Below are 72,089 nucleotides of genomic sequence, written 5' to 3'. Positions count from 1 at the left end.
TTGCAATTAGCAAACAAATATGTTATTAAACCTGATGGTGTATTAGAAAACATATTTGTATCCTTAGATTCTTGGGAGTATCGTGTTGATTTTATGGTTTTAACACCCAAGAGTAATTTAGGAGGTCATCCATTGATTCTAGGAAGACCATGGTTAGCTACAACTGATGCTTTTATAAGTTGTAGATCTGGTGATATGTTTATTTTTGATGGAAGTTCAACAAAGAAATTCACATTATATCCTCCTGCAAAAACAACAATAGAGGTAGAAAGCGAAGAATGGATAGATGATGATATTGATATATGACCAATCTTTGTTACTTCACATATAGATGAAGAAGATCAAATTTTGAATTTAATGGAAAATAATGAGTCTTCCTCATATTGTGAATCTAATCAAAGTTTTCAAGAAAAAATCTTGAATATCAATAATAATCTGGAAGAATTTCAAAAGAAAGATTTAATAAAAATGTTACAAGAACATTCCTCTGCTTATGCATGAGAATAGACTGACATGAAAGGAATTGATCCCAATACTTGTATACATCATATTTACATTGAAGAAAATTCCAAACCAATTTGACAACCTCAGAGGAGAATGAATCCAAATTTAAGGGAAATTGTTAAAGAGGAACTACAAAAATTATTGAATGTGAATTTCATTTATCCAATATTAGATAGCTAGTGGGTTTCACCATTGGTAATTGTTCCTAAAAAGAATGGAAAATGGAGGGTATGCATTGACTATAGGGAATTTAATAAAGCCAGTTTAAAAGATAATTGTCCACTTCCTTTTATAGATCAAGTTTTAGATACATTGGCAGGAAATAAATATTTATCATTCTTGGATGGTTTTAGTGGATATAACCAGATCCAAGTAGCTCTAGAAGATCAAGATAAAACCACTTTTACCTGTCAAGGGGGAACCTATACCCATCGAGTACTTCCTTTCGGATTATGTAATGCACCTGCAACATTCCAAAGGGCAATTTTAGGCATTTTCTCTAATCTAATTCATGATTGTGTGGAAGTTTATATGGATCATTTGACTGTCTATGGAAATTCTTTTGAATAAGCTCTAAAAAATTTGGAAAAAATATCATTAGATGAAAGGAAGCAAATCTCTCATTAAGCCATGAAAAATGTTTTATGATGTTTATTGAGGGAATTGTTTTAGGACACCATATTTTAGGGAATGGAATTAGAGTGGATACATTTAAAGTAGAAGTTATTTATAAATGATCAATTCCAACTTTTCAAAGAGATGTTAGAAGTTTTCTTGGTTTTACTGGTTACTATAGAAGATTCATAGAAAACTTTACAAAAATTGTTTCTCCACTTTTCAAATTGCTCACAAAAGATTGTGAATTCATTTGGAATTCTGATTGCCAAAAAGCTTTTGAAACATTGAAAGAAAATATTTCTGAAGCACCCATTCTAAGAGGACCAAATTGGAAACTACCTTTTCACATTTCAACTGATGCTTCATATACAAATTTAGGAGATATATTAGGACAAAAATATTTAACTCCTTATGCCATTTACTACACTAGTAAAAATTTAACTCCCGCAGAGTTAAATTACACTGTAACAGAAAATGAGTTTTTAGCTGTTGTCCATGCCATTAATAAATTCAGACATTACATCACTGGTTATGAAACCTTTGTACATACATATCATTATGCAATTAGGTATTTAATGTTTAATTTGGTCACTAATGGAAAAAATACAAGATGGTTATTGTTGTTACAAGAATTCAATATTACTATTTTGGATTTGACCTGGAAAAAAATATAGTTGTTGACTTTCTATCTAGGATTCAAAATGATAATAGTGATGTACCTGTAGAAGATAATTTTCCCGTTGAATATATTTTTGTAGTATCTATTAAATATCCTTGGTTTGCAAATATTGCTAATTCATTGGCTATATGGAAGTTACCACTATATTTGTCTCCTCGAGAGAAAAGAAAGGTAATTCAAATTAGTGCATCTTACTCATGGATAAATGGAGAATTATACAAAGCAGAGCTAGATTTGATCATTCAAAGATGTGTGAGAGAAGATGAAGTACTAGAGATATTAAAGACTTGTCATGATGAATCATGTGGAGGACACTTTGCTGATAAAATAATTGCTTACAAAGTCCTTCTCTTACATATTATTGGCCTTCCCCTTTTAAGGATGCCAAAGAATATGTTAAGAGATGTGATAGTTGTCAAAGAATGGGGAAAACCATTCCTTCAAATGAAATGCATCTACCACCTCAGGTACTCATTGAAACTTTTGAGAAATGGGCTCTAGATTTTGTTGGTCCAATTAATCCATCATCAAGATAAAAAATGTACATTCTTGTTTATACTGATTATGTTACAAAATGGGTAGAAGATAAAACACTTCCTCCTACTACTGAAAATGCTGTAGTTTCATTTCTTTTTGAGAATATCTTTACTCGTTTTGGTGTCCCAAGGGAAATTGTGATAGATCAAGGTACTTAGTTTACATCCAAGTTGGTACAAAATATAATGGAGGAATACAAAATTAAACACATAAAGTCCACTCCATATCATCCACAAGAAAATGGACAGGTGGAATCCACTATTAGAGTAATTTAAGCAATTCTTACCAAGACTGTGCATTTGCATAAAACAGACTGGGCATAAAAGCTTCCAAAATATTTATGGGCATAGCGTATCACATGGAAAAATACCACAAGACATACTCCCTATGAACTTGTTTATTGGAAGCAAGTCTTATTTCTCATTGAGTTCTAGGTAAAGACCTTTACGACATCAATCAAATTGGATCTTGATCTATCTGAAGCACAAAAACAAAGAATAGAGAAACTGAACAAACTAGATGAGATGAGACATGATGCTATTCAAAGAACCAACATAGTTCAACAACAAAGATCTAGGTGGCATGACAAATTCATAAAAGAAAGGAATTTTCAGCCAGGAGATTGGGCATTACTTTTTCACTCAAAATTTAAAGATAAGGAAAATTTCAAACTCATTGGCTTGGGCCTTATGAGATTGAAGCTATCTTTGATAATGGTGTAGTTAGGATTAGAACCATTGATGAAGAAAAAGTTATCTTCCTTGTAAATGGTCATTGATTAATAATTTATCATAAAACATTGACAAGGGAAGAATTTAATAAAAATTTGCAAGACAATATTTATTTGAAGCTGGTTAGGAAGGATTTCCCTTCCTCTCCAACTTGATTTGCAAAGCCTTCTCTCTCGCCTTCCCCCCCCCCCCTCTCTCTCTCTATATATAATAAAAAATAAAATAATAAAATGGTATAAACATGAAAACCAACACTGTTAGCATGTTTATACAAAAAATTTAGGATGAAAACCAAATACCCTTAGCACCCTAGATTTTCTTTTTAGACTCTGTTCTAATCCCATTTTCTTTGTAACCCTCTATTTCTTTTCAAAATAAACAACTACAGAAATGTTAAGAATTTGTAGCTTTAACAAAATTCTGCAGCTGATACTGACAGAGATCAACTGGGACAACTGAAGTTCTTGGCATAAGAAAATGATCAAGCTTGAAATTGAAGGCATCCAAGGACAATCTACAAAGTTCAATCAAAGCATTCAAATCATAAATCCAAAGGTATGTAAGATTAAATAATAAAGGTAAGAAACATTAGATTATGAAATAAAATAAACGTTGCTACCACCTTTTGAAGTAATCATTACTATTCCAACTTCAGATTTAACTATAAATACTATGTCCTATCAATGAAGTTGGCCATAAGCCCATTCATCACTCATCATTGCGCAAATACTCCACTCCATAAACCTTGATAATTCCACCCTCATTCATACTCTATTTTCCCGAAATCCTTTTCACTCATTTCCATTGACGATTTCACTCTCATCCATACTTAGTTTTCCAAAGCCATTTTCACTCCATAACCTTATCAAAAGAAGCAATTGCAGGTTGAGACTTCGCCAACATGGGGGTTATTGTGAGGATAGAGCCAGATGGGAAGAAATTCATGGAGGGTTATCCACAAGTTAGACAGATGTTACAACAAGTACAATGGTTGGAATTTGTAGAAAAATTTAACGGTTATGACAAAGAAGTAACAAAGTCCTTTGCCCGAGCATTTGATGGAGTTGAGGCAAAAATTGGAGATGTGAAAATAGTAATGACAAAATATTTCATGGCAGAAGTAACTAAGCTACCCAGGGTTAGTGAAAGATGGTTAAAAAATAGAGGAATTGAAGGAAATGAATAGAGGACATTTCTCAAAACCCAGGTATGGACACTTCAGTCTTTAAGAAAGACACCCCAAGTACATCTCTTAAAAGCAAATGGAGAAATTTACTGTTGGTAATTCAAAAATTTGTTACTTGTAAAGGATATTCAACAATATGTTTTTCTATCATATACGTTTGATGATGCATTTCCTTGAGGGTAATGAAATTAATTTGCCTTATTTCTTACTTAATAGTCTGAAGAAAATGACCGGTAATACCCACAGAAAAATACAGTCTATTGAAAATACCATGTATCATCACAACCTACTGAAAATGTTGATTGAAGCCCACCTCAAAGGTATAGGAGATTATTGAGAAAGTTTTCTAGTCAGAAACCACTTTAAAGAGGTAGAACATGAAGAAACCAACAACAAAAAAAAGAGAAGTAGAAGAAAGTTATCTCTAAACCCTAAATATGACCTACCTCTTGTTATGAAACCAACTCAAAAAAAGATAGAAAAGGTAGATCAACGCCTTAGAATTCAACCTCTTTGAGGGGGCAACCTCCTTTACATTACATAAATGAATGATTCTTTGATGATTCAAATGAAAAAACCTCCTTTCTATATATAGGAGTCTAAGGAGTCATAATATAACCCAACTGACCTAACAATAATAATATAAAGGCACAAAAATAACAATAGAGGGATTCTATGGGGCACAATAATAACAATATGGGGACAATAGGGGCACAACAATATTAATAAGGGATACAACTACAATAGTAATGGGGTAATCACTAGTATTATAGGGACCTAACATGCCCCTCTCCTTCAAAAAGTGTTGTCTTCAACGCTTGAGTAGTTCTGGATGCTTCTGTATAAAATTCTCATCCTCCCATGTGGAATCTTCAGCGGATAAGTTCTTCCACTTTATGAGATACTCTGAAATTGATCAATTTCGTAGCCGTCGAGTTCTTGTTTCTGTGACTGCTTCCGGTTCCAATATAATTTTTCCTTCCTCGTCAAGTTCAGGCAATATTGTTTGAACTGGGAGCTTGTCACCTATAACCTTCTTTAAACATGAAATATGGAAACCAGGTGCACTCGAGAAGCTGTAGGAAGCTCCAATTTGTATGCCATATTACCAATCTTTTGCAACACCTCGTATGGACCATAATACTTTGGTGATAATTTATTATCCTTCGTAGCTTACTTGAGGGACATTTTTTTATATGGTTGTAGCCGTAGGAATACCCAATCACCTACATCAAAACTTCTTTCGCTACGATGTCGATCTGCTTGTTGTTTCATTCTATTTTGTGCCAACACGAGGTTATCCTTTAAGAGTTGGAGGACTTGTTGTTGATGCTCGATATGATGTTCCACTGCTTGAACCTTAGAATTTTCTCTTAAATATGATGTGATGGATGGTGGCTGATATCCATAAAGTGCCATAAATGGGGTCATTTTTGTTGATGTATGGAAGGAAGTGTTAAACCACCATTCAGCTAAAGACAACCATTTGACCTATTGTGTCTGTTTATCAGATACAAAGCAATGGATATATCCTTCCAAACATTTGTCTACTATCTCAGTTTGCCCATCAGAGTGAGGATGATAAGATGAGCTATGAGCTAACTGAGTACCGAGACAAGAAAATAATTATGTCCAAAAATTTCCAGTGAAAATGGGATCTCTGTCACTTACAATAATCTTTGGGTTTCCATGTAGCTTTTGAATTGTTTCCACAAATGCAGTAGAAACTATGCTGGCTTTAAACGGATGTGATAATGCACAAAAGTGTGCATACTTGGTAAGCCTGTCAACTACCACCATGATGACACTCTCTCCCTCAGACTTGGGTAAACCTGCGATAAAATCCATTGAAACCTCCTCCCAACGTTGGCTTGGAATGGATAAAGGTTGTAATAGACCTAGGGTCTTAATTGTTTCAACTTTGTTTTGTTGGCAAACCAAACATTCCGCCACAAACTTTTCAATATCTGATTTAAGGCCATCCCAAAAAAATTCCTTCTTAACTTCGTGGTAAGTTTTTAAAAATCCTGAGTGCCCTCCTAAGGGAGACGTGTGCAATTCCATAAGAATCTTTTGTTTGAGTTGGGAATTCTTACAGAGGTATAAGCGATCTTTGTACCATAAAGAATCATTTTTCCAACTAAATGTATCATATGTACTGGGATCTTGTTGTAACTTTTGAATAAGTGCCCACACTTCTTCATCATTCTTCCATTCCTCCCTTTCTTTGTTTATCCAATCTAGTTGGATAATAGAAATGGCGCACAACAATGCTTCCACATCCTCATCCTTTCTTGAGAGTGCATCTGCCACCACATTTTGCTTCCCTTTTTTGTAGATGATTTCAAAGTCATAACCCAACATCTTTGTGACCCACTTTTCTTGCTCTTCAAAGGATAATCTTTGTTCTAAAAAGTATTTAAGGCTATCATGATCTATTTTTACCTTGAAGTGTCTTCCCATTAGGTAGGGTTGCCATTTCTTAAGTGCATGTAGTATTTCCAACATTTCCTTCTCATAAATAGCTTTGTGTAAAAACTTTCCCTTGATTAGATGACTTTCAAAAGCAATGGGTCTTTCATCTTTCATTAAAACGACATCAATTCCATTTCTCGAAGCATCACATTCCACAATAAAGGTTTTTGTGAAGTTCGGTGTAGCTAAGACCGGTGCTTGGCACATTGCTTCTTTAAGATGTTTGAAGGCCTTTGTTGCTTCTGGAGTCCATGAAAATGCATCTTTCTTCAATAATGTTGTTAGAGATGCTGTTATTCTCCCATAATTCTTAACAAAATTGTGATAATACCCTATCAACCCGAGAAATCCTCGCAGATGCTTTATGGATGTTGGGATTTTCCATTCCTTAATGGCTTTAATTTTGCTAGGGTCTAACTTAACTCCTTCATGAGATAAAATATGACCCAGATATTCCACCTCTTGTACTCCAAAGAAACATTTGGATCTTTTTGCATATAATTGTTTCTCCTCCAATAGTTGTAGCACCCTGTCAACATGTTCAACATGATCCTTCCAAGACTTGCTGTAGATTAGTATATCATCAAAAAATACTAACACAAATTTTCTAAGGAATGGTTTGAAAATGGAATTCATCAAACCTTGAAATGTAGAAGGTGCATTGGTAAGGCCAAAAGGCATGACCAAAAATTCATAATGACGCTCATGAGTTCTAAATGCTATTTTCGGAATGTCTTCAGTCTTCATTATGATTTGATGATATCCTGAATGAAGATCCAACTCGGTGAAGTAAATTGATCCATGCAATTCATCCAGTAATTCATTAATGACAGGAATGGGAAACTTATCTTTAATAGCGATCTTGTTGATCTCCCTATAATCTGGACACATGCGCCATGATCCATCCTTCTTGTGCACCAATACTACTGGAGCAGAGAAAGAACTTTGACTAGGTTGAATTATACTAGCCTCTAGCATTTCTGCAACCATATGTTCAATTTCACTCTTTTGGGCATAGGGATATCTGTACGACTTGATGTTTGGAGGAACACTTCCTGGAATAAGATGAATAGCATTATCATGATCACGAATAGGTGGGAGACCTTCGAGAGTCTCAAATACCTTGAAATGATTGTCCAAGACTTTTTGGAGATCTGGAGAAATAGATGATTTCGATGTGGAAACATCTAGCGAACATAATTGTGCAATTACACCTCTTTGTTCCCTTTTTAGAAGCTTTGTCATACCGTTGAGCTGATTATCTTTCCTGGTTTCCCTGCAATACCCCTTAATTCAACTTCCTTTCCTTCTACATAAAATTTCATGAAAAGTTCTTGAAAATTAAAAGCTATTGTACCCAAGGATTGTAGCCATTAGACTCCTAGTACAACATCAACACCTCCCATTGGAATGGAAAGCATTGGGATAGTCAATACATATTCTCCCATGGATAGCTTGATATTATGGCACTTTCCAGAGCAATTTATTGTTCCTCCATTTGCAACCATCACTTGACACTCTGGTGTTGGATATAGGAAGCAATTCAATTCTTTTGCTACCTTACAATGAATAAAATTGTGGGTACTTCCTGAATCAATCAACACTATTACCTTTTTCTTCTTGATTTGTCCTTCTATCTTGATTGTTTTGAGGAGTGGTAATTCCAGCCAGTGCATTACAAGATATGGTCGGATTCATTTCTTCTTTATCTAGTTTTTGTTCCTGGAGTATATCCTCTTCTTTTGACCTTTCTTGTTCCTTTTCTTCTTCCTCTTCACAATCTATGTAGAATAATTTCTTCTCAGCACGGTTATGACCTTTAGTGTATTTGCTATCACAACTGTAACAAAGCCCTTTTGCTCTTTTTTCTTCCAATTGTTGTGGTGTCAACCTTATAGGTTGTGGAAGACTAGGGGCAACATCACTTCCATCTTTATAGTTGTGAGTGGTATGCTTCTTGGTTGCCATAATTTTGCTTTCCATTTTTCTTGCTAATCTGAATGCATTCTCTAATGAATCAGGTTCCCAAAGGTGAACATCATGCTGGATATTGTCCTTTATAGTCCCTTGAACACATCAATCCTATGCTCCTCTGGAATATTTTTTACCCTTATGTTCAATTTTTGGAACTCCTCAATGTGCTCCATTATTGAACCCTTTTGTTTGAGACTTATCAATTGGTTAAAAGAAGTGTTGCTTTTTGTATCTTCATAATGTGCTGTCAATTCTTTCGTAAAAATTTCCAAGTGATAATTTGTTTATGAGAACAAAGCCATTGATACCATACAAACTGATTTGGTTCCAAATATAATGTTGCAATACGTACCTTTTGTGTGTTTTTCACATTATTGAGATCGAAAAATTGCTCCATCTGTAATATCCTTGTTGTGAGATCCTTGCCATCAAACTTGCTCATATCGATTTTTGGAATATGGTGGGTATTTTATCCAACATTAGAGTCTATGAAATCATGATTAACATTTATTTTGTTCGCATCATGAGTTTCCTTTACTACCCTTTCACCATTAGTAAGTATTTCTTGTAGAAACTTTGTCAAACCTGTCTTCAAATATGCCATGCCTGTCTTCAAATCTATCTTCAAATCGTCCATCTTAGCTTCCGCGCCATTCATCTTAGCTTCCATGCCATTTATCTTAGATTCCACGCCATTTATCTTAGCTTTTGTGAGAGTGACATTTATTGCACTTCGTCTTGTAATTTTGATATATCATGTAGCATTTCTTCCTCTTCTTCATGAGTCATGCTAGAGATTTCAAGTTGCTTACTAGGTGTTTGCATTTTCTTTCCTCAGGAAATCAGTTACTGATAATAATGCTCTACTATGCCCTTTGAATTCCTTCAAAATAATTTTTCAAACCAAGCTTAAGAAAAAATTTAAAAAAATCTACACACCTTTTTTCACTTTGTAGGAGCTCAATATTGCCTCTGATGTATCTCTATAATTTCGGATCATCCAGTTCTGAAATTGCAACCTGTAGTAGCCCTCTGTGTCCTCTTTCCAATGCCACTAGTCTGATCCAAATTGGATTCTCCAAGGAAGAGTTATGCCAAATCTCCTACAGTGACTTGATTATAGACTAGTTCAGTAGAGCAAACTTGTACGACGTGCCACGTGTCCCTGTTTCGACCTTTGGCTCTGAAAAATATATACAAGAAACTAAAGTCCATCCTCTTTCTGTACCTTCTTATGAAATTTCAATCTGATGCTCAGAGTGAAAGTTATGATGATTTTCCCTAGGTCACCTGTTTGGAATGTAATTCAGGAGTCTGCAAAAAGACCAACTTCCTCAGATTATATCTCCGCAAATATAGTGCGAAAAGCTATGAAATTTGGATCCACGGTTCAGTGTGATTTTGTCTCAAATGGGTTTTTTTTTTTCTTCTAAAACATCGCAAAAAAAAGTTATAGCGAAAATACCACGATGACCTATTTGGAGCAGCGAAACCCTAGAATTTAAAGCTCTGATATCAAATGTTATGAAACCAACTCACAAAAAGATAGAAAAGATAGATCAATGCCTTAGAATTCAGCCTCTTCTAGGGGGAAACCTCCTTTACATTACACAAATGAATGATTCTTTGATGATTCAAATGACAAAACCTCCTTTGTATATATAGGAGTCTAAGGAGTCACAATATAACCCAACTGACCTAACAATAATAATATAAAGGCACAAAAATGACAATAGAGGGATTCTATGGGGCACAGTAATAACAATATGGGGACAATAGGGGCACAACAATATTAATAAGGGATACAACCACAATAGTAATGGGGTAATCACTAGTATTATAGGGACCTAACACATCTACAATAAGAGCATCCCTTAGAAGATGAAACTCCCCTTGCTGATGTATTAGAAAATATTAACAAGAAGAATGTTAGAAGAAGAAAACAAGTGATAAGGAAGAAAGCATATCTAGAAGAAAAACAGAGGAAATAGAGCAAGCAAAGAGAGAACAAAGAAAAGTTGAAAAGAAAATTTAATCTCATTAAAACCTCATCCGCTATTAGGAGGAGTGCAAGATTCAAAAAAACAATGAAGGAATCATTTCGACAATCCATAGAGTTTGTTAATCTGGAGGAAGGAGGGCTAAAGGATCCATCACTAATTATTTTGTCACTAGTTCCATCACCAATTGCTAATACAATAAGAAGAACACTCAAAATTGACCCAGTCCGACATGAGATATGTGATTATATAGAATCTTTAGAGAAAAGAGCTACAAAAAATGCCACTGTATCCTCTTCAAATCAAGAAAAACAAATTCATTTTGATAGTCGACGAGAGCCTCCAATTGTAAATACTTTCAGACAAGAAATTTATGAATTGGAGACACTAAATAGGGACTTAAAATAGGAACATGAAACATTGAAAGTGCAGAATGAAATATATAGGACCAAGAATGATAATATTATCTTACATCTTGATTTATGGTACATGATAAGAATAAGAAACCAAAAGAAAAGAACAAATCTCTTAAGAGAAAAGTCATAAGCATGAATTGTAAGATAATGATGAAGAAACCAAGGATGGCAGTCACTAAGAAGAATACAAAGAAGACAAATCTGGATGTTTTAGCTAAAGTATCTGAATGAGTTCAGTAACAGGAAGGGTTCATCAGTTTTGAAATTTTTGCATGAGGACATGTGATGACCTCCGTGTGGGGGAATGTTGAGCCTCACAATTGCTTATTTTTCTACACCCTTTTTCACTCTATCTATTTCTTTTTGACCTTCATAATCACACATTCAACATCAAATCACATGAATTATGACATGGTAGGTATACAATTGTCTTGTATTCCATAAATTGATAATTCTATTTATTATTTAGTTTAATGTTTACTGCAACTACCGAATTGCAATGATTCTACAACTAATATATGATCTACATCCAATTCCGTGGTTTGACAGGTTCCAAGGCGCCAGCTAGGAAGTGAAATATATGGGTAGGTGGAAATTGATGCACTCAATGATTTCCTCCTACTCTCATGAACCAGATCGATGGAAGTAGGTCCTGGTGATGTGGTCAAAGATGAAGTCAACCTCTATAGTCAGCAACAAGTGAGCGAGAAGGAGATTTATGCCTCATGATTTTCTTTGATAATAGCAAACAATGAGCGAATTATGTTACAATGTCTTTTCAAGTTAATTATAGTTTTCGTTGATAGGGATTAGGTGTATAACTCTAAACAATTTGTTGTTATGAGCTCTATAAATATGCCTCTCAACAGAAATGAAAAGTTGTTAAGTAAGGATACGACAGTGAGATTTAAACTCTATTTTTAATTCTCAGTTTATAAAAGAATCATTTCATTTTCTCATGCGTGGTTAAGTGTTTAATCAATAGCGTGATTGCCTACTTTTTGTGGAGGGCCTCCTTAAGCAGTAAAGATTTATGTTTCATTTTCAATAGATAGAAATTGTGTTTATATTCTCATAGCTTTCTGTTTGTTTGATTAAGTAATTACATTCTAATTTCTTCCAGATTTGAAGTTCATTCTACTAATCCTTTCATTTTTTTCATAGATTCTGGATGCACATGGATAGAGTTTAACATCAATGACATAGTGTTACACTTTAATCAATTAGACATAATTTTATCTTTCTTATAGACAAAGGATTTATTTGTAGAATTGGATGTTAAATTTCAAGCATGTGTGATCTATAATTCAAGCAAGTGGAATGTATTTTAAGCATGAGTTTGTTTCATTTTGTTTTCATACAAGTATGATTGCCGTTTATATAGATGTGTGATGAGATTAAATAGTAGTTTTTGCTTCTGCAATTGAGTGTGTGTATATAATTCTTATTTATGCAAAGTGTGGAATTAATTTTCATTTACATCAAGTGTGATATTTTCTTTATTTCAAAGTAGAGTGTGAGATTTCTATAAGAAAGAGTAGTTTTAAGCAAGAGAGTGTGATCATCATTGTAGAGTTAATCTTATTTTCTAGGAAAAACTAATTTACTCATAGAAGACATGTGCATTTCAATAACTCAATTTAATTTATAATAAAATGCTTCTAGCACATACAATGCACTTACACTTCATCAACTTACTAGCCCTGGTCGATAATTTACGTAAGCAATTTAAGGTCAATTAAATTGTCAAACACGATCCTAGAATAAACCTTCGCATGTCAATAGTTTCTTCCAACACATGAAAAACAAACTTTGGAATGTATGATTTCTTAATACATTTAATTAATGATGGCAGGTTCCCAACAACTCTCTTCTTCAATGTTACTGAAAAACAACTGAAAATCTGATCAATACGGTCATGAGTATGCCCAACAAGAAAGAAACCAATCTTTACCTTTTTAAAAAGTCTCAATTCAACAAGAATGTTTAGATATCCAAAAAGAACTTGATTTTGTTTTCAAGACTTGTGTTGTCTATCTGTAGATACAAAACTTCAGGAAGAACACCAGACCAATGAAAAACCACATCATGGATTATAGTTAGGGTCAAATTTGCATCATTATGAATATTTGGAGTTGTGAAGTAAACCCTTGGCAACATCTTCCCATTAAAGACCATACAACCAAGTGAATCTGAATAAAATTTTCCTCCTGTAATTTTTTTGGTGTACGGACAAAATGTGGCAGAATTGTTTTCTTTTGGTCCATACCATCAATTATCAAACCCAAATATTTATTTGGATTGTTGTAACACTTATTTCGATGTTTATACAACTTTTTCCTTTCACTTGTTTGTTGCTTGCGATGCTCTTGAAGTGCTTTGACAATGGAATTTGTAGATAAAATAAAATAAACCTATTTTCATAGTTTATAACTATCCAATTTTTAAAAATAATGTTATGAATGCATACCTCTTTCTTCCCCTTGACATTTATCCCTTTTTGATTTAAGAGAAGCACATGTATTGCAAACCCTCATGCTTGTCTTCTTAGGAATACAAAAATTGTTGAATTTGTTCTTCCATATCCTTGTAAAATATGAATATGTAATGAAACTACCATCTTCTTCAACACCTTCTGCATATTCTTTGTATAAGTTGTAGATTTCTCATCTTGTGAAATTATCTGGAATAGGTATTGTGTCTTTATTTGGCATACACTCCCCATGCTTTTAAAAGAAGTCTTTCATCCATGACATTGTAGTATTTGTTAATGGCCCAACCTCTCGTCTATAATGTACTTCTGAATAAAATGTGGGATCTTTTTTCCGGTCTTTCTTGGATTCTTGACAAACAAAAATTACCAATTCAATGCAACATTGTAAAAGCATTTTTATAGAGAAATACATTCCCAATATGATAATCATAACCTGTTAGTGTAGATTGCATGCAAACCACTAAATATGAATTTTGTATGCTTTTATTCATTGACAAATATCTTTTACTTTTCTCCAAAGAAAACTTGAAATCTATATGTTTTAAGCAATCCTTTCAATAACATTCACTTGAAATCAGATCACCAATAAAACTTCTGTTTGTGAGATATTTTGTCCTAAGCCTTGTATAACTAGAATATTTTGGATTGATATGAAAATGTCTACTCCTACTCCTAGATACAATATTTGCTTGCAACGTCTCCATCATTTCATTATCCTCTGTAGAAGCATTTTCATCATCATTAGGAGGAATATTATCCTCACTATGATCATTCTGAACATAGTTAGGAAATTCATCACCATCATTGCTTGGAAAATATTCATTACCATCCTCACTTGAAAACAATTCTTCACTGCCATCATCTGCGCTTTTGAAATCTTGACTCAAATGAAAACCTTCACCATCTTCATCCATGCTTTTGAAATCTTCCCTTGGAGGATTGAATTCTTCATCACCACGTGTGCCTTTGAAATACTCACTTAGAGAAAATTCATTATTCACATATGTGCCTCTAAAATTATCATTTGCAAGAAACTCTTCATCCTCCCCTTCATAACTGGTGCTCTCATAATCCTTAGAATTAGGACTAAGTGGAACACATGACTCTCTATTTACAGTCAAATTATTATTTGCAAGAAATTCTTCATCCTCGCCTTCATTAGTGGTGGTCGCATAATCCGTAGGATTAAGACTAAGTGGAAACATTGAATATTTGTTTAATGGAAATTATTCATCCTCCCCTTTGTCAGTGCTGCTCTCATAATCCTTAGGATTAGGACTAATTAAAAGCTTCGAATATTGATTTACAGGAAATTCTTTATCCTCCCCCTCCCCTTCCTTAGTAGTGCTCTCATAATCCTTAGGATTAGGACTAAGTGGAAGCTTTGAATCTCTATTTACTGGAAATTCTTCATCCTCCTCCTCCCCTTCCTTAGTGGTGGTCTCATAATCCTTAGGATTAGAACTAAGTGGAAAATTTGACTTTGGAAATTCTTCATCCCCCCTTCATCAATGGTGCTCTCATAATCCTTAGGATTAAGATGAAGTGGAAAATTTGACTCTGGAAATTATTCATCACCCCTTCATCAGTGGTGCTCTCATAATCCTTAGGATTAGGACTAAGTGGAAATTTTGACTCTGGAAATTCTTCATCATGCCCTTCATCAGTGGTGCTCTCATAATCCTTAGGATTAGGACTAAGTGGAAAAACTGACTCTCGATTTACAAAAAATATTTTTGCTGCCCTTCATCAATGTTGCTCTCATCATCCTTAGAATTAGGACCGAGTGGAAAATTTGACTCTCTATTCATAATGAACGAATTCTTGTTATATTCATTAATATGAATAGATTTGTTGCATGATGAAGATGTTGATGCTACAAAAAGAAAAACTTCACTATCAGAAGAATCCATGACTTTCAAACAAATATGTTGAATGAGACAAATACACTCTCTCCCAATGACAATGCATACCTTAAAGATTGAAAATTTCCCTCTAAAGTTTCCCCTTGAATTTTTTTGTTCGAAAATTTTCCTTCCAAAATTTTCCTTTGAAATATTTCCCTCCAAAATTTTCGCCTAAAATATATTTGAAAACATTTTACTAAATATTTGGTCTTGCAAAATGTCACCATAATTTCTATTCAAAAACCCACAAAAATGTTAGTTTAATGCATTCATTCATTTTATTATTATTATTATTTAAATTATTTAACATTGACTAAGTAGCTAAATTAATTTTTATAATTTAAATTTTATTTTTTAGCCGACAATGAATAAAAGTTAATCAAAACCAATAATATTAACTATATATTAATTTTCTTAATTTTAATTTTAATCCCACATTTGATAAATGCTAAAGCAATCCCACAATATTTGTTATATAATAACATTCATTGTTTCTATTCGTCACATCACATCAAGTCTTCTGGGTTTTGTTAAAATGTTTGGAGCAATTTTGCGGAGGAGCTGCATTGGCATCGATAACACATTGAACGAGAGTTTTTCACATTTCAAAGGTTAGTTTTCCTTCTATTTTGACCATTTAAAGAGGAATTTGGGGAAAATATGTTTGTTTTTATGCTCCAAAACTATATATATATATATATATATATATATATATATATATATATATATATTTGCAATATCATATTTTACGGGAAAAATAGTGAAGAAGATGAAAAAAAATCAAATTTGTAGGATTTTTAGGAGAAAAAATAAGAAAAATATATATTTTTAGGGTTGTTGGGTTCCTACACAAGAAAAAAGAAGAAGAAGAAAAAAAATAAGTTACATATTTTTTTTCAAAAAAGGAAAAAAATTGTTGAACAAAAAAATCATTTTTTAAAACAATATATATATATATATATATATATATATATATTTTTTTTAAAACATTTTTTTTTTGTTTTTTTGTTTTTTTTTAACCTTGGGGTTGGAGGCCTGTGGGCGGGCCTACCGGGAAATTGACCGCTTGGCCCAGTCGAGGGTTGGAGGCCAGCGGGCAGGCCCACATGTGAGCCTCCGACCCCCAAAAAAAAAAATAAAAATTAATATAACTAAAAAAACCTATTTTCTAAAAAATTATATATAATTTTTTTTATTGAATATAATTAATTTATATTAAAACTTTTTAAAATTAAATTCGTTTTTAAATTTTAAAAAAAATCATTTTGTATTATTTTATAAAAATATATAATTTGTTTTTATAAAATTTTATTGTATATAGTTTTTTTTTCAATTTATATTATTTAAAAAAAATTATATTGTTAATTTAAAAAAATCGTTTAATTAAGATGTGTATTTTTTTTTAATTACCATATATATATATATATATATATATATATATATATAAGGAAGATGACATTAAAGAAGATATCTACGAATTGAGAAATGTCATAAAAGTCAAGCAAATGGACCATCAAGTATATTCAAGATTATTTCAAAATGGGAGAATGCACGAGAAATAAATAAAACAAGTTTTACATGGCATGTTAAAGATAATGAAACTGATGATGGCGTACATATCTATCTATATTGTGGTGTGATTAACTTTGGTGAACTATATAAGGTGATGGACATAGTACAAGACATATGTTTGGTGCCAAATGTAGACATTGTTTATGTTCTTACAAGGTTGACGAATACATGTGAAAATGTTAGATATCGTCTCTCAAAGGTCAAGTATGACACATATGAAGAATCTCGACAATTGTGTGAAGAAATCGCAAATAACATTGTAAATATCATCAGTTTCTACATAAAGACAAAAGAAGAAAGGAGAAGGAAGCAAAGAGCAATATCTTGTGACACTACAGTAGTACAAATAGGGGATCAACAAAGAATGAATAAGGTGGGTCAATCCAGAAAAGCTAAACATGTTTCTTTTGAAGATGTGGAAGCTCAAGCTGAAACTGAAATATATGTTATCATTAGTGAGGAGGAGATTCGAACTTTTGTTGAAAAGGAAAATATAAATAAAACACCAAAAAGAAAAATGGCCACATATATCTCTCTTCTAGCTAATGACGAAGAGATTGTTTGTCTAGAAGAAGATATGTTAACCAGTAAGAAGAACAAATCAAAAGTTGGTCAGTCCGTAACATTCGTGGGAAATAGTGAAGATCAAAGTGAAAGCTCTAAAGGCAATAGAGAAATCATAACACCAGGTGCTGAGTTAGAGGATGGCATTATTAAAACAAAACAAAATTCCATTCGAGATCACTTGAGAAAAAACAAATTAATTAATCATGGCCAAACATTTCAGCTTAATGTTAGCCAATTCTATAGGCCAAATGAAGGACAATCTCAATATCAAATTAGAAAGGCACATCACCTACATTTCCATAATTTGAAAAGAGTGTTTAGGTTTAATCCATAAGCGCATGTGGTGGATTATGTGGTTCTTGTTGATTCAAATCAAGTTTCCAACAAACAAGCATTTGAGAGGACATGATGTTTTTAATACAAATATTATGTAATTGGAGGGAACCATTTAGTATAGGCTAAAATACAATTGATCGAGGAATATCCCAATAAATCTCTTTTTGAAATAGTGAGATGCATCATTTATGCTGGTTTAATATAAATATAAACAAAGTTATTGGCATGGGATCATAATGTAGATAATGAGTATAGAATGTTTATGACTTTCATCCAAAGGGTTAGATTTATTCATAATGAATTTGTAGAAAAATGTGGTGGGGATAAGACAAAAGTCAGTCTAAGATTTCAGAAGGAATGTTTAATGGAAATAGGTTATCAAATTGAGGATAAAATCAATTCAAAAGGTGGAAAAGTAAATTCACATTTATTCAGAGGCATGGATAACATTTTTTAGTTGGCATTTAGAACTGGGGAGATATGAGAATTGATTGATGATATTTTCGACATGTGGGAGAATATTTCCATAAAAAATTAGAAAGTTAAAAAATGTAAACCCATAATATGCACCAACAGTAAGACATGTTCTTAAATGAAGCAACTTCCAGATGATATGACTATCACACTATGGAGAACAATGCAAGGAGTGAAAGATGAAAAACTAGTAAAATCAATACTATGTCGTGTGAAGTCAGGTGAATTATCAATGGACGAAATGTGTTCAAAATTTCAAAAGTAAGTTTGTTGAATAATTTTTACTTTTTTCTTGGATTATACTTTTCTTTTAAATATAACATATTGTTGTTGGTAGTATTTGTTATACATATAACTATATTAACAATATTTACTTTATTTATTAAGTCATAAGATTTATATGAAAATACAAGAACATATGGTTAAAATGTTGAATGAAGAGAGGTGGGATGATGTTGTACGCAACTACCCAGAATCAAGTTCTACAACAACACTTAAAATCTTACATTTAATAAGGTGTATGGATTTGTACATTCAATTTATTCATATGTAAACTATTTTTATTTTATTACTTATACATATATATTTTTTATTTCATTGAAGATGTCGAAGAAGGATGTAAATGGAGTATCAAATACTTTCAAAATATTTATTGAAAAAATTAAGTTGGAAATACTGAGGAAGCAATGTCTTAGGAATGTTGAACTTGGTCCTACTCTTACTCATTTCATTTGGAATGGGCTCGACACTATCCAATATCAAATAATACAAGGTGATTGTGAAAACATTGCAAAAATCATACCTAAATGAGAATATGCCCTAGTTACTATAGATATTCCTTATGGTTTCAATTTTTCAGACATTTGATATGATAGTGAACCTTATACTTATCAAGCTTTTAATAAAGTGGTTACGTGCTCTCAAGAACTCACAAATCTCCATTTTGGAAATTTGTGACATTTCATTCAGACACAAAATTTGCAATGTTATTAACACGGGGGCTTCACTCAATGAACTTTTGGCATAGCACATGCGTTCATGGAATACTAAACAATACCCTTAATTTGACTACATATTGGAAAATCCCTCTAAAAATCACTTTATTTAACCCCCTACCAATACAAACCCAATACACCTTCCCAATTTAAAAAACCCCTACTTTCACTAGATATTGTAGGTATCCATTTTTTCATTAACATTTTTATACCCCTTTATATTTATATCCCTAGTACAGTGACATGATGCCTCTCTTATGACCCCACATGCATTCTAGAATACACCTGTCTTCTTTTGATATACATTGTAGATGCATATTAGTTCTCCCACAATGTAATTAATGAACCCACACTCAAGCACATCTCACTATGATTTGTGGCATTTAATGGTCTAAGGCACACAAAGATCAACCATGTTTTTGGAAGATTGATTATGTGCATGTATATAAAATGACATATAAATTGATCTATATGATGATGAAAAATCAATTGATGAATCTTTATGAATACGTTTGCACCAAATAAGGTGTTCAAGCACAAGTTTAGACCCTCTAGATGCAAGACCACTATCTATAACCAAATTTGGGGCCTCAAATCTCAAATCCATATAAAGCAATGGGTTATACCCTCATCACTCAATTAATCATTCACTCATTATCTCTCAAACAAGGGAACTCATTATAACCTATTTGGGTCTTTGGAGAGGAATAAATAGAGCAACCTCCTTATGTGTTATTGCAATGCATATATAAGAATCTTGCTATATTCATGCATTCATGGTGAATTATGATGGACATGAACAACCACCCTTATTTATAAGTAACAACCTTTCTTTTTGTAGTATTTACAAATTACAAGCAATAAACAAGAGAAATTTGCTATTTTTTTGGCAAATGTTGTATATATAGACTATGGTAGAGGAACACTAAACTAGATGAAATATTGTCTAGTATCTATAATGACATGATGTGCTCCTTTGTAAATTCTCAATAAGATAAATCATTTCTTTTATTTAACAGAAAAAGTTTTAATCGGGTCCAAGTTGCTAAGTCAAATAATTGTGTTGTATTAATAAGCATGTGTTCTTGATTAAGTACTGTATTTTATGTTGTGATTTTCCTAACTCAACTATTAACTAATGCAAAAGCTCTAGTGCATATTCAATGAGAAATCACACTCCAACACCATATAAAAATGAAAATTCTAGAAAATTCTAATGACAAATGGCATTCACATAGAGAAATACCCTACTCGAAGTTACACTCAACCTTCAATTATTACCCTCCCTTCTTCAATGTGAATTTTTTCTCTAATGTTGATCTGTAGATGATGTGACTATGGCCTATCCATCTCATAAACATGGACACTTTCGTGGAATTAATTAAAAAATTGTGTTCTCTGTCAAGTTCAAGGATTCTTTTTCGACAAGGATGAATGAGTGGCTTTATTTGGTCAAGACTAGTTGGCTTGGTTCACTGCTTGTATTTCCAAGACCAAGGATTATTCAAGAAATGTAAGAACCCAATATTTAATGGTCAACAACTAAACAACTATATTGTGTTAAGTTAATAAATGCAATCTAATTTTTAATGTACGTTCATAACACTTCACTCCATCATTCCTCTCCCCATTCACAATACAATTAATTGATGAAAAACTACCTAACATTGAATTTATGGCATTACTCAAACAATTGTTTTCCCAAAACGTGTGGTTGTAGCTTGATATGGTGCAACAGACTCATGATATGTTCTAGGAAATAAACCAACATTGATTTAATTGAAGAGACCACTTGGCAAGTTAGGTTATTTCTAATTTGGGCAATGTGTAGCCTTGAGGGAAAATTGCTTAGCTACATCTAATTGGATATTCCATTCTAGTTGCTTCTTGGATATTGTGCACATTCCTCATTTTGTCTTCATTATGAGGATAATCTCTATACAAATGATCTCCTTCAAAACCCTATTATTTTTTTGGTTTTCTTTCCCTTTTTCCCAAAGATTATTCCATCTTAAATCCATTCTAGATTGGTTTACTTTGATAATTTGTTAATATTATTTTTAATGAAAAGAGGTTTAAATCATTTCTTTGTTTGATCTTGTTGGTTCTTTTAGAAGTCTACTTTACCCAAGTTCTAATCATACAAGTATTTTTGCTTCTTGATTGTCTTATCATGAGTTTTAGGCCTGTCACATCAAATCTTATCTCTATAGAATGCAAGCAACCCACTTAAGAACCTATGCAATGCTCAAAAAGGTACTTTTAAACTACTCTTTGATTCTTCAAATGTGAGACATTTTCACTAAATAATACGGTGAGTGGTGATGTTTCAAACTCTTAATAATACTTCTATGCAAAAAAAGGAACAAAAAAGTTAAATAGCATCAACTCACCCAACAAGTTCATGATATTTAGTAGCAAGCCATTGCCAAGTACAAGCAACAACACAATTATCATTGGGTTCCAAACAAGTTTGAAGTTGGTGGTAAAGTATTGTTGTATTTGGAAAAAGAGGTACTTACAAGAGTGTTATATTAGGCACCTTTGAGGAAGAAAAGCACTTAGCTATTAGACATCTCAACCCAAACTAAATTCAACAAGCAAGAATGGACTAGATCATGACATCAAGTTGAAGAGAACCTACAAATAAAATAGAAAACTCTTTTGAGGGGCAACTTCTTACTGAGGGTAGACATTATTAGGAACCAAATCCAATAGCAACTCCCCCATATGGTACAAAGGCTTGATGTGATGGGCCTCATTGCTACTGAAGGGGAAAAGAATGATGCAGGTGGCCCTCTATGGTCACATGGAAGTTTCACCTTGTTCACCAATATCTTATCACATTCCTTCATAAAAGAGGTTTTAAAATTGTGAAAAATAAAGTGAATATAATGTAGATTTTGTAAGGGTGGAAAGGGGAAATGTGAGGTATTTATAGGTATTGAGGGAATATAAAAAGGGGTATCTAGTAAAAATAAGGGATATCTAGTAAGAATAAGGATTTATTTTATTGGAATATGTATTTGGGAGGGGGTGTGGTTTAACAAAAGGATTTTCAGAGGTATTTATCAATATCTACTAAAATTAGAAGTGTTCTTTAATATCCAATGAATGCATGGGATATGTCATAAGGTTTGTTGAGTGGAGACTTTGTGTGTCGTCATTTTAAAAATGGTCCTAATATTAACAACATTTGGACCTTGAACTTCAATGTATTTTTAGGTGTATTTTTTATGATTCTTGAACCTTATGAACATCATCAAGACAATGGTTTCCCCAATAAGTTAAAGAAAACAAAAAATGGAAAAAATGAAAGTATTTTTTCTGGAAAGTCTCTTTTACTTGTATAGATCAACTTCATCGAGCTAGACATACACATTTGACCCTAACTTTAGGTTAGAATAAGAATTTTTCTTATAAGGTTTATAATAAAATGTTGTTTTGAGCATCTTGTTGAAGACCTTTTTGTAATGAGACTACTAACTACATAATTTCTCAAAAATATACACAATTCAAATCTCTGTATATAGACAATGTTTTTCACTCATTTTTAATAATAATATTTGTTTTTTACTCTTTATATATTATATTTTTATATTATTACTCATTTTTTTCTCAATAAAATTAATTCTTGATGCCCAAAAGCAACCCAATGCCATCCAATTATATCATTTAAGGCTAAGTCCCCAAAATGAACTTTTCAAAAAAATTATTAAAGGAATTAAATTGCTAAAGATCCTCGTACTTAAGGTGAATGTAAAGAGATCATTAGAAAAAGGGCAATCTAATAATTAGAAATTAAATATAATTAGGAGCACATAACTCCATTATTAATAAAAGTAGAAAAGATAAACTTTAACATCTTCAACCTAAGAGAGACTGCAAAAACAAAATTAAGTAAATACAATTAGGGGGCACATAACTCCCTCACTTCCATCATTAATAAAAGTAGAAAGGATAAACTTTTAACATCTCCAACGTAAGAGAAGCTGTAAAAGAAAAATTAAGTTGGAAAAAGTGGAAACTGCACAAACAAAAGAAAGAACCCAAAGAGGGAATGGTTCTTTTAATGAAAAAACATAGAGGATGAAATGGGTATAGAAAAATATACCCTATACTGAATACGGGACCCATAGGACATTTTACTTGCAAAGTTTCAACGCGCTTTCCCATTTTTCTTTCAATGTAACTGAACATTGATTTTCATCCAAGTTTTTGGAGTTAAAACTTCTTCTCCCTATTTCTTTACAATTTACAAAAAAATATTGGCTAGAGACATAACACATAATTATGAGAGTGAGTTGCAATACAATTTTTTTCATTTTTTAGGAGCATATGCTTGACTTCTTCCCAATGTGGTTAGCGTCCAGTTAAGATAAATTGCCAGAGCCTTTCAATTATTGTGTTTAGTTATGAACACACTCATCCAACAAATATATGGGATTGGCAGAATACATGGTAACTGATTAGTTGTTCACTTGTTATCCCCCCAATGACAGGTGGGACACACAGAGAGAGGAATCCTAACAAGGTGGCCTTTGTTACCAATCAACACAATCACTCCAAATACAAATGCGCCTGTAGCCACCTTCATTTTAAGGTCACCAATAAAAATTTAGATGAGCCCATGTGTATGGTGAATTTTTGAGGCTTTACTTTGACCTTCACACCCTCTAGCTCTATAATGTAGGCCTCGTACACCTCTTTTGAATAATCTGCAGCTACATTATTCACCAGCCGATGCACTTTCCTAGAGCCCATAAGATTCCCGACTGTGATTGAAGAAGTATTCAGATCTGAGGCCCAAGTCATTCTTGATGGGCATCCCATTTAATTTGCCTCACAAACAGAGGACTCGTCCACCCACGGGAGAGAGCATAGAAACTCGTATAATCATCAAAATCTTCATCAGTAACTCCAAGAATGAAAGAATGCTCATGTAAATAGGCTTTCATAATAAATCTGGAGTAATATTTGGAATAGCACCGGCATAAAAAATGAGTCACGGATCCATAACCCAACTCAATTAAGATTTTGGCCAATTTACAGATTACCCAATTTCTGAGCAGTGTCTGCAATTGTCATTATGCTGGCCACTTCCAGGTCGAAGTCTACATTATGCTAGCCACTTCTAGGTCGAAGTCTATAGTATAACTGCAGATTAAAATGTTTCCTTCAACCACTTTATTGATGAAGACTTAAGGATACCGGCAAGTATTCACTCTGCTGTAAGAATTGTTTTTGTCGAAAGCGTCCAGGGCAGTGACCATTCTGTAGTACACTGGTTCCTCTTTAGTGGGAGCTGATCAACAATGGTCCACATTAGATTTGTTTTTTCGAAAGATTGGCCATCACTTTTACACCAAATATAATTATTTCATAAATATCATAAACTGGCAAGTTACACTTACAACATGTCTCTAAAAATTTTAATCCACACAGTTGAAAAACAAATTATTCACATAACACCAAAACACTCAAACTAAAAACTTTTATTGCAAAATAAATGCAATTACAACACATTAAGCAAGAGAAATGAAGAGACTCTAGTAAATCTGTGCTATGGAATAATTGAACTGATTTAGTTAACTTACAAGAAAGACCAAGCCCGACATATTTTTTCCCATTGCCTAGTTGAACGAAGTTGCTATTTCAAAATGTGTTCTTTCACTCAATCTGTAATTGAGTTAAGTATTCACTCTCAAAAAAAAACTTTCATTTTAATTTTCCTATTCCTCATGCTAGAAATTTTATTACAAATTAGAAGAGTAATCCCAATATTTTATCCTTCTCAAAATTCTTTTGACGAATTGGGAGTACTTCTAGTCCATCAAATTCCAATATTTCCAAAATCTATAATCAAACTAAGTTCAACATTCACTCTCAAACAACAAACTTCCATATTATCACTACATTTTTTCTCAAACAGAGAAATAACTGTGAAAGAACACATTTTGAAATAACCAATGTGGACAACTTGACATTCCAATGTTCTATAACACAATATGTGAGCATATGAAGTGAACTTGATCAATTGCAGCTACCACATCTACCAAGTATCCTCCTATGGAATAAATTGCTTTATAGACCGCAATCCTGTAAATAAACCAACCGTCATGTTATTATGGTCATCCACAAGGTCAAAAGATTCTGCATCCAAGGAAAATAAAAATATATATTTTTCTTACCGAGCCCCAGGTGCCATGCCACTTGCATATCCGTAGTTGAAACCATTTACAGTCATAAGAACTCCATGATTTCCAGTGGCAATGGAGGTTGTATGGCTATTCACTGAAAATGATGAAGGCATAGGTTATATATATGATAAAAATTCCAATTGATTAAAACAATTGGTATTTTCATAAGTTCAAAAAACTGGTTCAGGTTGAAATACTTGAGGGTGTTCCATTGTAAATTTTGGAATATTTCAAAAATTCTAAGACATGAGTGAACTTAAATCGTTGACTTTGTCTATGTTATCAAATTGTCCAAATATTTCAGAATTTGCAATCTATATGGATTTTAAAAATAAAAAGTATGTACTAGAATCCAAAAACATCTATATCCAACATAAATGTCTTCTACTGGCATATAATTTATTACTGTCATCCTTATCTTGATTTCAGATTTCTGAATATTACAAAAATCAAGCAATCAACTGTTTAATTACCATCTTATCTGTGAGAATCAAATATTCTTGAATCTGCAATGGAATTAGGCTGGAATTAGATTGAGACAACATATTACATAGAGATGGACAAAAAATGTTACCTTCCATGGCCACCAGTATCAAAATGAGAAGCAGAATCTGGTATAACATTGAATTGGCCTGCTGCTTTTATTGATAAATCAAAATGTTGTGCACCTACGATCTTCCCATTGCAAGAAATTTTTGGGAATTCTTTGGCCACCTTGCATTTACCAATGTAATTCTCGTGTCTGTTCTTCAGATTATTGCATCTCCTGGAAAGGGCTCCTTCACTCAACTGAGAGTTGGAGATGCTCGGATGAATGGGGTTGATACCACTTTCAATCATCCCAATCACCACTCCTTCCCTCGAGTTGTGAGTGCCACCGAGTTGATGCCACACATGAGATGAAAGAGCTAGGAAATCAGGGGTGTGGGTGGTCATTTTTTCAATCTTCCCGTCTTTTTTAATGCACCTTACCCCTTCTGCCATTTCCAAGCATTCTGCTGCCTACAACCAATTTCTTTTTTCAGTAATGTGGTACAAAGCAGAATATATAACCAGCAAAAGGAAAAAACCAAAAACTGAGAAGTCACCTACCTTAGCCGAATTAGTCTCCACAACAAAACCATTGACAAGGTGATGATAACTATACAATTTACTATATGTGCCCTTTTAGAGAGTATTCTGGAGTACCATATTGTGGCTTTTGATCAAATAGTTCTGGTATAACTCTACATATTGGCTGCCAACCACCATTATTTATAAAAAAATTATTTTGAAACACATTTTATAATAATATTGAACATATAAATTACAGACTTAGTGGCATCCACCTTGATGCCTGAGAACGAACCAGTAGCAGGATATCCTGGAATCAAACCCTTGTAAGAAACCACAGGTTCATCTCTCATCAATATCACATAAACCTCCCCTCTCAAGGGTTCAAGAAACAACCCCGAAACCTGTATTAACACAAAAATAAATCTTGAAGGCATAGTTGTCACTAATGAGTCAATACAGGTGGTGGGTTCAGTTCAGTAATGGGAGTTGAGTTGAGGACTTCAAAGATAAGTTGTTGGCTACTGAATTTGATTTCAAGTAGGGGAAGAAATGACAGTGCCATGGCATGCATGTTGATTCTGCTGAGAATCAGGAAGCATAAAATGCATTCAATTCTTTGCAACTACCAGCCAAGGTCGTTAATGACTGCAATTGAAACCTGAATAATGTATCATTTGTTAACTACCCAGCATGCTCATGACACCTAATAATATAAGTATAGCATGTGCATCTTTATTAGAGTATAATATTCAGGTACATAGATGGCTCAATGCTTTTGATTAAATAACATTCCCATACTCTCATGCATGTTAGAATCCAGTCCTCAAATGTGGCAATCTTGCCAACTCGGAAATGTTGAAATCTTGAAAATTGTTAAGACTACTAAATTCTGCATGGGTATTAAACTTTACTTTCTTCGTATAAATTCCATTGAAGTTGGACCACTCTCAAATAAACTGGAATTATAAATGGTAATGTTAAAAATTTATGTAAAAGAATAGAAAAGGAGAATGTCAAATTTTACTAGATATGGCTTTGATATTTTCTTTTTTCCTTTTATTTTATATTTTTTTCTTGATATGGTGTGTTGTTTGGTATATTGTGGGGGACCACTTCAGGATGGAACTGGGCTGAACTGGCCTACCAGTCTGGTTTATAGGCTAGTTTGAGGTTGTACGACTGTGGGCTAGTATGAACCAACAACTTCCAGTTCGTTACACTGGTTTTGATAAGTTTAATTGTAATCTGCTAGCTAGAATTCAAAACAATATCACCCTGCAAAAATATTTTCTTTTGAGGAATTATTTGATGCTAGACATTTGATGGGTTTCTCTATATGGTCTTTCAATTTTTTTGCTTCTAAGTTTTTTTTTGTTCCTTTTTATTTTTAGTTAGCGAAGCTTGGAGCTCACACATGTAACTCCATGCTTATTAGGCACCCACATTTTCCCCATAACTTGGGAAATGCACCTCTTTATGTGAACCTATAACCTCCTTTCATAGTGATCTCTCTTCCTTCAAAATTGCTTTTGGCTTGTGATGAGGCCCCCTCCTAAGGGTCTAGGTTGTACCCTTGGAATAACTTATTGTCTAGAAATTTTCTTAAGAAACATATAGGATGGTTAATGGTGACCTGGGTACCAAAGAATGTTGGGTACTTAATATTATATGAACTTTAGGGTCCTTTTACAGAACTGTGGAGTAAACTCGGTTCTGCAAGATATTACAAGATTCTGACTATAGAAGAGAGAAACAACTCTAGATCCTAATTTGAATAATAAAATAGAATAAATAGAAGGATTAGTACCATATCTCTTTTACTAAAGCTTTAGGGATGTTTCATCACTCTTCTTGTAATCTCATGTATAATTTAATATCTTCCAAGTGATGAAGGTATCATAGGGTAAACTTAACATGAACCATGAGGTTTGAAATTCAGTGAACCTAAAAAAAAATAAAGTGTGGTTGGTGTTAGTGTCAGTCTTTGCAGCCTTCCTCCAGTGATCAAACATGCTCTTACAAAGTGATTTTAAAGTGTCGAGGTCAAATTTTGTCATTTCAGTGAGTCTTCAAGCAAAATTTGGTCACTAGGTACTAGGTCTAGGGTTTGCTTTTACTCCTGTCAAAGTTATCCAAATGTCGGTCTATGTCACTATTCAGCTGAGTGTACCATCATTCAGAGGGTTGTCATTATCATGTCAAGTTCCACTGGGTCATTTTACACCTTGTTCATGCTTCAGTTGCGCCTAGGCAAGGTTCATTTCCCTCTCTTAGGGTTTTGAAGGCAATTTCTCTTGGATGGTAAAATCATCGGCTAAGCTTGTATCCTGATGTTCATACACCTTCCCCTATCCTTAAAGTACCTTATCAAACACTTCCCATCACTAAAATCCCCCAAATTCCTCATTTTCGCACAAACCCTAGTTTCTTGCTACAACTTGGCAATTTTCTAGGCTAGGCCTGTGTTTTGCCTTTTTGGACCCCTTCCCCTCACTCAATTTCTAAGATTCCACTTTCCCCTACTTTCTAACATCCCTCCCCACTTCCCAAAATTTTCTCAAGAATTTAGAAGCCCCCTATCCCCTTCATTTCGCTTCATTTCGGCAAATCCCTTGTCCCACACATCGGGATAGGTTTCACTCAAATGATGTTTCTGAGCAAGAAAAGATGAATTTGGGAAAACTAGGAGAATTTTTTGTCCAAAACATTCCAAGGAAGAAAAACCTCCTTCACTTTTTGCACAGGTATCATGGTTTTGGAGAAATGTCAAAAATATAGTTGCCTTGAGAGAATAGATGCACCTCTGAAGTGACCTTTAAAAAATCAAATTTTCTCCTAGCTCAGTTGGCCAAATGACTTGCTTGATGAGTCAAATGATAGATAGACACAAAGATATTTCCAATGAGCTATCATGAGCTCAATTTGGAGTTGAGGAAGGCATTAAAAAGTTGACTGTAACAGCACTCTGCCTTTAGGCAGCCTCATTTGGCACATTTTGACCAGTTTTGAGAGATTTGATTTTTGACAGGGCAAATGAACTCCAAATTACACAATTCTGGTTGGGTTAAAATGTAGACTCAAAGACCTTTCCAACGCACTATCCTGGGCCCAATTTGGACACCGGTAAGGCCTCCAAAAATCACCTGGAAAACGGCGCGACGCACATAGAGAGCACGACGCACTGGGAGAAAATTTCCAGTGTAAATTTACACTGGCGCAGCGCACATGAAAGGCGCGCCACACAGGGCTAAAAGGCCTGAAAATTCAGCAAAATCACTCCAAATTGAAAATTCTCACCAAATTTCCTCCAATTTCACCTTTTACAAGTAATTTCCCTCTCTTCACTCAATGTTTGGCTTGCATGTTTGATATTTTGGACCTCTCCTCCACTCCTAGTATTAAACCCTAATTTCCCTCTATAAACCCTAATCAGTTTGTCTATTCCATTGCCCAGCATGATAACTCAAAATATTTACCCATTATTCCCTTCACCTTCATCTACATCTCATTCCCAAAATCCTCCCCTCACTCTCATAGCTTATGCTTTGCCCATAACCATATAAAATTCACTCATCCCTACAAACCCTAGAATATACCACTCATCCCCATTACATTGTCCCATTTACATTGTCAAAACTGTGCAAACTAAGAGAGTTGATTAAATCATGGATAGAGGTGATTCTGACTATGATGAGGAGACAACAAGTGACAGTTCAGCGGAAAGGAGAAGGCAACAAAGAAAGCCTCATAAGGGAGGCAAAATCACAAGAGAGGGAAACTATCAAAGATGTCATTATTTAGGAGAAAGAAGCCCAAATACAAGCTTTGATGGACAACTTAGAGAGAGCTAAGTTTGTCATCACTTACCTGGAGCAAGAAAACAAACAACTAAGTCATAAACAGGTCCTCATGGAACATGAGATGCTTAAGACAAAGAGGCAAAGTGACAAAGAGGCTCATAAAATAACAAAATGCGATGGATCCGGAAGATATAACCACACAAAGAGGCTCATGTCACTTTGACTCCTATCGAGCAAGAAATCGAGCAAGAGATCAATGAGGATCGCGAGGCCAATCTCGAGAGAGTCAACATGAATTTGGAGAGGCTGCTAGACAAGGCCGACAAAGACCATGCTTTGCTAAGACACATGGCTTATCATTACAGGACACGAAATATGAGTGCAAAGGCCTGGATAAAGAGCTTGAAGGCAAAATTGAGCAAAGCAACAAAAGAGGCAAAAGAGGCAAAAGAGCAAGATCGGCTTCGAATCTTGGCTAAAGCTTCCTTGGCACAACATAAAACTTCATAGAGGACCTCTAGCCTGAATTTCAAGAAATTTGGGGCAATTTTGGTCAGATGGTAATTTTTTGGTCAAAACACAGGTTTTTTCTCCCTGTGGCGCGGCGCTAAAAATTGAGAGCTCCGAATGAAGAATGGTTTGCATTTTTGGATTCAGCATGAAAAATGACGACTACTGGTGCTTGGACAAAAAAATTGGGCAAGATCTGAGTCTCCAGGAGGTAAAAAACACCCAAAACATGGCCTCTCTGCCCCTTTTTTGACACACATGAAGTAGTCTTGGGAGAATGAAGATTTGGAGGGGCAAATGAGCATCAAATTCAAAAATTCTAGTTGGGTTAGAAAGTAAACAAGACAGGATTTCCAACAAGCCCCCGTGGGCACATTTTGGACACCTGCAAGTGCCCCAAAATAGGCCCCAAAGTAGCGCGGTGCACAGAGAAAATGGCGCGGCGCACAGAGGAAAAATTGCCAAATTTGCTTCCGTTTTGCGAAATTTCGATTCGCGACTTCTCCAGGTGGGCCCTCTCATCTACACTTCGGTTTTTTGGCACCTAAGGCAGCATTTAAAGTATTTTTTCCCCAGATTGGCTTTTATCCAAGTGGCGAAGGAAGGTAAACGGTCACCCAAGCCATTTGTCATGTTTGTAACGCTGCACCTGTAGCTGATGGTTGGCTCTTCATCTCCATTTTGTAATGATTCGAGTAACTCCCCAACCCTTGGGAGTTCTATCTCTTCATGGCACATTCTATATATTGTATGTAAACCATTTTCAAAGGGTTGCTTAGTTTGTAACTTCTGGGAGACTGTGGGAAAGAAACTCTGTTTCTTCACTGTGTATTTTTGACAGAGAATTAATGAAAGGCAACGGCTCTGTTTCATGAGATTCTTGTGGTTGTGAGTGTAGCAAATGTGTCTCTTATGTTTTCATATGTATTTCGTTATGTTTCATAATTCAATTCATGTTCATTTCCAGTGAAATTTTCTGAGTGAGATTAGGTAGAATTCAATTTTATTGCTCTGCATGTGGGAAAATTTCATGTTCAGTGTTCTTCTTCTGTTGAAAAGGATTCATGTTCCTATGCCCTTTTCACACTCCTCAGCAATCTCTCCGTTCCACGTTATTCCAAACTAAATTGCTACACTTTCCGCCTGCCTTGCCTCACGAAGTAATCTGTGCCTTTGTATTAAATTCTCTATTCTTTGCTGACCGTTGGTCCCATACCATCCCAGAAGCTCGGTCATTCATAAAAATTGTTTCTTGTATCCATATTCACTTACTAGCCTAAGATCAATATTTCATTGTAAGTCATCTCAGACCATTTTTTGCTTATCTATTCACTGAGCGTGACTCGGAGAGAGCCCTCTCTTGTTCTGGTAGGGATAGCTACCAGACTAAGCATGGTTTGTGGTTACCCTGAATTTTGCCTTCCTTCAGCCTAGGGCAGATTTAGGTGCTAACATAGTGGCGACCATACTGGGGAAGAAAATGGTTTGCTTGAAGATTGTTTTGCCCCAGTACATCTATCAAGCTCAGATCTGATGGTTGATGGTGAACAACGATCAGACATAAGAAGACGGCTGAAATCATTCACCTGGCGACTCCATTCACTGAAGAATCCAACAATCGGTGCTTCATGGTGACTCCACTGCAGAGAGGTCAGTAGCTTTGAGATTTTCAAGATGGATTGGGTTGCAAGAAGATACGCTCCCATGAGCCGAGATCACATTCCAGGCTTTCCAAATAAGATTCCGAAAGTATATTTGTCAAGGAATTTGCCTACATTTAAAGATGATGGTAAGAAGGACGCTGCTTTACATCTAGTTCGATTTCACATGCATATTCGCAAGTTGAAAGTTGATTCTCCTGAAGATTGATTAATGAAGATATTCATGGCCACTCTAGAAGGTGAAGCTCAATCTTGGTATGAAAGTTTGCCGCCTGCTTGTATTTACTGTTTAAACGATTTTCATGCCATGTTCATTGAAAGATATAAAGACTCTTATCCAACATTAAATCTAGTTTATGACTGTTGCAAACATGCTTCTACTTTTATTGAAAGCCTTGAAAAATACTATGAGGATGATAATTTTATGGATGATGAGATCATGGAAGCCCTGGATGAAAATCCCTTTCAGCAGCATAAAGACGATCATGAAAATTTGCAGCATGATCAAGATTGTAGTACGGTGGAAGAGGAAAGAATTTTGCATCTTAACAGTCAATAGGAATTACATGAAATGGATCAGCAGTATGAGGGATATTTATATACACCTTCACTTGAAATTAATGAAGACAATCACTATTTGAGCGAAAGGAAACAAAAGGTCTTATCTCCTTTGTCTGAAGACGAGATAGGTCAACTCTTGCACGGTTATGTTCCAGCTCAAGCTAAAGCAGATTTGCAGTGCACACATGGTCAAGAAAGTGTTGGTGAAACTTCTTCCTCTTTTGAAAAGGATGACAGTCCGGTGAACAGCTTTATAGATCAACAGGTTGAAGAATTCCATATGGCTAAAAGTGATGAAAGAAAAAGTGTCGTTTCGGATCTGTCCATAGAAGAAGACAACATGCAGGGAAGTCCAGTTCTACTTTCAGAATGTGATAACGTTAAGTCAACCCTTTCAGATCTAGATTCGGATTATGGTGACCAAGAAAACCTTGTACTAAGTCCCATGAAAGAGAACTCTGCTGCTGAAATCATCTGGGATGAAGAAGACAGAGTTTTGGATCCAAATGTTCTCATGTCATCAGAACACAGTCTTCATGAAGAGGTAATCCAGTCAGCTCATGAACAACAAGATGAGAATTTTGTTCAAGTAAGTGAAAAAGGTTCCTTGGATGAATCGTTGGTAGATGATAGAAATGTCATGCTTGGGTTTCAAGAATCATTCAAAGTTTCTTTTCTCATGATTGATGAATGCAAAGACAATCTGGCTGTCATATCATATGAAAGTGACCTACAATACATTCAGGCTTCAGAAGATCAGATCATTCGGGATTCTCTTTCAGATTCTTCCTCATATGTCTCATGTTTTGAAGTGTTATTTGAAAAGGAAATCTGCTCATCCAATTGTTCAGAATTTTTTGAAGACTAGGAGCATACTCTTATTTATGAAGAAAGACCAGAATCAAGAGAAAAAGATACCTTGTTTTTCAGCAGGAGGAAAGACTTCATGTTTTTTAGGATCCAATGGCAGATTTGTTGCAGTCAATAGTGAAGGTGATTATTGCAGTATTCAGTGATGAAGGGGATCATGGTCAATTACGTTTTTGGAGGCCCAGTTACCAGTATTTGTTGTTGACCAAAAGATCTGATTCGGAGAATCAATCAAGGAGGCATCTACTTGATTGGTTACATTGGAAGACACATTACACATGATTGTACATATTGCATTAGTACACAGGTGGCTGTCATCATGATTTGAAACCCTCGAATCTTGATGCACTGCTGCCATCGAATAAGTTTTGTCAGTTCTTGTTTTAGTTAAGTCAGTCATGAGTCATTTCCTTTTGCATTGAGTCGGTTTTTTCAGTCATGTTGGTTTCATAATTAAGTCGGTTTAAGTCAAGTTTCAGTCAATAAATGAGTCGAAGTCTTGTGTTGTTTGTCGAAATAATGACTCCATAGCCCAATGGACGAAGGCACTGTCTAGCTCTTCCAGAGATCTGCAGTTCTTGGCACCTCCAAGGAGCTACCATCCCCCATTGGAGCCAATGTTAGTGTCAGTCTTTGCAGCCTTCCTCCAGTGATCAAACATGCTCTTACAAAGTGATTTTAAAGTGTCGAGGTCAAATTTTGTCATTTCAGTGAGTCTTCAAGCAAAATTTGGTCACTAGTTACTAGGTCTAGGGTTTGCTTTTACTCCTGTCAAAGTTGTCCAAATGTCGGTCTATGTCACTATTCAGCTAAGTGTACCATAATTCATAGGGTTTTCGTTATCATGTCAAGTTCCACTGGCTCATTTTACACCTTGTTCATGCTTCAGTTGCGCCTAGGCAAGGTTCATTTCCCTCTCCTAGGGTTTTGAAGGCAATTTCTCTTGGATGGTCAAATCACCGACAAAGCTTGTATCCTGATGTTCATACACCTTCCCCTATCCTTAAAGTACCTTATCAAACACTTCCCATCACTAAAATCCCCAAAATTCCTCATTTTTGCACAAACCCTAGTTTCTTGCTACAACTTGGCAATTTTCTAGGCTAGGCCTATGTTTTGCCTTTTTGGACCCCTTCCCCTCACTCAATTTCTAAGATTCCACTTTCCCCTACTTTCTAGCATCCCTCCCCACTTCCCAAAATTTTCTCAAGAATTTAGAAGCCCCCTATCCCCTTCATTTCGCTTCATTTCGGCAAATCCCTTGTCCCACACATCGGGATAGGTTTCACTCAAATGATGTTTCTGAGCAAGAAAAGATGAATTTGGGAAAAATGAGAGAGGTTTTTGTCCACAACATGCCAAGGAAGAAAAACCTCCTTCAGTTTTTGCACCGGTGTCATTCTTTTGGAGAAATGTCAAAAATATAGTTGCCTCGAGAGAATTGATGCACCTCTGACGTTACCATGGGTAAATCAAATTTTATCCTAGCTCAGTTGGCCAAAAGACTTGCTTGATGCATCAAATGATAACTAGATGCAAAGAGCTTTCCAATGAGCTATCATGAGCTCAATTTTGAGTTGAGGAAGGCATTCAAAAGTTGATTGTAACAACACTCTGCCTTTAGGCAGCCTCATTTGGCACATTTTGACCAGTCTTGGGAGATTTGATTTTTGATAGGGAAAATGAACTCCAAATTGAAAAATTATATTTTTTTTGGAAATTAGACTCAAAGACCTTTCCAATGAGCTATCCTGCGCCCAATTTGGACACCAGGAAGGCCTCCAAAAGTCACCTGGAAAAGGGCGCGACGCACATAGAGAGCGTGGCGCACTGGGAGAAAATTTCCAGTGTAAATTTACACTGGCGCGACGCACATGGAAGGCGCAGCGCACAGGAATAAAAGGCCTGAAAATTCAGAAAAATTACTCCAAATTGCAAATTCTCACAAAATTTCCTCCAATTTCACCTTTTACAAGTAATTTCCCTCTCTTCACTCAATGTTTGGCTTGCATGTTTGATATTTTGGACCTCTCCTCCACTCCTAGTATTAAACCCTAATTTCCCTCTATAAACCCTAATCAGTTTGTCTATTCCGTTGCCCAGCATGATAACTCAAAATATTTACCCATTATTCCCTTCACCTTCATCTACATCTCATTCCCAAAATCCTCCCCTCACTCTCATAGCTTATGCTTTGCCCATAACCATATAAAATTCACTCATCCCTACAAACCCTAGAATATACCACTCATCTCCATTACATTGTCCCATTTACATTGTCAAAACTGTGCAAACTAAGAGAGTTGATTAAATCATGGATAGAGGTGATTCTGACTATGATGAGGAGACAACAAGTGACAGTTCAGCGGAAAGGAGAAGGCAACAAAGAAAGCCTCATACAGGAGGCAAAATCACAAGAGAGGGAAACTGTCAAAGATGTCATTATTCAGGAGAAAGAAGCCCAAATACAAGCTTTGATGGACAACTTAGAGAGAGCTAAGTTTTTCATCACTTACCTGGAGCAAGAAAAAAAAACAACTAAGTCATAAACAGGTCCTCATGGAACATGAGATACTGAAGACAAAGAGGCTCATAAAATAACAAAATGCGATGGATCCAGAAGATATAACCACACAAAGAGGCTCATGTCACTTTGGATCCTATCGAGCAAGAAATCGAGCAAGAGATCAATGAGGATTGGGAGGCCAATCTTGAGAGAGTCAACATGGATTTGGAGAGGCTGCTAAACAAGGCTGACAAAGACCATGCTTTGCTGAGACACATGGCTTATCATTACAGGACACGAAATATGAGTGCAAAGGCCCCGATAAAGAGCTTGAAGGCAAAATTGAGCAAAGCAACAAAAGAGGCAAAAGAGCAAGATCAGCTTTGAATCTTGGCTGAAGCTTCCTTGGCACAGCATAGCACTTCATAGAGGACCTCCAACCCGAATTTCAAGAAATTTGGGGCAATTTTGGTCAGATGGTAATTTTTTGGTCAAAACACAGGTTTTTTCTCCCTGTGGCGTGGCGCTAAAATTTGAGAGCTCCAAATGAAGAATGGTTTGCATTTTTGGATTCAGCATGAAAAATGACGACTACTGGTGCTTGGACAAAAAAATTGGGCAAGATCTGAGTCTCCAGGAGGTCAAAAACACCCAAAAAATGGCCTCTCTGCCCCTTTTTTGACACACAAGAAGCAGTCTTGGGAGAATGAAGATTTGGAGGGGCAAATGAGCACCAAATTCAGAAATTCTAGTTGGGTTAGAAAGTAGACAGGACAGGTTTTCCAACAAGCCCACTTGGTCACATTTTGGACACCTGCAAGTGCCCCAAAACAGGCCCCAAAGTAGTGTGGCGCACAGAGGAAAAATTGCCAAATTTGCTTCCGTTTCGCGAAATTTCGATTTGCGACTTCTCCAGGTGGGCTCGCTCATATACACTTCGGTTTTTTGGCACCTAAGGAAGAATTTAAAGTATTTTTTCCCTAGATTGGCTTCTATCCAAGTGGCGAAGGAAGGAAAACGGTCACCCAAGCCATTTGTCATGTTTGTAACGTTGCACTTGTAGCTGATGGTTGGCTCTTCATCTCCATTTTGTAATGATTCGAGTAACTCCCCAACCCTTGGGAGTTCTATCTCTTCATGGCACATTCTATATATTGTATGTAAACCATTTGCAAAGGGTTGGTTAGTTTGTAACTTCTGGGCGACTGTGGGAAAGAAACTCTGTTTCTTCACTGTGTATTTTTGACAGAGAATTAATGAAAGGCAGCGGATCTGTTTCATGAGATTTTTGTGGTTGTGAGTGTAGAAAATGTGTCTCTTATGTTTTCATATGTATTTCGTTATGTTTCATAATTCAATTCATGTTCATTTCCAGTGAAATTTTCTGAGTGAGATTAGGTAGAATTCAATTTTATTGCTCTGCCTATGGGAAAATTTCATGTTCAGTGTTCTTCTTCTGTTGAAAAGGATTCATGTTCCTGTGCCCTTTTCACACTCCTCAGCAATCTCTCCGTTCCACGTTATTCCAAAATAAATTGCTACACTTTCCGCCTACCTTGCCTCACGAAGTAATCTGTGCCTTTGTATTAAATTATCTGTTCTTTGTTGACTGTTGGTCCCATACCATCCCAGAAGCTCGGTCATTCATAAAAATTGTTTCTTGTATCCATATTCACTTACTAGCCTAAGATCAATATTTCATTGTAAGTCATCTCAGACCGTTTTTTTCTTATCTATTCATTGAGCATGACTCGGAGAGAGCCCTCTCCTATTCTGGTAGGGCTAGCTACCAGACTGAGTGTGGTTTGTGGTTACCTTGAATTTTGCCTTCCTTCAGCCTAGGGCAGATTTAGGTGCTAACAATTGGTTTAGTTTAGGTTCTCTATGTTTAGTTCAACTTATGAAATGTGTCCTCAAAACTTCAGATCTCCATACAACTGTTAAATGTGCCCTTCATGACTGTATGGAGAATTCACTGAATTTAACTCTTGAGATTTCAATTTAGGCCCGAACTTTATACAAATTTAGACAAGTTCAAAAATTGTGGGGAAAACATGTTGTGCTCTAGAATACATGAATTGGTAGCGTGTTGGGCTCCCTTAGAAGGGCACAACATCCAAACCTTATGGAAAAATTCTAATTTGAATCAAACCTAATCATTGTTGAACCCAAACCATGTGAAATAGGTGAATAGTGCATAATGTCTTAGAGATTGAATGTATAGGGGGTATAATTTAGTATCTTTCTAGTGATGAAGGTATACTTGGATAAAGTTGGATCCTAATGACTGAAGATCATAAATGTACCTTAAGATTAGACACTGGATATATGATTCTAAACTATTTTTTGTGAAATTAATTTTGTAGGCTAGAGAGCGTTTAAGAATAAATTATGACAAGATGTGTGCACTACTAAGACATCAGGATGCCAAAGGAGAAGACCATCAACTTGTTGACAAAACAAGGGATGTGATAAAACGTTTACATACAGGGATTAAGGTTTTAATCCATGCAATTGATTCTGTATCGATGAGAATCCAGAAGTTGAGGGATGAGGAATTGCAATCACGACTTGTGGAATTAATACAAGGGTATGCCTTTACATTTTAATTTACTATATAGTATCAAACAACATACATTTCCTTGTTTCCTATTTCCCAAGTTTCCAATGATAATGTAATTTCAAGGAAGGAATGGTAAACTTGGAATTTTTAATACAAGAATACTATATAAAATAAGCACTCAAATGAAGTCTCATTGAAATGTTTCCAATGAATTTTAGGATACGGGTTCACGAAAAACGAAAGTGTTTTCAACAACATTATATTAGAGAGAAAAAATTTCATGAAATATTTTAATTAGAAAGTTGAATGTCCTTCACTGGACGATAGAAACTCAACATATTTTATGCAAAGGTTGTATTTAATTAATGTCAAACCACTAAAAAAGACTTGAAACTGATTAATATTTATAAAATAAACTTTAACATCTGAGATTGAATGCCGAAATTTTTGTAGTGAAGATAGGAATTTTACCTATATAACACTAAGAGATCTTTATTCAAGTGAGGAGTTGCTAATAAATGGATCATTCTGAAAATTTGAAGTTGGAGGTGCTTGTTGAGATGGTCCAAAAGAACTGTGATTCACAAAAGGATTAAAAAAATAGAGAAAACCATTGCATGGCATGAGTTACAGAAAAATGAACTGGTCACCTTTTTTAAAGCATCTCCAACAACACAATCTTCAACAAAACTGGGCCAGTAACTAAAATACATGCTTTGTGATTTCTTTGATCTTTTAAGGTTAACTACATTCATGGGTTTTTGGTGGTTTCCCAAACCTGCCGTTGGGAAGGAGTTTGTTTTGATTGACATAACAGACAATCTCTTCTAAGTTTTTTTTACTAAAGGAATCGACAATTGGACTGGTCTCGTACTTGCGTGACATGGGGTTGATATTATTTCCAACTCTCAAGGATGCAAACTTGAACCCATATAAGGATATATACCCCAATATCAGGGCATGCAAAAAAAGTAGAAACTCCTTTGGATAATCATTACCTCGAAATATTTGGCAACATAGCTTCTATTTCTTCTATTTCAATGTGGTGATTCTATTTATCTTTCTATTTTGTACACTTTAGAGCAAAATAGTATGCCAATCTCCCTAGGATTTTGGAGGTAACATGGATAAATATATAGGAAAATAAAACCACTTACTCATAGAAGTTAGCACCTTTTATACCTCTGATAGGCATAGCAAGAACATTAGAAAGCAGTAGAAAATCAAGACAGCTGATAGAATAAGCAAGAGATCTGTGAGAGGATGTTGAGAAATGCATCTGAAAAATTCAAGTAACAAAAATATCCAGAAAATTATGAATATCCCACATATTAGCAAAGAGACTTTATATAAGGGGGAATGTATCTCAAACTTCAAAAAAATATTACATTTAGCAATTGTATAATCCGTTGAAAGGATAAGAACAAACTGCAGATATATTGGTAATAATACAAGGGATTATGCTCATTTCCAATAATCTGCATATATGCAATAGATGAAAGTTCTTCATCATTTTGAGCTATTAAGTAAGAAACTATACAATAATATTCCACAAACATGCAATATTTAACATGATCCAGTAGTAGAGCATCTCATTCTCCAGATGAGACAATTTTTAAAACCCTACAATCTAGAATCTTGTAGTCACATCAAAAAGATAAATTAAACATGTTCATATAAGAGGGGAAATTTTCAGCATACCCATTCCTAAAGAAGATACCTCCACTTATTCATGTTGCTGCATATACCTCTGCAAAGATAGCAGATACACTAAGTGATGAGTACAATAAAAACACACGTGTTTCATGAAAAAAATTGTAACTATAACTCATCTACAACTTTCCTTTATCATGAACCATAGAAAAATCCTAAGAAATATGCAAAGTCCTCCGAAGCCATTTTTGTCCATGGAAACAGTCTGTTTTTTATGGTCATAATCAAAGGGTAGTTATTTTGAATTGTTAGTCAAAATGACAACTAAAGACAATTCCATCATAGCCTTTGTACAAGAAGAGAATGATCAAGCTAATAGATTCTTAAGGATAAAATAAGCCTGACTAACTCTGGCTCCTATTCTCAACAATAACGGGGTTAGCAATGGTATAAATTAAGAGGTCTTGAATGCAATTTCAAAACTTGCTATTCTACAACATCTGATTGTGAAATATATATCTCTGACATTCCATATCCTTTATGTTGGAAATGAAAATCCACGCCTCGATATCAAACCAATTCATGCATAAATAAAATGGTATGTAGCTTAAAGGTAGAGATGTCTGTTGGTTAGGGCCAGGTCCTATGTTCAATTCTTAGATTGTCCACGGGACAGGTTGGCTGGTAGCAACTTGAAGGTTTGAGCCAAGAGGCTCCACAAAAGCCTGTATCAGAAAACCATTTACAATTTTCATTATGTAATGGGTATTTAGCTCAGTAATAGAGCAACCCATCTACAGGGACATGTCCTAGGATCAACTCCTATCCTATCCTCATTTTAACTTGATTTAATACTTTACCCATCCAAATTCAATATAACAATTTATAAATATAAGTATAAATTCAACAAAACGGAACATGTTATAGATTAAACTGAAGCCTTTCTAAGCGACTAAAACTAGTATATCTATTAATGCCGACCAATGGAAACTTCTCTTTAAATATAATTGCATGTGGTGAGAACAGAAAATCGAAAATGCTAATGGAAAGAATTCATTGTACAACCCAACTACAGACATATCTACCTCGATGCTTTTTCCATATGAGACACCATAGATGAAAACCCCAAAACCCTAAAAAAACCCTGCAGCTCTAAAATTGAGACAACTTCATGGATACATAAAATTTTTCTCTTATTTATGTTTATTATCAAGTATACTTCTACTCATGTGATCCACTAAGGCATTCTCCACCCCCCTAATGCAATGCATGATATGATCTTACTGTGCAATTTAATATAAGATGCACTTTGGATGTGCTCTAAAACAAAAAGAACTTAATTTTGAATGTGCTCCAACTGTCCAAATTCTTTTACATATTTTAGTGCAATGCAAATTTTTCTACCCTTTCACAAGTGCATCTATCCAAATTTCACACCTATCAACAATTAAACATGTATAAGATTCCATTGAAGGCCATAAGCCAGACTTAAAAACAATTATCTAACAAGTACAAATGCTTACTCAATCCATTGCAATTTGGAACTACTTGAAAACTATTATTGCCACAACACAATAAATCCAAAGAGTCTAGACTTCAAAAAGAAAAATTACCATATGGCATAATTCAATCCATGTTCCACTCGACTAATCCTCTAGAAAGAGCATCTGGTAATTACCATCATAACCTCTACTGCCCGTATGAAACAAACCTCATCGAATGTTGCATTTATTTAAAAATATTAAAGTATGAGCAATGTTCACTCCTTTTATATATAATTGTGTTACTTATTAAATAAGCTTCACAAAGTTAATCTTTAAGCTTTCAAAATTGAAAAAGTAAACAAAACTAGATCTTGATGTAATAGTTATTGGCATAAATCAATGCAATCGGGGTGGAAATCTCCAACAATGTCATGTGGAAAGTGTAGCTCATTTGAACTCATAATGTTTTGCATTAGTTGAAAAGGAAAAGGAATGACATATATATAAGATCATGTAGATATTGGCAGTGAATGTAAGTTTAATTGAACCAACAGATAATAAAATTCAGATAGAACATGGTTTTTTACATGCTAGTCCAAACCTGAATATGAAAATTGCCAGAAAATAGTGGATTTCCTGTGACAAGCTGAAATAGAATAATACCCATGTTTCATAAGTCTGCCTGCATGCAAATACACAAATATGAGTGCAAGCATGTATTATGATTTTAAGTTCATGACCAATAGTTTATAAATCTGGTATTCCCGTGAGATTAAACCATGAAGAACCACCTTGGCATCATACTTCCGAAATTGCATAATCTCAGGTGCCATGTACAAAGGTGAACCACAAAGCGTTTCTACTAACCCTTGGGGTTGCAGGGACTTGCAACAACAAACAGAAACATGAGTAAAATTAGATAGCTTTACATGGAAGAAAATTCATTGAGATGGACATCAAGAATAGGAAACAAACAAAAGAAATTGCTTAAATATATGACCTGAAATTTTCAATAAAAAAATTAAAAGGTATGAACAAATAATTTCCTGAAAATCCTATCTAATTCCTTAAAGAAGTGTTGTATGCATTTGGATGATCCTATATAACATCCAGAGATCCATTCAACACTTATAAAGCTAAGTTCCAAAGGATAACAGTTAGCTCAGACCCATATCTAACAAAGCAAGAATAAATATGTGGTCCTAAAATGACTCATCAGTAGATGAAAGAGGTTTATAACTAAATATACCTCCGCATATGAGAGTATATGGTGAGAAATACTACCAATCATGGATGCATTTATATATGCACAAGAATTGTTAAATCAGGTATAGGTTATCCATATCAAGGTCTTTCTCCATAAAAAAATCTCAGAAGTTGGGTAGATTAAAGCTAAAGAAAATGTAGGGCATAGGCCTTTCTATGTGTCTGTTTCTCTATGCAAACATAGATGGTCCATGTAAACATATTAAAGATCCACTAGATAGTAGACAAGGAAAAACACACAAAGGCCATAATATCAATGGGCATGAAGAAACTAAAGTCCATGGAAGCCATTAATAGAGGGCGGTGGGTTTAATACCTTAGCAAGGTTGACATAGAAGAAGAGCAGTTTCTTGGTATTGGAGACTTGAATCCTCTTCTTTGTGAACATCATTCAGATCCATGCTTCCATGCTTCCAACTTTCTCAGTGATTTCTTCCACGACCATCATTCCTCTGCTTTTCTCTTCATGAAATCTTCCCCGCTCTTAAAAACAATAATAATCTAAAAACCATACATCTGATCCTTGAAACCCTTGGAAAGAATTTCATTGGCTTCATCTAGCACAAACATCTTGATATAATTAGGGCAAAGAGAGTGCCTACATAACATGTCAAACACACGGCTTGGGGTTCCAACAACAACATGAACTCCACTTATGAGTATACGCTGATCATCAAAAACATTTGTTCTACCTGTGCATGCATGAACTTTAAATTGCAAGTAATCCCTGAGAGCGTGCATGACCTTTTCAATTTGTTTTGCAAGCTCTTGAGTGGGGGTGAGAACCAAATCTTGGTATTCCCGCAAGCCAAAGTCCAGTTGCTAGAGAATTCCAGAACAAAATAGTAGAATCCTGGAACCTTTTCCTCCTATTCCTCCTTTTCCCAACAATGAGTCGCAATTATCATCCAGCTTGAGGTCATCGAGGTCCTCTTCCAGCTATTTATCATGGCTCATCTTCTAAACTCAGGAAATCGAAAGGCCTTCTGGTAAAAGATCCCACTAACTTTCTAGGATTTGAACTCGCGATCAGTCTGGGTAAATTATTTGCAGACTCCCTCCGCTCTCGATACTCCCGATATCCCTTAACCTTATTTCTCCATCCGCCCTTATGTTTTGCCTCCGCCTGGCAGATTTATTGAATAAAAAATACCTTATAATATCTCATATTGTCATATAATATATAAAAACCCTTTAGAGGCCTATTATATCTCCAATATATTATTTTATTTTTTCTTCATTCTTAATACCTAAATATGAACACACGTGTTATGATATTGCTTTTGTAGTGAAGCCCCTGTGGTTATTAACAAGCTTCAAGGGAAAAGCAAACTCAAGGATGCAACTTACATGGCAAGACATTGAAATTGTATGTTTGATTAATGTTATTTTATTATTATTATTATTTATGTGCAAGTTAATTGAAATTTTAATATATCATGTTACAAGCAAAAGTCAAATCTTGTTTCTTCTGAAGATCAACCAATTATAAATGATTGTGAGTTCATCCATGTTGAATGTTGGACAAAATATGATAGCTATAAACCTATTCTTCTGAATTGAGTAGATGGAAAGAGTCATAGCCAAATACTGGTTCATGACGTTGTCGTAAGAAAACTAACATATGAGGATAAAGATGCAAAATGAGAGATAGTTAACATTTATCAAAAACTGCAAGCATTGATTAACTATCTTATAGATTTATGTTCAAATGAAGGAGATTGAGTTTTGGATTTATTCTCAAGTTCAAGTAAGTTTTATTATATAAAATTGAATTTTAATATTTTCCTTTTTAATTTTTATATGTTTATAATAATTTACTTAATTATTTCTTTTGTGCTTGATGATTAGGTACAACACTAGCATGTTTCTTACAAAAATGAAGAAATTGCAATTTTTTTCAACAAAGAATTAACGCTCTTCAAATTCTTCGAGATGCAATGCAAGAATTTGGTTTGAGGAAAGAGAATTTTAATGAATCACGTGTGGAAAAAAGGGGAAAGGAACCTCAACCATCGTTATATGGAATGATTGGAAAATGACACTTTGGAAGATTTGCAAACATCAAAGATCCATTAGAAGAGGAAAATGACCAAACTAAAGTAGAAAATATTATGGAAGAAGACATTAATGAAGCTCTAGAAGATGTTGAACATGGATTATATGATATTATTGATTAACTTTAAGTTATGTGTGCAAATAAAGCTCAATTTTGAGAGCTATTCATTAGTTTTTCTTATAATGTTTTGACATTGAGATTTTATGAGAATAATGGGTATTTGATTATTGTTGTTATATGTTTAATATTTGCATTATCTGATTTTCACTTTAATTTTTATGTGAATCATTATTTTTTGTAAAACAACTGTGATTACTATTAATTTTTGATATAAAATTCATAAAAAATGCTATTTTTTAAAGTGTTTTTGTTAAGATTTCCCCATAAAAATCGTTTACTTGACATGTCATTTTTAACAAAAAATCACAAAATGTGTATTTTTTGTCAAATGTTTAAAATTATTTCTTTTTTAGTGAAAATTATTTGATGTGCATTGAGATATTAATTAACAATACATAAACATAAAGAAACCTAACTTTAAAATATTGACCCTTTTTATTTTCATTTTTTAACTATGCGAAAAAAATGAAGATTTCATTACAAAAAAAATTGAAAAGAAAAATTAAAAAAACACAAATACATAAATGCACTTAAAAGTAAATATCTCAGGGAAGAAGAAGACATTAAAAAATGTAAAGTGTAAAAAATAAACCCTCTAAAAAAAGGGTTTGATGCTACATCAACACTTTTCAAAATCAACATGAAAGTCATTCACATCTAAAAAGAATGTTCATAAGAAAATTTAAAGTGCTAAAATATGCTAAAAAAAGGTGTTTTCAGAATAATCACTTTTCAAAATCGGGTGATTTTTTTGCTACCTCAAAAAAAATGGGTAATCGATAATTTTCTTGTTTGATCGGTAACTATGTACTTCAATGACAATTATGTCAGATAAAATAGCTGGGATTGATACAATCTATTGAGTTGCTTGAATCTTTAAAATGTCTTAGAGCTCTACTAGGGATCATGCATAGTTTAAACTTAACAGTGGTAAGTGTAATTATTCAACCAAGTTTTAGATATGGCCACACTAATTACAGAGGTATATAGTGACTATAGTCTACAATATGCTTCAGATTTATGAGTTTTGCAAAAGAGCTCAAGATATGACTAAAACCTTAGTGAATAGGGTGAAACTCCACCTCATATTTTTCAAGAAAAATAATGAGAATTCTCCTTAATGATTGCTCTTAGTTTAGTTATTTAAATCACATGTTAGGGCCTTTAGAAAAACCAAAAAAACATACCTCGGAAGTTTCCACAAGCAGGTATTGGTATTGTTGTCTTGGAGAGCAACAAATGACCAACTTATAATCTTCAGAAAACCATGCACTTTGTTATGTCCAAGGCTAATTTTTTTCTGTTGATTTCACTTTAATACCATACTCTAGGCATACTAATATCTTGTATCTTCAAGGACTGCCCAGAAATGATCTGACCTAAGCTCTGATCTTCAGAAAATGTATGCAAATATACATAGTGTGATTAGGGCATATAATTAGCGTGCAATTTCTTTAGAGAAGTCCACAAAAGAATCTCTATATCAACCTCAAAGTTAGAAAAATACTCCTTCACAAGCTCATGGACAAAGTGTCATATCATACTCATAAATCAAATATGATGCAACCTTAAACTTGTTTGGACATGTCTGTGAACTAATCCTCCTAGCAAGCTGAAAGAATCTCAAAAGCATGCCTTAGGATCCCAGGAGAGGAAGGGGGCCGAATAGAACTTTTACAAGTGTCAAGAATCTTTCTATAAAAATGCCTTCGATTTGGATTCATAATTGCATGTTAACTAGCTAGGAATTCCCCATCACAGGGCTGGATTCCACCTTAGCAACCAACACTGAACTTCAAACAAGGTCTTAGGGTTTCTTAAAGGTATTGTTTAGAGGACATGCCAAAAAATTTTCATTGAGGGAGAGATTAATGGCCTCAGAATAGGCCTAAGAGCTCAATGAATTCCATACCAATAAATAAAAGATAAACCCAAGAACTTTTGACCTTCTTCAGATGTGCTTGAATACCCTGACCGTAGAAGATATCTAAGATAATTTCATTGTTCAGATTGCATGTACTTGAGGAGAGAATAAGCCTCTTTTTATAGTGACCAAGGAGGGTTCTAGGAGGAGGCTAACCGAACTTCAAATAGAGGGAAACAATCCAAATTTTAAATTAATTGGAGCCAAAAACACCACAATTAAGTAGGCCAACTTATACTTTAGAAGGGAACCATTTCAAATTGAATTTTGAATATCACAAGCAATAAGACCAAATTAATCTTGATAATATTTTGACAAAAAAATATTTATTTTAGTCCTTTAATGAAATTCTCTTTTGGCTTCAACTTTTTTTAGCCAATGATAAGCTGCCACTTCAACCCATTTTTGGGACTTTGACCACAAGAAGGGGGTTTTAATATTTAATCGAGCATATCTCTCAAATCATGAGGACCCTCGTGATGCCCCACATATCGTTGGAATTAGAATGACGAGAATCATCTAATGCAGTTGATCTTGTCCCCTAAAGACTTAATTTTCCTCATCATCTTTGTCATCAAATACATGGTTTCTTCTGGCGTTGGTTGGGGTGACATCAATGATAACCATATTTCAACACCGCGATGGATGGTCACTACCCTCATCTGAGGAGAAGGAGATGTTGGTTGATATCTTGGCTAGATTGATATTCTTGCAGTCTATATTGTCAAATTTTCCCTCCAATTATTCCAATCTGATAGAATGCTCCAGATGAGTCCTCCTATACCCCCCTATGCCACTTGCAATATTCAAATGGCGTTTAACCTTTTGTCGGCCTTGTTCCATGATCGATGAAGTGACGAGAGTGCATGAAATGTATCGAATATAGTGGGAGACATAACCCCCTTTCATATGAGTTGGCTCCATATCAAAGCAGGGGGAGGGGGTGGAGGGACAATGCTCTTGGAAACCCTTCTTATTTGATGTGCATTGAGATATTAATTAACAATACATAAACATAAAGAAACCTAACTTTAAAATATTGACCCTTTTTATTTTTATTTTTTAACTATGCGAAAAAATGAAGATTTCATTATAAAAAAAATTGAAAAGAAAAATTAAAAAAACACGAATACATAAATACAATTAAAAATAAATATCCGAGGGAAGAAGAAGACATTAGAAAATGTGAAGTGTCAAAAATAAACCCTCTAAAAAAAGGTGTTGATGCTGCATCAACACTTTTCAAAATCAACATGAAAACCACTCACATCTAAAAGAATGTTCATAAGAAAATTTAAAGTGCCAAATATGCTAAAAAAAGGGTGTTTTCACAATAAACACTTTTCAAAATTGGGTGAATCTTTTGCTACATAAAAAAAATTGGGTAATAGATAATTTTCTCGTTTGATCGGTAACTATGTACTTCAATGACAATTTATGTTAGATAAAATAGCTAGGATTGATACAATCTATTGAGTAGATTGAATCTTTAAAATGTCTTAGGGTTGTACTAGGGATCATGCATAGTTTAAACTTGACAGTGGTAAGTGTAATTATTCAATCAAGTTTCAGATATGGCCACACTAATTACAGAGGCATATAGTGACTATAGTCTACAATATGCTTCATATTTATGTCTGTTGCAAAAGAGCTCAAGATATGAGTAAAACCTTAGTGAATAGGGTAAACTCCACCTCATATTTTTCAAGAAAAATAATGAGAATTATCCTTAATGATTTCTCTTAGTTTAGTTCTTTAAATCACATGTTAGGGTCTTTTAGAAAAACCAAAAAAATATACCTCAGAATTTTCCACAAACATGTATTGGTATTATTGTCTTGGAGAACAACAAATGGCCAACTTATAATCTTCAGAAAACCATGCACTATGTTATGTCCAAGGCTAAATTTTTTTGTTGATTTCAATTTAAGACCATACTCTAGGCATACTGATATCTTGTATCTTCAAGGACTGCCCATAAATCCTTTGATCTAAGCTTTAATCTTTAGAAAATGCATGCAAATATACATAGTGTGATTAGGGCATATAATCAACATACAATTTCTTTAGAGCAGTCCACAAAAGAATCTCTAGATCAACCTCAAAGTTAGCACATGACTCCTTCACAAGCTCATGGACAAAGCCTCAGATCATACTCATAAATCAAAGATGATGCAACCTTAAACTTGTTTGGACATGTTTGTGAACTAATCCTCCTAGCAATCTGAAAGAATCTCAGAAGCATGCCTCAGGAACCCAGGACAAGAAGGAGGCTGAAATTTTACAAGTGTCGAGAATATTTCTATAAAAATTCCTTCGTTTTGGATTCATAATTGCGTGTTAACTAGCTAGGAATTCTCCATCATAGGGCTGAATTCCACCTTAGTAACCAACCCTGAACTTCAAACAAGATCTTAGGGTTTCTCAAAGGTATTATTTAGAGAACATGCCACAGATTTTTCATTGAGGGAGAGATGAATGGCCTCAGAATAGGCCTAAGAGCTCAATGAATTCCATACCCATAAATAAAAGATAAACCCAAGAACTTTTGACCTTCTTCAGATGTGCTTGAATACCCTGACCGTAGAAGATATCTAAGATAATTTCATCGTTCAAATTGCTTGTACTTGAGGAGAGAATAAGCCTCTTTTTGTAGTGACCAAGGAGGGTTCTAAGAGGAGGCTAACTGAACTTCAAATGGCGGGAAACAATCCAAATTTTAAATTAATTGGAGCCAAGAAGATCATAATTAATTAGGCCAACTTATATGTTAGGAGGGAACCATTTCAAATTGAATTTTGAATCTCACAAGCAATAGGACCAAATTAATTTTGATAATATTTTGACCAAAAAATATTTATTTTAGTCCTTTAATGAAATTCCCTTTTGGCATCAATTTTTTTTAGCTAATTAGAAGTTGCCACTTCAACCCATTTTGGGGACTTTGACCACAATAAGGGGGTTTTAATATTTAATTGAGCATATCTCTCAAATCATGAGGACCCTCGTGATGCCCCACATATCATTGGAATCAGAATAATGAGAATCATCTAATGCAGATGATATTGTCCCCTAAAGACTTGGTTTTCCTTTTCATCTTTGTCATCAAATACATGGTTTCTTTTGGCGTTGCTTGGGGTGATATAAATGACAACCATATTTCAACACCGTGATGGTTGGTCACTGCCCTCATCTGAGGAGAAGGAGATGTTGGTTGATCTCTTGGCTAGATTGATATTCTTGTAGTCTATATTTTCAATTTTTTCCTCCAATTATGCCAATATGATAGAATGCTCCATCTGAGTCCTCCTATATCCCCCTATGCCACTTGCAATATTCAAATGATGTTTAACCTTTTGTTAGCTTTGTTTCATGATCGATGAAGTGACGAGAGTGCATGAAATGTATCGAATATAGTGGGAGACATAACCCCCTTCATATGAGTTGGCACCATATCAAGGCAGGGGGAGGGGGTGGAGGGAAAATGCTCTTGGGAACCCTTCTTAGGGGAAATGGTAATAATGATACTATTTAATACATAGAGAAAGGGTTTGAGGATTTTATTTAATTAATTGTGGATTAATTAATAAATAATTCTTTAAGAGACATTTAGAGAAAGTGTTTATGAATAAACAAGTAACAATAATATTTGAAGTGATAAAAAATGGCTCTACCATTCGAGACATGGTGAGCATTCAAGCTTTGGAAATTGGATAAAAGTGAAGAGAGCACTCAAAAAGCAACCAAATGGGATGTTTCACTCACGTGACATGTGAAAAGCGTGTAGGGATAAAGCGTTGAGGAAAATGTAAGAGTACTCAAGTTGAAGCCTTCTATGTTATAATATGATACCCATACCATTATATAACGATTTTATAATATAAATATAAACATAATATTAATTATATTTATGTTATAATTAAAATATTTTGAGGATTTGGTTCAATGGGTTGCTTCACCATAAATGTTGATATAATTAAATAAATTTGGAGAATGAGTGTTAATTGGGTTTATTTCAAGTGGTTAGGAGGAATAATCAGTTATCCTCCCCACCCAGGGTCAAATCTTGCACGTGACATGTTCAACTTGTATCGAGTATATTATTTTAATGGCTTCAATCCTGGTTGAACAATCTTTAGCCCTAAGGAATATCTTATCCCTTCCTATGGTCCAGAGGGTGCCCATAGAGGGTGGGGTGTTTGGTTACATGGAAAACATAAAAATGAAGAATGAGTCTGATAGGGTTTTCCACAATAAAATGATTTGGTAAATAAAGATTATCGTAACAATAATTAGTGATCATAATTATTAAAATAATAAGTATTAATGTAATTTTAACTTCTACCTCATTATTTTGATAGTTAATTTAATACATGCGTGTGTGTGTTAATATAATGGAATCCATGCAATGATTAGGGAAGGAGGTGGAAGGGCCCACTGACCTTGGTATTGATGGGGGAGAAACCTTGGGGTGACATCTGGACTTGGGGTGCTATGTCATCTACCATGTGTTCATTTTATGTGCATGTTGATGTGGCACAAATGGTGGAATCTTCAAGGGGCTATTATTTGACACCCTTGATCTTGAATTCATTGAAATTTATATCATCAAAAAGATATTGATTAGTCAAGGATGTTGGTAACCTTAGAAATGATCAAATTGGAAGAAACAAACATAATTTTAGGATCCCCATCTCCTCAAGGTTACTTAGGAGGGTTGGTGTGCTACAAGGAGGATGGATGATATCACACCACTTTGAGAAGGTGCCCTAATGTTAATGTCTCTATCATGGTCTTATTATATTTGATAGAATATATAATTGTTTTTGTATAACACACCACTTTATCTTGGATTTTCAACATTTGGCACAATATTTAGATTATTTTTAGCTATTGGAATAGGCTTAATGATATATCATTTTGGGTGAGAATGCAATAGGGTTTCTAGAGGATATCTAGACCTAATGGTGCTTATTGATGGATAAACAATTAATTTGGAGGAGCACACCACTAGTTCATGGTTTTTCAGGCTTTCATCCTTGGAGGGACCAACCAACTCCTTGTATAAGTGTACTACATTTACTAGAGTGATTTACTTCTAGGTCATGTTTTAATGATGAGGTGGCACTTTATGATGAGTATACATGGACCACTCCCTTACACTCATCTAATGGAACTTCATGTGATTAGGTGCTACTTTCTCATTTGAGAAGGGCCATTCCATGTATGTGGAGAATAGTGGGTTTTTGATGAGTTGGCACTTGATCTATGGTGTCTATTTTTTGTTATACAACTTCTTGCCTAAATATCCATCTCACTTACCTTGATGTATGGATGGTTGGAGCCACAATTGCCACATGGAAGCTTTCAATGCACCTTGGAACTTGAGCTTGATGTTTTTTCACACTTCACTTGAGAATATTACTTCTTGAGGCATCTATTTCCATGATCATGACGATTGTGCCCACTTGATTAGGCCCCTTGCACACATTTCCATACCATTGTTGAGGGAGACCGCATGTTTGGAGGATTTTTTCTTGGTTTTCCACCTTGGATAATATCATGTTCCACATGGTGATCTATTTGCATGGAACAACTTAGACATGAAGTCCACATGTGTGGATGAGGTTAGCTATTTACACATCTATTTGGTTTATCTACATATGGAGGCCATTCATTGCTACATTATGGAGGATGTTGCACTCTCCTCCATGTGTGACACATATATATGAGGGAACACACATTGATAAACATTCTCTTCCTATTTTTGGTCCCTAGACATCGTCAATCTTCAATTAAAGTAGATGCCCAACTACTTTGTTATATTTTTGGGTGATTATTGTAACTAACACGAATATTTTATCATTGTTGAGTTAGCTATTGGAGTGAGTTAGAGAAGAGGTTTATTAAGAACTGTTTTCCTATAATATTTTATTATAACATCTTTGAGGAAATTGTGGATTTTAACAAACATCTTGATACTTTTAGTTAGCAAGTGTTGAGAGTATTATTTTATTGTTATTCCTTGGAGACAATAGTGGATAAAAAAAAACAAATAATATTTTATTGTGTGAGGAGATGTAGCTTAAACTTATACTTGGGTTTACTCTCTCCATTTGTAAGTGGGATTTGGTGAGTGAAGGATCTCCAAGCTATGGAATAAAGGATGTCTTTTTTTTTGTAACTTTGTTGGTTGTATGCACAAATTTATTTATATGTGGCACATATATTCTTAGTGCATCTTGGTGAATTTGTCATTGTAGGTTTTGATTGTTTGGGTTATTTTAGGATCCATAGAGGAGTCGCCTTGCTACATTGGAGGAGGTAATTAAAGACTTTTTGTCATTTTATTAAAGAGAATAAATCATGCATTAGACATCATTTTGTGAGTAAATTCAAAATTTCCATCTTTAGGCAAGGCCACTTCTAGATTAATTTAATTGTTGAGATACCCATCGAGAGTCCCTTCCTTTATAAAACCTTTGATTTCTTGTTGACCAAATTAGGGCTGCTATAGAACACATCACCTTTATTGATTATAGCCCCTAATATTTGTTGAAAAATATATTACTCGTAGTCATCCATTTCATCCATCACCCACAAAAAAAAAAATCAAAACATCTCTTTTCCCTTTGTTTTTAGCTGCTAAGCTCTTTCTTGCTCCCACTATATACTACATACATTCAACTTAGTTAACTATGGGGAAGCTCGCTTAGGCTACCATTTATATAGTCTAAAGTGAGAAAGGAAAGGCTACTGATATGGAAATGGACAGCTTTCTTAAGTTTCCCTTGGGGTCCTGCACTTGTGATTTGGACTTTTGCACCAAGTGAGAACTTGGGAAGTCACACTTTGACACCATTGTCAGGGACAAAGTCCATTCCCCAAAATTTTGAAGATATTCCTTTATTTTATTGTGATGATGGTTTTTCTTAAAGATCTTTTCGTCGTACGATGACACGATGAAGGTATGAATCCATTTTCCCTTGCATATATTGAAGACCTATTGCTTTGACGGTGAATCAAGTAATATTGTGAACGAAATGAAAGTTCATCCCGATAACTCTAGTTCCATAAATTATTGTATAAGGTATGAATATTTATTGTAAAATAATTTTGATCTATGGTTGCTGGAATATAATGTTTAGTTTGATTTCTCACACATCTTATGCTTTCCACACGGGGAACTTGTTATCCCTCTTGTCAATAGGAGTACACATATTTTTACAACACATTTCACACCATTGTAGGTCCAAGTGTTGGGTATGTGTTATATTATTTGGAGGAATATCACCACATGTCGTACATTGTGTTGGGCGCATCAAGGGGATTACAGGGTGTGCAACAATTCTCCCAATTTTTTTTGGGTAGTTTTTTAGCGTTCATTTATTGGCAGTTTTTGGCAAATGGTTTTTTGTAAAAGAAATTTTATGGAATATGGTGGTTATTCCCATGGTTTTGTTGTTGTGGTTAAGGAACTAAGATTGTATTCTAGTCCAGGGTAAATTGATTGGTGGTTCATGGGAGCCACAAGATATACATTGTATTGTAATAATGTACATAAGATTATATATTGAAAAATCTTGTTGGTTTTTCCAATTTTGGGTTTCCAAGATAAAGTCTTCATATTAATGTGTGTATTTTCCATTGCATATTTTCTATTTTAATTAATAATATGTTTACATCAACTAATTTTACAAGGTTAAAACCTACATGAAGGTCACAAGTTAAAGCCTTGTAACAAACATGTAAGGCTATGTATTAGGTGTCCTAAACCTTGTGTTTGGTTGGACCATGGCCATTCCCTTTGGGTTCATATCTTGATCCTTTTGTTTTGGATAGGATTGGAGGGAAATGAATTGGCTTACTTGAGGGATCATGGCTTTAGGGGATCCTTCTTATGTAGGATTGATCCCTAGTGTATGAGCCAATCCCTTATGCGTTAGGGTGCTATTGGTGCTAAATTATGTCTTCTTTGAAAAATAGGCTACCTCTATAGATTCTATCTCACGTTAGCCTTTATCCTATTCCTACCAGTTTTACTTGACCCCCTAGATTCATATTTAACACATTATCCCTAGTCACACAAAAATTGTATCAGTAAAATAAATTAAAAACTTCAATCATGAAAAATAACATTAATGATATTTTGCGACATTATTTAGATAACATCACATATCCATAAGAGTGTGTGCATTATTATTATTATTTTAATGTTATTTATCACATATAAATAAATATACATAAATGATTAATAACACTAACTAATATGTCATAATAATACACACCACTAAAACATTATTAATAATCATAATTGTAACTAAACACAATTAACAAGTAGTTGTCCATGAAAAGGGGGGGGGAGTGGTTTCCAAAAAAGGGGGTGTCACTTTCGAGGTTATGGGACTTATATTTTAGGGTTTGATTATAATGTTGTATAAATCGATCTGCAAATATTTTGGAAGTTTTGTAATATGCATTCTTGAATAAATATATATTTTTGTGTCTTTGTTTTCTTTCATATTTGTTATGTGTTCTGATTTAAATATGTGGATTATTTGTCGACTTGATCAATTCATCAATTTATTTGATTCATGTATTTTCATAGATATACATATTATCTGGGATGTACAAATTGAAGTATTTAGTCGACATTGGTTAATTGGATGTGCTAGTGCATGACACATCTTTCTAATTGAAATAGTTCTTTTAAATATTATATACTATCAGTACACACATTTTATTCTATATTTTTTTCATCAGTCATCAACACCCACCTTTTTCGAGAAAATTTAAAAAATAGCAACTAACGTGAGAATTATTGGTTTGTTATAACAATTAATGAATTCATTTTCCTGTCAATATATACTATTGTTATATTGTGTGATTTCATCTATTTATTTATGCACCGCTGAGAAGCAATGCAATACATGATATTGGGTATTGTCTCAATGGTATTACAAGTAATAGTACAATACTCAAAATGCTGGAGTACTTTATGTTGATTTTTTATTTCCTTTCATTTTAATATTTATTTATGCATTATTGTTAATTATTTATGTTGCATATTTGAATGTTTCATTTGACTCACATGTCCTTTGTTATTGTAAATATTCTTCCCATCTAAAGCTTAACCACTCATTCTTTGAAAAACACTCTCATATCATTAATTAAGCCCTATATATATTTTCTTATCTGAATATGTTTTGGCAATAGAAATAAGGATACCCCTTGAGGTGAAGGGAGGCAAACCCTTTTAACTTGAAGTAGGAGGATTCACATCCTCAGTGAATGTCCTCTTGGTTTGTTTTTTGTCGTTAGAAAAAATTGGGAACCAACAGGCCCCATCTATGTCTTACCACATGGTTATGTGCCTACTAAGTCTATATGTGGCCTTGGCCTTAGTGTAGTATCCCTCATATAGTTCTCATACATGCCAACCTAACAAATTCAACTTTCATGTTTTTTGAGGTAGTTCATGTTTTCCAATGCAGGTGGTTATGGAGGTCAAAATGTTAACTTGTTGCAGAATTATTCATTTTGATGAGAGGACGCCATGCCACATTGAATTTTTCTAAACAATGAAGGCATTATCAAATTACAATTGGTCAAAGTTTGTGAACACGTACTATATGCTTCCATATGGCAGAATAGGGGCAATGTTGTGAAATTTTTGACATGCATTACATTAAAAGTGGTCCAAAAGATATAAAGGAACAAAACCCATGTCTAATTTGTTGAGGAACCTGAAGGGAATTAGAGGTATTCCTCTTGGTCATGATGGTATGGCAACAAACATGATGTGTGGCAACACAATGGAATTTAGGATCCAATGGGGATCATCACAGGTTAGATTGGGGAAAATAATAACTAAAACATGTGGAACACTGGCATATTTACTTGGCATGTTGGAGATAAGGCAAAAAGGTGGCAAGTTGAATTTACTACACATGAAAAGTCAAGTCAAATAGTCATTTGAGATGATAAGGTAACTCCTGGAAAGTCAAGTGGAACATTTGAGCATATTGGACCGAGAAGGTAGGATGTGAACCAATAAGTTAGTTGTTGCAAGTTAAAGGGAGGTCTTCCTGAACCAAATTGAGCATCTAGTCAAGCAATTCAAACTATTAACTAGCTATTTGGTGAACATTGGGACTTTAAAGCTAGTCATTGGAGCTTTCTTGGACCAAACATTAACTTTCAGACCACAAGTGAAGGGGGTGTGGACCTCTAAGGGAAAGCTTGAGTTAATTCGACACTTTGTGGACAAATTATGAATCCAATTTGATATTTTATTCAAATTTATAGTCTCCAACATGTGGATAATTATTAAATATTATTTTCTAGAGGATTTCAACTAATTGTTATTTATCCGTTAAGAAAAGTTTTATAAAAGGCTAGCTTCCCTCTAGTGAAGGTTGTTGTTTTGTGAGAACATATGCCATAATAAAAAGAACTAATTTTGCGAACCTATGTATTTTTTTACATTGTGTGGGTTGGATTTTACCATCTTGTATTTTCTTATTTTATTGTGGCAATGTGGCTAAAATCTAAAACATTTTCCACTATGTATGATCACACAACATTTGAAAGAATGATTCATCAAGGGGTTACATAACCATGCACAATAGATAAACTAGGGCACTAATCATTTGTCTCTTTGTTGTAGGTGGACCACTTAGACAAATATTGGACCATTCCCAAAGGCAACTTCAACTAGAAGAAGGTTTCATATTTCACCACATGGTTGATCCAAAGATTGGAGAACACAATGTTAGGGATTACTCCTAGTTGGATTTGAAAAGCAGAAGGGTTTTTAAGTTAAAGGTGAGGGTCACTTCTCTTAAATAACAATCTCATATCCTTGATCAAGTGTTATGAAGCCAACTCGAGAAAAGATAGAAAAGATAGATCAACACCTTAGAATTCAGCCTCTTCGAGGGGACAACCTCCTTTACATTACATAAATGAACAATTCTTGGATGATTCAAATGAAAAAACCTCCTTTCTATATATAGGAGTCTAAGGAGTCACAATATAATCCAGCTGACCTAACAATAATAATATAAAGCCACAAAAATAACAATAGAGGGATTCTATGGGGCATAGTAATAACAATATGGGGGTAATAGGGGCACAACAATATTAATAAGGGGTATAACTACAATAGTAATGGGGTAATCACTAGTATTATAGGGACCCAACATGCCCCTCTCCTTCAAAAAAGTGTTGTCCTCAACGCTTGAGTAGTTCTGGATACTTCTGCATAAAATTCTTATCCTCCCATGTGGAATCTTCAGTGGATAAGTTCTTCCACTTGATAAGATACTCTGAAATTGATCGATTTCGTCGCTGTCGAGTTCTTGTTTTTGTGACCGCTTCTGGTTCCAATATAATTTTTCATTCCTCGTCAAGTTCTGGCAATATTGTTTGAACTGGGAGCTTGCCGCCTATAACCTTCTTTAAACATGAAACATGGAAAAATGGGTGCAATCGAGAAGCTGCAGGAAGCTCCAATTTGTATGCCATAGTACCAATATTTTGCAACACTTTGTACGGACCATAATACTTTGGTGATAATTTATTATCCTTCTTAGCTTGCTTAAGGGACATTTGCTTATATGGTTGTAGCCGTAGGAATACCCAATCACCTACATCAAAACTTCTTTCGCTGCGATGTTGATCTGCCTGTTGTTTCATTCTATTCTGTGCCAACACGAGGTTATCCTTTAAGAGTTGGAGGACTTTTTGTTGATGTTCGATATGATGTTCCATTGCCTGAACCTTAGAATTTTCTCTTAAATATGATGTGATGGATGGTGGTTGATACCCATAAAGTGCCATAAATGGGGTCATTTTTGTTGCTGTATGGAAGGAAGTGTTATACCACCATTCAGCCAGAGGCAACCATTTGACCCATTGTGTCTGTTTGTCAGATACAAAGCAACGAAGATATCCTTCCAAACATTTGTTTACTATCTCAGTTTGCCCATCATATTGAGGATGATAAGATGAGTTATGAGCTAACTGAGTACCAAGACAAGAAAATAATTCTGTCCAAAAATTTCCAGTGAAAATGGGATCTCTGTCACTTACAATAATCTTTGGGTTTCCATGTAGCTTTTGAATTGTTTCCATAAATGTAGTAGAAACTGTACTTGCTTTAAATGGATGTGATAATGCACAAAAGTGTGCATACTTGGTAAGTCTATCAACTACCACCATGATGACACTCTTTCCCTCAGACTTGGGTAAACCTATGATAAAATCCATTGAAACCTCCTCCCAACGTTGGCTTGGAATGGATACTGGTTGTAATAGACCTAGTGTTTTAATTGTTTCAACTTTATTTTGTTGGCAAACCAAACATTTCGCCACAAACTTTTGAATATCTGATTTAAGGCCATCCCAAAAAAATTCCTTCTTAACCCTGTGGTAAGTTTTTAAAAATCCCGAGTGCCCTCCTAAGGGAGAAGTGTGCAATTCCATAAGAATCTTTTGTTTTAGCTGGGAATTCTTACAGAGGTATAAGTGATCTTTGTACCATAACGAATCATTTTTCCAGCTAAATGTATCAAACGTACTGGAATCTTGTTGTAACTTTCGAATAAGTTCCCACACTTCTTCGTCATTCTTCCATTCCTCCCTTGCTTCGTTTATCCAATCTAGTTGGATAATAGAAATGGCGCACAACAATGCTTCTACATCCTCATCCTTTCTTGAGAGTGCATCTGCCATCACATTTTGCTTCCCCTTTTTGTAGATGATTTCAAAGTCATAACCCAACACCTTTGTGACCCACTTTTGTTGCTCTTCAGAGGATAATATTTGTTCTAAGAAGTATTTAAGGCTATCATGATCCGTTTTTACCTTGAAGTGTCTTCCCATTAGGTAGGGTCGCCATCTCTTAAGTGCATGGAGTATTGCCAACGTTTCCTTCTCATAAATAGCTTTTCTTAAAAACTTTCCCTTGATTGGACGACTTTCAAAAGCAATGGGTCTTTCATCTTGCATTAGAACAACACCAATTCCATTTCCTGAAGCATCACATTCCACAATAAAGGTTTTTGTGAAGTCCGGTGTAGCTAAGACCGGTGCTTGGCACATTGCCTCTTTAAGATGTTCAAAGGCCTTTGTTGCTTCCGGAGTCCATGAAAATGCATCTTTCTTCAATAATGTTGTTAGAGGTGCTGCTATTCTCCCATAATTCTTAACAAACTTGCGATAATACCCTGTCAAGCCGAGAAATCCTCGCAGATGCTTTATGGATGTGGGAATTTTCCATTCCTTAATGGCTTTCATTTTGCTAGGGTCTACCTTAACTCCTTCATGAGATACAATATGACCCAGGTATTCCACCTCCTGGACTCCAAAGAAACATTTGGATCATTTTGCATATAATTGTTTCTCCTCCAATAGTTGTAGCACCCTGTCAACATGTTCAACATGATCCTTCCAAGACTTGCTGTAGATTAGTATATCATCAAAAAATACTAACACAAATTTTCTAAGGAATGGTTTGAAAATTGAATTCATCAAACCTTGAAATGTTGAAGGTGCATTGGTAAGGCCAAAAGGCATGACCAAAAATTCATAATGACCCTCATGAGTTCTGAATGCTGTTTTCGGAATGTCTTCAATCTTCATTCTGATTTGATGATATCCTGAACGAAGATCCAACTTGGTGAAGTAAATTGATCCATGCAATTGATCCAGTAATTCATCAATGACAGGAATGGGGAACTTATCTTTAATAGTGAGCTTGTTGAGCTCCCTATAATCCAGACACATGTGCCATGATCCATCCTTCTCGTGCACCAATACTACTGGAGCAGAGAAAGAACTTTGACTCGGTTGAATTATACCAGTCTCTAGCATTTCTGCAACCATACGTTCAATTTCACTCTTTTGGACATAGGGATATCTGTACGGCTTGATGTTTGGAGGAACACTTCCTGGAATCATATGAATAGCATGATCATGATTACGCATAGGTGGGAGACCTTTGGGAGTCTCAAATACCTTGGAATGATTGTCCAGGACTTTTTGGAGATCTGGAGAAATAGATGATTCCGATGTGGAAACATCTAGCGAACATAATTGTGCAATTACACCTCTTTGCTCCTTTTTTAGAAGCTTTGTCATACCATTAGAGCTGATTATCTTTCCTGGTTTCCCTGCAATACCCCTTAATTCAACTTCCTTTCCTTCCGTAGAAAATTTGATGAAAATTTCTTGAAAATTAAAAGCTATTGTACCCAAGGATTGTAGCCACTGGACTCCTAGTACAACATCAGCACCTCCCATTGGAATGGAAAGCATATGGCTAGTCAATACATATTCTCCCATGGATAGCTTGATATTATGGCACTTTCCAGAGCAATTTATTGTTCCTCCATTTGCAATCATCACTTGACACTCTGGTGCTGGATATAGGATGCAATTCAATTCTTTTGCTACCTTACAATGAATAAAATTGTGGGTGCTTCTTGAATCAATCAACATTATTACCTTTTTCTTCTTGATTTGTCCTTCTATCTTGATGGTTTGAGGATTGGTAATTCCCGCCAATGCATTACAAGATATGGTCATATTTATTTGTTCTTCATCTAGGCTTTGTTCCTAGAGTATATCCTCTTCTTTTGACCTTTCTTGCTCCTTTTCTTCTTCCTCTTCACAATCTATGTAGAATAATTTCTTCTCAGCACACTTATGACCTTTAGTGTATTTGCTATCACAACTATAACAAAGCCCTTTTGCTCTTTTTTCTTCCAATTGTTGTGGTATCAACCTTATAGGTTGTGGAAGACTAGGGGCAACAACACTTCCGTCTTTATAGTTGTGAGTGGTATGCTTCCTGATTGCCATAATTTTGCTTTCCATTTTTCTTGCTAACGTGAATGCCTTTTCTAATGAATCAGGTTCCCAAAGGCAAACATCATGTTGGATATTATCCTTTAAAGACCCTATGAACACATCAATCCTATGCTCCTCTGGAATATCTTTTACCCTTATGTTCAATTTTTGGAACTCCTCAATGTGCTCCATTATTGAACCCTTTTGTTTGAGACTTGTCGATTAGCTAAAAAAAGTGTTGCTTTTTGTATCCTCATAATGTGCTATCAATTCTTCCGTAAAAATTGCCCAAGTGATAAATTGTTTACGAGAGAAAAGCCATTGATACCATACAAACTGATTTGGTTCCAAATATAGGGTTGCCATACGTACCTTTTGTGTGTTTTGCACATTATTGAGATCGAAGAATTGCTCCATCTGTAATATCCATGTGGCGGGATCCTTGCCATCAAAATTCCTCATATCGATTTTTGGAATATGGTGAGTTTTCGATCCAACATTAGAGTCTATGGAATCATGATTAACATTTCTTTTGTTCTCATCATGAGTTTCCTTTAGTACCCTTTCACCCTTAGTGACCATTTCTTGTAGCAACTTATTCATATTTATCTTCAATTCGTCCATGTCTGTCTTCAGATCTACCTTCAAATTGTCCATCTTAGCTTCTACGCCATTCTTTAAACCATCCATTTTAGCTTCTACATCTTTCTTTAAACCATCCATCTTAGATTCTGTTCCTTTTTGTGCAAGTGACAATTGTTGCACTTGGTCTCGTAATTTTGATATATCATGTTGCATTTCTTCCTCTTCTTCATGGGTCCTGCTAGAGCTTTCAGGTTGCCTACTAGGTGTTTGCATTTTCTTTCCTCGAGGCATCAATTACCAATAATAATGCTTTACTATACCCTTTGAATTTCTTCAAACTAATTTTCCAAACCAATCTTATACAAAAGTTTTAAAAAACTACACACCTTTTTTTCACTTTGTAGGAGCTCGATATTGCCTCTGATGTATCTCTGTACTTTCAGATCATCTAGTTCTGAATTTGTGACCTGCAGTAGCCCTTTGTGTCCTCTTTCCAAAGCCACAAGTCTGACCCAAATTGGATTCTCCAAGGAAGAGTTATGCGAAATCTCCCACACTGACTTGATTATAGACTAGTTCAGTAGAGCGAACTTGTACGACGTGCCACGAGTCACTGTTTCGACCTTTGGATCTGAAAAATGCATACAAGAAACTACAGTCCGTCCTCTTTCTGCACCTTCTTACGAAATTTCAATCCGATCTCCAGAGAGAAAGTTATGATGATTTTCCCCAGGTCACCTGTTTGGAATGTAATTCAGGAGTCTGCAAAAAGACGAACTTCCTCAGATCATATCTCTGCAAATATAGCGCGAAAAGCTCTGAAATTTGGACCCGAGGTTCAGCGCGATTTATTCTAAAATGGGTTTTTTTTGCAACTTCTGAAACGCCACAGAAAAAAGTTATAGCGAAAATGCCACGAAGACCTGTTTGGAGCAGCTAAACCCTAGAATCCAAAGCTCTGATACCAAATGTTATGAAGCCAGCTCAAGAAAAGATAGAAAAGATAGATCAACGCCTTAGAATTCAACGTCTTCGAGGGGGCAACCTCCTTTACATTACATAAATGAACAATTCTTGGATGATTCAAATGACAAAACCTTCTTTCTATATATAGGATTCTAAGGAGTCACAATATAATCCAGCCGACCTAACAATAATAATATAAAACCACAAAAATAACAATAGAGGGATTCTATGGGGCACAATAATAACAATATGGGGGTAATAGGGGCACAACAATATCAATAAGGGGTATAACTACAATAGTAATGGGGTAATCACTAGTATTATAGGGACCCAACATCAAGTGTAAACATGACTGATATATAACTGCATTTCAAAACCTAGATCATGATGTAAATTTGTTGTGGCAAGGGTAAGAAAAACGCAACAACCATTTTATTTATAAAAATAAAAACATTTTCATTTTATGTTTTAGTTTATGATAATTAGCTTGTTTTTTTTCTAGTTTTATCATAATAAAGAAAGTTTATTCACCTTTGAGTTATAAATATAAACTTATATCTTAACTAAGGATTGATACACTGTTTTTTGAGGTTCTATTACATATAAATTTTCATGGTGTATCTAGTTTTATATTGTAGATTTGAATTTATTATTATTTTATGAAGTAAATGATTTTTATTACCTTCAAACCAAGGAGTGCATTATAAGTCCTTGAGTTCTAACATGGTAGGTCACTAGGAAAACCAAACCATATCCATAATTTCAATCTTTTAAAAAGAGAAAAATACAAGAGTTTGCATAGAGAATCATACATATGCTAAACTTAGGACCTCCTAGGACCTTAAAAATTTGAGAAATACATGAATGAAAATACAAAATAAGAAAAGGAGACCAATAGTTACATTAAGAGGAATAATCTGAATCCATGGCTTCAATGAGTGTGGGATCCTTGTTGATGCTTGAAAAACAACTAGAATCAAGAGAAAAGCCTATATGTCTCTCAATGCACCCCAATCGATGATCTAATGTGATAATTTGTTTGTTATAGACATTTTTGTGCCTAACAGCATGGAGCATGAAATGTCAATAATATGAGGGATCCAAAGTCCCTAAACATGTTGTTCTTACCCTTAGAGGAACAAGGCCAGCAAACCACAGCACTGAAAATCAGTTCTCCACCTGAAAACACTCAAAAACAGGCTATTTCTGGATCATGTCAGCTGCTCCATTGAGCATCTGCGCTGAATGTCAACTGCTCCACTCTGTACCTGCGCTGAATGTCAAAACTAATGAAGGCTACCTGCGCTGGGCGAGATTGGCCAAGTGGCACAGTCATTCTGCAAGGTGTCAATTGCCCAGGAAGCTTCCAAACTGACACTTGGGTCAAGGAATTCGCCTTGTGATGAGTAAGAGGGTCTTGATCTCCAAGTGGAAGCAAGAATCTCCAAGTGGACTCAAGAACTGAAGATTAACTAAAGTGGGAGAGGACACTAGTCAGCTTCATGTCAGTCTCAAGCTGACTCATCCTTTCTCCAAATCTCCTATATATAGAGCTCTCTCATGAGGTCTAAGGAGGCTGGAATTTTGTGCAAGTAAGGAAGTGCTGTTGGTTTGTGTATAGAACTATTGGGTGATTGCTTTGAAGGAGGTGAAGAGGAGATTTCTTTCTGCTGGGAGGTGTTGCTGGATTGGGCCTATTATGGTTGTAACACTCTCAGAACTTTACTTCTTCCATTAATAAAGTATTTGAGGTTCTTCTATATGCATGTGTCTCTATGGTGAATTGATGCTTGTATATTTGATTTATTCTAATCCTTGAATCAGTTATGGATGTATGCTTCTTGTAGTATCCTTTTCTTGTGCTTTTACAGGATCTTTGTGTAGCTGGGCCGGTGAAAGAGCAAGGAGCTAGGAGCAAGGAGCAAGGAGTGAAGATTGGATCGACTATTAGCGTAAGATAACGGTTAGTAGATCATCCTTCTCTCCACTGGGGATCGTATCTTGTTGGTTGTTTGTGTTTTTGCTATTCATTTCATAAACAAAGGGAGTACCGAATCGAACTGTGTTTGAATCTTTCAAATACAAAGTAGAGGGCAGCTACTCTAGCTCAGTTTCTGGGCAAGTTTATGATTTGAGGAGCTGATCCACAAGGACTCTAATAAGCTCTTAGTGATATCTTTTCATCCTCCTTGTCATCCCTTTGTGTGTCCTTGACTGATAGCTTCTGATTTGAGCAAAAACTGTGAATTTTTGAGCAATCTGTGACCCGGAGACCACCAGAAACGAAAGTTTCGTTCTTCAGTGCAGGCTGTACAAAGGCTGTTTGCATTTCAGCGCAGTTCCCGAAGGGGCTACCTACGCTGAAGGTCAAACAGGCAGTGTTCCACCTGTGCTGGACCAGTCCTGCCTTGTGCTGTTGGGGTTTCCTGCTGTTTCTTGCCCTGTTTTCACTCTTGTTTTTGCTGTTTGTTACCAGTCAGTAGGCCTATCTGAAACCAACTTTCCTTGTCACTATTCCGCCTCAGTTGTATAAAGAAACTGTGTTTGTTCTTTGTGTATTTCTTATACATTTACAGTTTCCCATAACGAAAGTGAACTAGTCTTGCTGTGGCCTCTTAGATCTAGACCTGTGATAAAGTGTCATTTTGATCTTAAGAGTTAGTTTGTTTGCTGTTCATAGCTGATTGAGCTTTTACTTTCGTCATTTGGTTTGAGTTTAAATATTTCTAGTGTCGAAACAAGTAAATCTTAAGGTGTCTTTTGATTTTGGACAAGCTTGTTTGCTTTCACTTGAAATTGAATTCAAAATTATACAACAGCTTTCTTTTGTATTGTCGCACAAACATTAAGAAAGAGAAAAGAAATACCTGCATCTTTGCATTTTGCATATAAGTTTGTATGTTGATTTAGGAAAAAGTGCATTAGCGAGTGCTCTTTGATCTGTGTGAAAAGATTTTTGTCTCTCTTTTCCCTCAGTAGTTAAGATTTTCATAAGTCGAAAAGATTGAAAAAGCTTGCTTCTCATCTTAGACTGCATTTAGGAATTTGTATCAATACATCTCGTGGTGAACCTTGAAAGGCAAAATTTAAAAAGATCAACTTAAAATATATTGAATGAACCTAACAAATCTTTGAAACATAACGCAAACATCTAGAGGTCGAAGCTAGAGACGTGTTCCGGCGTCGTTAAACGTAGTGACTGTCGATCTCGACGAAGGTGGGTGATTCCTCCTGAGAGTCGGTGGCACTAATACGGACTTGTGCTCCCACGTACCGTCGCGTATATATTGGGAGACCCCTATAGGAATAAAGCCTTTATCCAATAGGAAACCGTGTCGGCCGCCCTACTGATCGCAATGCAGTGAACACAGCATTCACGAAGATCGACCACTCGTACCGTAAAACGTATTCTGTGGTTTTGCGAAAAGTTTGGCACACCCTCTGCCTAGAACTCCAGAGCAGTTTCTTTTGGCCTTTTTCAAACTCTATAACTGAAAAAGTCCAACCGAGCATTTGTCACTTCGGGCTCGTTAATACATCGAAGGAGACTAGAGTCATCTTTAGCTTTTTCTTGACTCTTAAAAAGTGAAAAAGCAAGTTGTGTCTAAAAGCGTCTAATAAAATTCATTCAATTCGGAAACACAAATTTCCCCTTTTAATATTTTAGTTGATCGAGTAATCCGCAATCGTGGAAGAAAGTCAATTGAAACCCCGTCGTTCGCGGAGGCTTACGAGTCAACCGTCTTTGTCCCCGGAATCGAAAACAGTACGGGCAAAGCGAACTCGTTTAACCGGTTCAAAATCTCCTTTGAAAGTTAGAACAAGTGTTCCTACTACATCCGAGGTTCCAGTTACTCCTAACATTTCTGGAAACCCTGCCTCTATAGAAGAAGTCCAACAGCCACAGAAGGACAGTAATACTGATCCTAGTCTGGGGGCAAATACTTGTTTAACTGAACCAGTTCCATCTGTAACCGGTCCAGAAAGTTTTGTTCCCCAAACAACTGTCGCTGTCGAAGCAACCCCTTCTTCGGCACCAGAAATATTTTACGGACCTGACGGTCTTCCTCTTCCACTGGGTTTGATTGCGATAGAGGAAATTGCAGAGCATCCGCAAGCAAGTACTCCAACTCATTTTGGAGTCGGGGTCACTCTATTTCCTTCATCAGAAGTTAATCCACCACAAGTGGAAGTCCCTGTAGAATCGCTAGGCAATCTATTGGATAGACTTAAAATGTCTGAACAACCGTCATCATCTAGGACTGTGTCAAATGACACAGCGACAGCAGAAGCCCCTGTCGTCACTCCAACGATGTTTGCCAGCATACCAGCTGTCCCAACTAGCTCTCAACAGCTAGAAGGAGTCCACCAAGGGACTATTTCGACGGTATGGTCTGTTCCAGTTTGTTCATCCGGAGTAATACCCGGTAATTCTTATGTTGAAACTAGACAGATTGATCCTCATGGAGGTCAATTTGGGCCATCTAGTCCTCAAGGACTAACAATCCCTCTGAGTTCCGGATTGCTACCATATGGGGGGCAGTATGCCTTTTCATTACCTCCTCCGGGAGGATATCCATATGGCAGTTCTCAACAGTATTCAGGTTATACTGGAATTGCATCAAGTAGTTGGGTACCTATGCTACCTCAACAACCAAGGATTGTATATTCTATGCAACAGTGTGTACCTATGACGAACATCCCAACCACCCCGGCTATTGTAACCGTGTCCCAAGTTCAAGCGATACCTGTTACATGTCAACCTCAGATTTCTCAGGTTGTAATGCAACAGTCGCTTGACCATGGGTCACAACCACAATCGCCAACTGGTGGGACGACACAAGTACAAACGGGTACAATTACCCCACACCTTGGTCCAATGGTTAGCATGGCGCAACAGAACATGGCGTCACAACCATGGCTTGTACAATACCAACAACCGCAGTTCCAGCAAGTGTACCAAGGTTCTGAGCAGCAGATCTTTGCGAACAGTGGACAACCGTATATCCAAAACGGTCAAAACCAACCACTTTACAGTGGTCAAGTCCACCAGCCATATCAGTCATACCAACATCAATTACATTATGCGGGTATGCAAAGACCCACTGCTCAAGCGATTCCATCGTACCCTGGTTACGCCTCGCCTAACCTGAATCAACAGTTACCATTCGTGGCAACTTTAGAATTACCCGATTTACACCGTTTAACCAACGATCCGATTGCTTATGCCCCTTGGTGGCCAGCGATTCCTCATAAACTTCCATCTGACATTCCTAAATTCAATGGAAATCCAGGCGAAGACCCGTCGAATCACGTGATGACTTTTCATCTGTGGTGTTCGTCGAACACCCTTAACGACGATTCGATAAGACTTCGCCTTTTTTAGAGGACATTGACAGGTCCAGCGGCTAAATGGTATATTGAATTGCCAAGAGCCTCTTTCGACAATTTTAGTTCCCTAGCCACGACTTTCTTAACCCACTTTCAATTACCGATAAGGTATGAAATGGGAACAAAAATATTAACCAACTTCAAACAGACAACTGCTACCCATATATCTGATCATATACATGAGTGGCGTCATCGTCGTAGGATGGTGAAAACATATGTTCCCGATCAGCTATTAGCTGAATGGTTTATAAAGTCATTACTTCCGGCTATTACGGAAGATGTGGCCAAGGGGGGAGTCGTAACAGAGGAGCAAGTGATTGCTCGTGCACAATATTTGGACTTAGTTTACACTCAGTCCGGCACACTCTATGACAAAATACCTGACGCCCCTAGACCAGAGTTTTCAATTCCTCCCCCTCCTAAATCAAATAGTGACTCTCATGCTGGTGATGGCGTGATTGGCACAGCAAACGTGAAATCGATAAAGGCTTCATCAAAGAAAGCCCGTAAGAATTCGGATCAAAATGCAAAAGAAGAAATTCTTGCTTCGGAAGTAAATGCCGTATCGGAAGATAAGGGCAAAGAAACCAATCAACCAGGGAGCAAGAAGAAACAAAACAAAGGGAAGAAGAAGAAACAGGGTGAGTCATCCCCTGGAAAAGGTTCTTCAAACCCTCCTGGCAAAGGGAAACAAAATTATCCATGTCTAATATGTGATGATAAGGATCATACCACAAAGAATTGCCCATTCAAAGATGAGTTAAAGAGGTTCTTCAAAAGTTCCCAAACCTCAGCTGTGTTAACTGATCCATTTCCCAACCCAGGTCAAAATCTGGTTGATAGTGGAAATGCTTCCCCGTCGCAAGTCCTAATGTTGTCGGTTTCGAAACAGCAGAATGATGCTTTGATTTCGACAAGGAACAAAGATTATGGGAATCCTTAGGTGTCGAACGAAAAAGGTAAAGATCAACCAAGTAGTTCGACAACGACTTCGACAGAAGTTGTAACGCCCACCATCCCTGAATTAACAATAAAACCGCCAAAGGGTGTAGTACACAAGTCGACATTTAATCCTCGCGCCAGAGCGGCGCAGCATTATAACATAGTGGAAGATTTGGCCCAATCGCCATCCGCTATGTCGACTCTTGAAGTGCTACAAAATTGTCCAACCCAAAGGCAGGCATTGTTATCAGCAATTGGTGGGGTTGATCCTAAAGATTCCAATCTAGTATCCTTTGATCACAAGGGATATGATCCTCAGTTACCAGCTCAGCTAGCTTTCCTTATTCAAGTGAAAGCACTCAACAAAACTGTTCACAGAACGATAATTGATGAGGGAGCCTCGACATGTATTATGTCAATGAGTTGCTGGAAAACTTTAGGATCTCCAACCTTGTCACGATCTTCGACGACATTGAAAGCCTTCGACGGAAGGACTTATACCCCTTACGGTATCCTCAATAACTTGAAAGTTGAACTAGGAGGAAAGACAGTAGAAATCGATGTAGAAGTCATTGATGGAAATCTTGACTATAACATCCTATTGGGTAGACCATGGATTTATGCCATGGCAGCTGTCGTGTCGACTTATTTTAGGAAGATCGCATTCCCGTTTGAAGGAGGGATTATGATCGTCGACCAACAAAATTTCCTCCCTAATGGTTCACAAGTTACAGGAAGCATTCCCATGATCCATGAGAGTAACCATTCAATTCAATATATCGGAGTAGGATTATTGAAAGACCCCACATTGATGGGAACTTTCGCGCTACCACCTCCTATTTATAAAGGAAATGTACCGTTTGTAGCAACCTGCAACATGATATCTTCCACGAAGGTCAACATGGATCATTCAATGGTTTTGCCCCCAAGCCCTTTAGAAATATTGTAGCAATCAATGTTTCAAGCATGGGAGGCGAGCCCAAATCAATGCTCGTCAAGTGTTTGGGTAGATAGATCTAGAGAATATGGAACCCCATTAGATCCTTGGTCGAAAGTACATGGGACTGATGAAGGAATCTTACAATCAATGATGATTGAGGGGGCACCATGGAATGATCACCACCATCGTTCCCTTCTTCCGGAATATGAAGAAGATACTCAAAGTTACCTCTATCACCCTTCAGTATTTGAGTTCCTAACGAATACTGTAAACACGGTGGATTCCGAGCGAAACCTATCCAATATTGAAGAGACTATAGCCATAAATATCTCGACTAAAACAGATGTTGTAGAGAATATTTATGTCGGCAAAGGTTGTTCCCCTTCAGAACTGGAAATATATAACGCTCTTTTTCGCGAATTTAGAGATGTCTTTGCATGGTCATATGATGAAATGCCAGGCATTGACTCGAGTATCGTTGAACATGAAATTAAAATGTATCCTGATGTCAAACCAGTAAGGCAATGACTTCGGCAAGTGCACCCGAAGAAAGCCGCTGCCATTAAGGTGGAAGTTGAAAAACTCCTCCATGCTGGGTTCATCTACCCGGTTCCTCTAACCGATTGGGTATCGAATATTGTCCCTGTTATGAAAAAACAAGGGACGATTAGAGTGTGTGTCGATTATAGGGATGTAAACCAAGCGTGTCCT

At 35.4% G+C, this 72,089-nt stretch overlaps 1 protein-coding gene across 1 annotated transcript; it reads right to left on the bottom strand.

Annotated features, from left to right (window-relative positions):
* Window positions 1-23,802: 23,802 nt before the first annotated feature.
* On the bottom strand, window positions 23,803-44,604 carry LOC149247244 (subtilisin-like protease SBT2.5). The gene is made up of 3 exons (XM_089458163.1): window positions 43,912-44,604; window positions 26,240-26,667; window positions 23,803-24,770 (listed from the first exon to the last, which is right to left on the bottom strand). Exons 1-3 carry the CDS (start codon window positions 43,984-43,986, stop codon window positions 24,761-24,763), a joined length of 513 nt encoding a protein of 170 aa, XP_089314289.1. The 5' UTR covers window positions 43,987-44,604; the 3' UTR covers window positions 23,803-24,760.
* Between the last annotated feature and the right edge of the window lie 27,485 nt (window positions 44,605-72,089).

Source organism: Pinus tabuliformis, chromosome 7 (assembly GCF_031772625.1).
Source record: "Pinus tabuliformis cultivar Carrire ecotype Pingquan chromosome 7, CPIR1, whole genome shotgun sequence".
Taxonomy (NCBI): Eukaryota; Viridiplantae; Streptophyta; class Pinopsida; order Pinales; family Pinaceae; genus Pinus; species Pinus tabuliformis.
The sequence above is the reverse complement of the archived record's forward strand: the minus strand, read 5'-3'. Positions and strand labels throughout refer to the sequence as shown.

What these genes read in the sequence shown, in the direction of transcription:
- LOC149247244 (XM_089458163.1), bottom strand. Translation starts at nt 43,986, where the DNA reads ATGATGTTCACAAAGAAGAGGATTCAAGTCTCCAATACCAAGAAACTG. An exon ending in TCTATGTCAACCTTGCTAAG is followed by an intron (nt 26,668 to 43,911) that starts GTATTAAACCCA and finishes AATTGGTTGTAG; the next exon opens with GCAGCAGAATGCTTGGAAAT.